This window comes from Nicotiana tomentosiformis, chromosome 1 (genome assembly GCF_000390325.3).
Source record: "Nicotiana tomentosiformis chromosome 1, ASM39032v3, whole genome shotgun sequence".
Lineage (NCBI taxonomy): Eukaryota > Viridiplantae > Streptophyta > Magnoliopsida > Solanales > Solanaceae > Nicotiana > Nicotiana tomentosiformis.
Genome location: NC_090812.1, coordinates 72,927,464 through 72,999,552, shown reverse-complemented (window position 1 = coordinate 72,999,552; position 72,089 = coordinate 72,927,464). Strand labels below are relative to the sequence as shown.

Here is a 72,089-nt window from a genome sequence, read left to right as displayed (position 1 = left end):
ACTTATCAGTTGGGTTTTACCGAGCTCCACGTGGCCGGGTACGATTTTACCGAGCCTTATGATGGCCGGGTACGTTTTTACCGAGCCAATTATGACCGGGTACGATATGATGATAATGATTCCCACAGAGGTGTATGTTTACATTACATTACTGTTCTTACTTATGCTTTCGTGCAGTACATACTCAGTACTTTATTTGTACTGACATCCTTTTTATTTGTGAACGCTGCATGTCGTGCTGTAGGTCCTAATAGACAGGTAGGCGAAGCTCCCCCACCATAGTAGGCTGCCCAGTTCAGCGGCTATTGGCGAGATCCCTTCTTCGGACTTGTCGTGGTCTTGGTATGCACTTTTGTTATAGACATTATGGGTATGTCGGGGCCCTGTTCCGGCAATGTTGCAGAACTTATGTTCCTTTAGAGGCTCATAGACATGTGTCGACTCATGTATAGTTTGGATTGCCTTGTCGACTGATTTTTGTTGTATAGTCTCTCATGGCAGCTTGTCAGCTCGTACCTTATACATAGCTTCATGACAGCCTTGTTGGCCCATGTTATATATGTTCGTGCCATTATCTTTCATAGTTGGTTGTTTATGATTCATGTCTACCATTTATATTGATCTCGTCAGCCCTTATAGATAATAAGAAAGGTTAGATAAAATGTGCGTTGGTGTTCGGTAGGTATGGCCCGGGTGCCAGTCATGGCCCTCCAGTTTGGGTCGTGACAAACTTAGTATCAGAGAAAGTCTATCCTAGGGGTTTTTTATGAGCTGTGTCTAGTAGAGTCTTGTTATGGATGTGTGGCGCGTCACATTTATAATCAGGAGGATACATGACATTTAGGGTTGTTACCTTCTTCCTGAATCTACATCGTGCGTAGAGTTGAGTCGTAAGTGTTCGTCTCTAATATTCACCTTGTTTTCTTTCAGCGATGCCTTCGACTAGGAAACAAGCGATTAGTAGATGGCTTGATACAGCTGCGGGAGAGGATACCAGTCAGGTGCCTCCAGCCAAAGAAGGCCAAAGTGAGGCTCAGAGTAAGATGTCGTCTCATAACTCATCTACTCTGTCTCCTCCAGAGGATTTTAGGAGGCACTCAGCACCTCCAGTTCCACCATCTGGCACTACAGACAAGGATATTCGGAGTGCGGTGCAGTTGTTGACTAGCTTGGTAGTTGCTCAGGCTCAGAGGTAGAATACCAGTGCTGCTGATAAACCGGTTAGTGCGAGAGTTCATGATTTTATTAATCTAGACCCTCCAGTGTTTACCGGATCAGACCCCAAGGAGGACCCCCAGACTTTTATTGATCAGGTTCATCGTACACTGCGGGTTATGCATGCTAGTGATACAGAGGCAGTAGAGTTAGCTTCTTATCAGTTACGAGATTTAGCGGTTTTCTGGTATGATAGTTGGGAGAGATCCAGGGGTCCGAACACCCCTCCAGCTGTGTGGAAGGAATTTTCTGAGGTCTTTCTTCGTCACTACTTGCCAGTTAAGATATGACGAGCTAGAGCTGATAAGTTCTTGAACCTTCGACAGGGCAATATGAGTGTGCGAGAGTATAGTATGCAGTTTGATTCTTTAGCAAGGTATGCTGCCCATATGGTGGCTGAGATAAGCGATAGGGTGCACCTGTTCGTGAACGGGTTGGGACCACATCTGATAAATGAGTGCACGACATCCTCCTTAGTAGAGGGCATGGATATTTCCCGTATTCAGGCTTATGCCCAGACACTAGAGGATCATAAGCGCCAGCAAAGGGCACATAGGGAGCAAGATAGGGGCCAACATAAGAAGGAGAGGTTTGCAGGGTATTATGATGACTTCAGAGGTAGTATCAGGCCCCAGTCTTCAAGGAGTTCGGCGCTACCTGTAGCTAGTGCTCCACTACAGTTTCAGAGGCCTCGGTATGATCGATTTACCTATTCTGGTTCAGGTCAGAGTTCGCGGGCATCAGACTCACAATATCATAGGGATACTAGTCAGACGAGACCCCCAACACCTCGTTGTGATCAGTGCGGCAAGGCCCACTTTGGATTGTGTCATCGAGGTTCCGATGCGTGCTATTCTTGCGGACAGCCTAGCCATATGATGCGGGATTGTCCTAACAGAGGAAGTGGTGATATGGCTCAACCGTCTGGATCTGTGTCTGGTTCTTCCTCATCAGTTCGACCTCCAGCATGGGGTTTTCTGCAGTCGACAGGTCATGGTAGAGGTAGAGGTGCAGTGCTGAGTTCAAGTGGTACTCAAAATTGAACCTATGCTCTAGTAGGTCGACAGGATCTTGATTCATCTCCGGATCTTGTTACATGTATATTGTCTGTGTTTTCTTATGATGTATATGCGTTGATTGATCCGGGATCTACATTATCATATGTTACACGCTTTGTGGCTAATAAGTTTGGCGTTGAACCTGAATTGATAAGTAAACCATTTGCGGTATCTACTCCGATAGGAGATTCTGTGATTGCTATAAAGGTATATAGAGGTTGCACAGTGATGATTTGTAGTCGTCAAACCTCGGCAAATTTATTTGAGTTAGAAATGGTTGATTTCAATGTGATAATGGGAATGGACTGGTTAGCCTCAAGCTATGCAAATGTTGATTGTCGTACGAAGATGGTTAGGTTTCAGTTTCCTGGTGAACCCGTCATCGAATGGAAGGGGAACTTTGCTACGCCAAAAGGTAGGTTTATTTCCTATATTAAGGCAAGGAAGATGACCTCAAAAGGTTACATTTATCATCTCATTCGCGTTAGGGATGCGGAGGCGAAGCCGCTAACTCTACAATCAATCCCCGTGGTCAATGAATTTCCAGATGTTTTCCTAGATGAACTCCCATGCCTTCCTCTTGAAAGGGAGATTGAGTTTAGCATTGATGTGTTGCTTGACACTCAACCGATCTCTATCCCTCCATACAGGATGGCCCCGGCAGAGTTGCGAGAGTTGAAGGCGCAGTTAAAGGACTTGCTGGATAAGGGCTTTATTAGGCCTAGCACTTCACCTTGGGGTGCGCCAGTCTTGTTCGTGCGGAATAAAGACGGGTCGTTAAGGATGTGTATTGATTATCGACAATTGAATAAGTTTACTATAAAGAACAAATATCCACTTCCAAGGATTGACGACCTGTTTGACCAACTCCAGGGTGCCAAGTATTTCTCCAAGATTGACTACGTTTAGGGTATCATCAGGTGAGGGTTAAGAAGAAGAATATTCCAAAGATGGCCTTCCGGACAATATATGGGCACTTTGAGTTCTTGGTGATGTCGTTCGGGCTAACAAATGCCCCAGTAGGTTTTATGGATCTCATTAATAGTGTATTCAGGCCCTATCTTGATGTGTTCGTGATCGTATTCATTGATGACATTCTAATGTATTCTCATTTGGAGGCGGAACATGCGGGCCACTTGCGGATAGTATTACATACCCTTCAGGATTGTAAGTTATATGTTAAGCTCTCCAAATGTGAATTCTGGCTAAACTCAGTAGCATTCCTTGGCCATGTGATATTTGACGAGGGTATTAGTGTCGACACTCAGAAGATCGATACAGTGAAGAGTTGGCCGAGACCTACAACACCGTCAGAAGTTCGCAGTTTCCTGGGGCTAGCAGGTTATTATAGGCGATTTGTAGAAGGGTTTTCCTCTATATCAACACCATTGACTAAGTTAACACAGAAAGCTACCAAGTTCCAGTGGTCTGACGCTTATGAACGTAGTTTTCAGGAGCTAAAGAATCGATTGAATCCGCTCCAGTGCTCACTCTCCCAGAAGGAACAAAAGGTTATGTGGTATATTGTGATGCCTCAGGTATAGGTTTGGGGTGCGTATTGATGCAACATGGGAAGGTGATGGCTTATGCATCAAGACAATTGAAGAAGCATGAAAAGAATTACCGGACTCATGATTTGGAATTGGCTACAGTAATATATGCTTTGAAGATATGGCGGCACTACTTATACGGCGTCCATGTTGACATCTACATAGATCACAAGAGTTTGCAATACATCTTTAAGCAGAAGGAGTTGAATTTGAGGTAGCGTAGGTGGCTTGAATTACTGAAAAATTACGATGTCAAGATATTGTACCATCCCATTAAAGCCAATGTTGTGGCAGACGCTCTCAGTCGTAAGTCAATGGAAGCTTAGTACATATTAAGGCAGGTAGACAGGGGTTGAGTAAAGAGCTTCATCAGCTAGCCAATATGAGAATCAGATTGTTAGACTCTGATGACGGAGGTGTTACTGTACAGAATACATCAGAATCATCTTTGTTAGCCGAGGTAAAAGCACTGCAATATGAAGATCCTACCTTAGTACGATTGAGAGAGAGCATTCAGTAGTGTAAAATTACTGCTTTCGAGATCGGAAAAGATGGGGCACTGAGATACCAGGGCCGATTATGTGTGCCTAATGTGGTAGGGTTGAGAGAGAAGATTATGATTGAGATTCATCAGTCCCGATATTCTATCCATCCCGGATCGACAAAGATGTATCATGACGTTAAGAAGCAGTATTGGTGGGATAACATGAAGTCTATTGCAAAATTTGTAGCCTAGTGTCCTAATTGTCAACAAGTAAAGATCGAGCAACAGAAACCCGGTGGATTGATTCAGAATATAGAGATTCCGACCTGGAAATGGGAGGTGATTAATTCATTATTGGATTACCTCGCTCTTATCATAAGTTTGACTCCATCTGGGTGATAGTTGATCGACTTACAAAATGTGCCCATTTTCTGCCAGTTAAGACAACTTACACGGCTAAAGATTATGCGAAGTTGTATATCAAGGAGATTGTTGGGCTTCATGGTGTGCCGGTATCTATTATATCAGACCGAGGAGCTCCATTTATGGCTAACTTTTGGAGGTCTTTTCAGAAGGGTTTAGGCACACAAGTGAATCTCAGCACTGCATTACATCTGCAGACTGACGGACATGCTTAACGTACCATTCAGACACTTGAAGATATGCTATGAGCATGTGTTCTAGATTTCAAAGGGAATTGGGATGACCATCTGGTACTCATAGAATTCGCCTACAATAATAGCTACCATTCCAGTATTAAAATGGCTCCATATGAGGCACTGTACAGGAGGAGATGTAGATCACCAGTTGGATAGTTCGAAGTCGGTGAGACCGAATTATATGGGCCAAATTTGATTCACCAAGCCATTGAGAAAGTGAAAGTGATACAAGAGCGATTGAGGACGGCACAAAGTAGGCAAAAGTCTTATTTCGATGTCCGACGTCATGATCTGGAATTTGAGGTTGGTGATTGGATTTTCCTGAGGATCTCGTCAATGAAGGGTGTTATGCGTTTTGGGAAGAAGGGTAAGCTGAGTCCGCGGTATATCGGGCCATACAAAATTCTTCGACGAATTGGACAGGCTGCTTATGAGTTAGAATTGCCATCCGAATTGAAATTGTCCACTCGGTATTCCATGTATCTATGTTGAGGAAATATATTGGAGACCCTTATCGGGTCATCCCTATCAAAGATGTACAAGTTACAGAGGATCTGTCATATGAAGAAGTGCCAATGGCTATATTAGATCGACAAATCCACAAGATGAGATAAAGGATGTAGCTTCCGTCAAAGTATTGTGGAGGAACAAGAATATGAAAGAAATGACATGGGAAGCAGAAGAGGAGATGAAGTCTAAATACCCTTACCTATTCCAGATTGAAGATAGCGAGGATGTCACGGGAATGCAAGACGCATTAGAAGGTGAAACAACTCTATGAGGTAAGCAATAGCTTGAGAATACTCTTTCTTAATACAAAATGGTGATATGCAGATAATGTACATATCCATAATGCTTTGTATAGCCTTGTAAGGCCATAGGTTGGGTTTAACTGCTTGCAAATTTAGCTAGTGTCCATTTTATAGGGGAAACTCAGACGGAAATTTTTGTCGGAATCCACGATGAGTTAGACTCCCCATAAACTCTTACATTCGAGGACGAATGTTCCTAAGGAGGGAGGGTGTTACAGCCTATATTCACGTACGTTAGATCACGCCGAAAGTTAGTCGACGTAAATCCGAGAAGAGATTATCTTTTAGATGATAATAAGTTAATCATGTTGGTCTTAAATGATACTAGGGTGTATAAGAGTGGTTAACAAGTATTAGAAGCAAAACGAATCAAGGATGTTGTAACCCGTATTTTCGGGTAAAACTAGAGGTGCTTAATATTCCAAAGAGGTCGTATTTTAAGGTATTTGAATCATATAATATTCGTATCATAAGTCTTGAAGTCAAAAGAGTTATGAAACAAAAGTCGACAAAACTTGTCGAAACTTACGTTCATAATTTTACTTAAACTTTAGGTCAAATGTTACTAAGCTTTTCTCCCAATTTAATTGGAATTATGGGGTGATCTACCTACAAAATTGAAGCTATATGAGTCTAATTTTCAATGCATTAAACCGTTCATTGATACGATCTTGGAGTAGAGAGATATTCATGTTTTCGCGAGACTGCGCTAAGCAGCTCTCTATGGGGCCCACATAGGCGATTGAGACATATGGATATATATAACACGCCTCAACCCTGTTTTAAGTCATTCTTTTTCAGTATATTCCGACCTTAGAACCCTAAAAATACTCTCTCAAGGTTCTCTCATGATCCAAGACCAAAACAAAAGGCAAACAACACAAATCTAAGTGTCGGGAATCCCGTGGCGCTAGTAAGTTTCTTGTTCTTCTTGTTGTTGCTGATTTTTGTGTTGTTACAGCTCATGTGGGAGGTTGTTTTAAGTGGTTTATGTTCTGTAAAATACTCCCTCAAGTTTTTAATATCAACCCTAGGTGATTTCAAGTCATCTAAAGTGATTCTAGTGCAAAACCCCTAATTGATTGCTAGTTTCGCTTCCTTGTTCTTGTGGCAGCATTCTAGGGATATTTCATGGTCAATTAAGGTCAAATTGGAGTTATTCTTTCTGTTTAAAGGTAAGGAACCTCTTACCCTACATGAATTTAAGATTATCCAAGTTACAGCTAAGTCGTTGAAGCTAGAACTTGTGAGATATATATCGAAAGGCTTGTTAGTAATGTTGTTGGTTGGTGGACTGTTTTGGGAGGCTCAATAGGTTGCGGTCAATACATTGTGGGAAGTCATATAAATAGGGGAGGTGTTGTCCGTTTCATCGTAAAATAGGTTGTGGTCAATACATTATAGTTACGACGCTTAAACGATAACGATAGTGTCATTTCTCTTATTGTAGACTAAGGAGTCGTTACATTTGCATAGCTTGAGGTTGGGCAGTATATACAAGGTATGTGATTCTATCCCTTTCCTTCTTTTGCACGACTCCGATTGTACATAGTGTAATGAACGAACTTCCAAAGATACTCCACTCTTAGAAGCTAGCAGTACTTACATTGTTTCTCTTCTTATGGAACGATTGATGTTGATGTTACTTATATTATTTGTATGTTATCAATGTTGTTGGTACTTCCTGATTCTTATAAGATTCTTGATGACGAGTTAATCCTAATAACGTATACGGAGGATACCAACCTTACGTCACTCTGAAAGGTTCAAAATGTGATTCAAATGAGTCCAGCATGCATCATGTATATGTATCTATTTTACTCTACTAAGTCGCGCTATAGTCAGCCGGGTACGGCACCTATTGTGAAATCACTAATCAGTTGGTTTTTATTGAGCTCCACATGGACGGGTACGATTCTACCGAGCATTATGATGGCTGGGTACGTTTTTACCGAGCCTATCACGACCGGGTACGACACAGTGATGATGATGCCCATAGAGGTGTATGTTTTCGATGTTTTTGTGTGTGTGTGTGTGTGTGTATATCATGCATTTCATGTCAGTAGCCCTCAGAGGTACCCAGATGTTACAGGTTGTATATTCTCTATCCCTGTTTACATTACTGTTCTTACTTATTCTTTCCTGCCTTACATACTCAGTACTTTATTCGTACTGACGTCCTTTTTATTTGTGGACGCTGCATGTCGTGCTGCATGTCGTGTTGCAAGTCCTAATAGACAGGTAGGTGAAGCTTCCCCACCATAGTAAGCTGCCAGTTCAGCGGTTATTGGCGAGATCCCTTCTCCGGACTTGCCGTGGTCTTGGTATGCATTTTTGTTATATACATTATGGGTATGTCGGGGCCCTGTTCCGGCAATGTTGCAGCACTTATGTTTCTTTAGAGGCTCATAGACAGGTGTCGACTCATGTATAGTTTGGATTGCCTTGTCGACTGATTTTTGTTGTATAGTCTTTCATGGCAGCTTGGCAGCTCGTACCTTATACATAGCTTCGTGACAGCCTTGTCGGCCAATGTTATATATGCTCATGCCATTATCTGTCATTGTTGGTTGTTTAGGATTCATGTCTACCATTTATATTGATCTCGTCGGCCCTTATAGATAATAAGAAAGGTTAGATAAAATGTGTGTTGGTGCTCCGCAGGTATGGCCAGGGTGCCAGTCATGGCCCTCTAGTTTGGGTCGTAACATAAAGGAAAGGTTCCTATGGCCTCCAACAGTCATCTACAAATTATCGATCCTGAGGATAGCCCGGCATCGGTTATTCTACAGCCAGAATCAGCAATTGCTGAAGAGAATAGGATGTTGCGTCTCCACATGATGGAAATGTGGGACGCCTTGTCTAATGGTAGGGAACTGCCAACTGCAATCCATGGGTTCCCTAAGTTGATCCCCGATTAGGTGGGGCTGCCAACGTCCCTATGTCTAACCTGTTTATTTCATGCGGGTACCCTCAAATGCCCTTTAACGGTCCCGGAATGCCTTTTGTGGTTCGCCCGTAAGCTCCGGCTTCAAAGGCACCGCCAGCAATGTTCTCTGCAGCACCAGTCTGCACCACAACACAACCAACTATACCACGGCCGTATGTTGAGCCTCCTACGTTCACTTTTCATGGTTCACAGTTTCAACCAGAAATAACATATGTGACCCCACACTCATTTACTCAACCACCGCAATATGACTTCTCGGTGGAGCAAGAAAGGGTTGTCAAGAATCCCGAGTAAGAGGAAATGGCTCGAAGATGAAAAGCCTAGAACAAAGCCTGAAAAACATGCAAGGTATGAGTGGACAAAAGAGTGCCCCATACTCCGACCTGTGTATGTTTCCCCCATGTTCACTTGCTTGCTAGCTTCAAAATGCCAAAATATGAAATGTACGACGGGCACGGAGACCCGATCGCTCATCTGAAATGATACTGCAACCAGTTGAGGGGCGCCGGTGGAAAAGAGGAGTTGTTAATGGCCTATTTTGGAGAAAGTCTCATCAGAATTGCTTCTCAGCAGTACATGGATCAAGAAATTACCCATTGTCATGTGTGGGATGATCTGGCCCGAGATTTTTTCTGCCAGTTCCAGTATAATGTGGACATCGCTCCCGACAGAAACTCTTTGTCCAATTTGAAAAGGAAAACAGCAGAAAGCTTCCATGAATATGCTATCAAATGGCGCAAGCAAGCCGCCAGGGTAAAGCCTCCAATGGACGAAGCTGAAATGGTTACGGTCTTCCTACAGGCCCAAGAGGCGGACTACTTCCAGAACATGATGTCTGCTATGGGTAGACCGTTCGCTGAGGGTATCAAAATTGGGGAGATGGTCGAAAATGATTTGAAAACGGGCCGAATCTTGAGTCAAGCTACTTTTAAGGCTGCATCACAGGCCGTTCAGAATGGTTCAGGGGGTTTGATGAGCAGAAACGGGAGAGAAGGGGGAGTCATGATGGCTTCTAGCTCGAGGGGGGCCGCAAGTCATTATACCAATCATATATACTTCCTAAGGTCCCACAACACTATTATCCCCATCAAGATGCTGCTTATGTTGTGGCACCGCTTCCCTATGCGGTGATGAATGCGCAACCTTACATGCGGCCACATCATTATACAAAAAATCGAGCTCCACCTCCCAGAAATGCCCGTCCCTACCAAGCTCCATATAATCCCCCAAAAAATGTTTCCCAATACAATCCTCGCCCAAGAGAGCCTCCCGGAAGTAATCAGTTCACCCCTATTGGTGAATCATACTCTAGCTTGTTCCAAAAGCTAGTCAGGCTAGGTCTGCTGCAGCCAGTGGCCCCAAACCGGCCAAACGCCAAGTCCCCCTCGCACCGAGCTGATGCTAGATGTGAATACCACTCTGGAGCAGTGGTACATGATACTGAAGATTGTTGGACTCTCAAAAGAGCAGTGGAAGACCTTATTGAGGCCAAGTCAATAGTTCCCAGGGAAAAAGAGGCCCCTAATATGATGAACAATCTGTTGCCTGCTCACAACACTGGGCCAGTCGTTGGAATGGTCTGTGATGATAGGGAATTTGATACGGCACTGAAGGCCATTGCAGCCATTACCGAGACAGAAGAAAAACCAAAAAATAGTCGCCAAACCTAAAAGTTCCCTATCATACGGGAGTCTCGATAGCCTGTCTTGCATCTTTTCTGCGTCCAAATTATTTCAGGGTGTAATCCGAATATTTTACTTTATTGTCTTACTTTCTGATGTAAACCCTTTTATCTTTAAAAATTTAAGAAAAACAATCAAATCAAATGAAATTAATATTTCATTGTCCATGAATGTCTCTTTTCTTATTCTCTTTTTAGTTCTGTTAATGCAGATTTTAATGACATGACATGCTTGCGGACTTCATGCTCAGATCCTAAAATGTTGTCAGACCCTAAAATAATGAATCAAGAAATAGAATGTTTTGAAGACAAGGCTTGTAAGAAAATAAATAGACTAATTAGAACGAAGTTGAGATTCCCCTTCTTCGGATCATTGTTGAAGCCGATATTGAGGATAAAGATTGGGTCCAGAACTGATTGGAATAATTGACACTGATTGATGAAAAATAATTGGCCGCAGTTTGCCACGGGCAGTCGTACCAACAAAGAATATCCCGTGTCTACAACAAGAAAGTGTGACCCAGAAAATTTAAAATAGGACAACACATTCTGAGACGTATCCTCCTACCTCATGAAGAAGCTAAAGGGAAATGGGCTCCAAATTGGAAAGGTCCACACATAACCCTTTATGTAGCATTAATGTTCTCTGATTTGGAAGACGAAGGCTTTCATTCTCGCTATCCAAATACCATTAACCCTTTTGCCAACCCTTTGAGCCGGTTACCTTCCTTTGATTACTCTCTTTGGAACCTGAAAGTGTTATTGAAAAAATAAAGAAAAGAAAAGAAAAAAAAAAGACAAAAAGAAAATGAAATGAAAAATGAAAAAAAGAGGAAAAAGGAAAGTAAAAAGAAAGAAAAAAGAAAACAAAACAGAAGAAAAACAAAGCAAAAATCAAAATAGTTCATGTTCCTTGAACTACGTTCGACTTGATTCTGAAAGGGTACGTAGGAAGCCTCTCTCTGGGGTTCGGTCACACCAAAACAAAAATCCAAATTCCCCCAAAAGTGAAACTGGGGAAGATGTTATAATGTTTCGACGATGGTTTCGCCGGAAAGGTTCCAAAGTTGTAATTCAATCCAAATTCTCAAATCTTTTTCAAGGCCTTCCGATCAATCGGCAAAGATGTTCAAAATTGAAGGATATAGCCGTTTGGATATGATACAACTAAATGAGAAAAATAAAATGAGAGAGTCTTATCGGTAAAAACCCTCACGGGTACCGTAAGACGATGGTAAGTAGAGAAATTAAAAGTAAGAGAGTCTTGTTAGTGAAAACTCGCAAAGAGCACTATAAGACGATGGTGAGAAGAGAAAAGAGAGAGGTCAGTTGGTGAAAACCCGCAAAGGGCGCCACTGATCGAAAGAGAAGATTCTCACAGTCACTGGCATCGACACAGTCCTGGGCAAGGTTTCTCGATTTCGAGGCAAACGCTGTGATGAATTTCTGAGAGTCAGACGGTTTATACAAATTAGGCATCCAGTCCAAAAGGCATGTCATGTTCATTGAAGTCTGCACGTACTCCAGATAAGTCCTTCTTTCCTTTCCTTGAAAGGGATACCTTTTGTCTAAATTCATTGTCTATTCCATTGTTTGTTTGTCTTTGAATCCCTTTCGGTCTAACTCTGTTCCGAAACTAAGGCAAAGAATGGATTGCAAGACTGATTTACAGGGATTTCGTTTGATACAAGCTAAAATGCAAAAAAGGCACCCAGCCTCGGCAGGGGCGTCAAGTCAACCCCGACTGGCCATGGTGGCCGATGCTTCAAAATCAAAAACTCTTGGAAGGAGGAAATCAAATTGAAGTGCCTACAAAAGCAAAATGAAGTTGAAAAGGTTAAGTTCCAAGTGGCTAACCATCTTGGCAAAGTTTGAAGAACCAAAGGTTCCCCAAATGCTCTGAAGTTAAAAATTGAAAGAAAGAAATCGGATTGAAATGCCCACGAAGGCAAAATAAAGTTGAAAAAGGTTAAGTCCCACGTGACCAACCGTCATGGCAAGTTGGAAAAGCCAAATGTTCTCCGGGGCCAGGAATGAAATCGGTCTTCAGGAAACAACCAGTTGTAGTTGAAAGTATCATCAAAGGAGTTGGGTCAAGATCAAGTGACTGAAACAATCAAGGCCACAAAACCAACCACCGTTTCAAACTGACAAATTGTTCTTTGTTTGAAAAAACAGGAAATAGGTGCAATCCAAATCAACCTTACAAGGAGTAGGTGCAACCAAAAGAAAACCGTGCGGAGACTAAAATAGCTCTGCCGCAACAACAACTCCAAAAAGGGAAGTCTTCTCCAAATTCTTTCCCGCATTTTACTCATTCTCTTAGTAAAAAGAAGAAAAAAGGACGAAAGTTCAAAATCATGGTAGTATGGGGTCTCCACTCCCTAGTTGATTTTATTTTTAGCCATAGGGTCTCCACTCCCTAGTTGATTTTATTTTTAGACATAGGGTCTCCACTCCCTAGTCTCTTTTTCTAACATAGGGTCTTCATTCCCTAGTTGAAGTTATTTTAGACATAGGATCTCCACTCCCTAGTCTCTTTTCCAACATAGGGTCTTCACTCCCTAGTTGACTTTATTTTAGGCATGGGATCTTCACTCCCTAGTCGCTTTTCCAACATAGGGTCTCCACTCCCTAGTTGATTTTATCTTAGACATAGGGTCTCCACTCCCTCGTCTGCTTTTCTAACATAGGGTCTCCACTCCTTAGTCTTTTTTCTAACATAGGGTCTCTACTCCCTAATTGATATTATTTTAGATATAGGGTCTCCACTCCCTAGTCTCTTTTTCAACATAGAGTCTCTACTCCCTAGTTGATTTTATTTCAGACATAGGGTCTCCACTCCCTAGTCTCTTTTCCAACATAGGGTCTCCACTCCCTAGTTGATGTTATTCTAGACATAGAGTCTCCACTCCCTAGTCTCCTTTCCCAACATAGGGTCTCCACTTCCTAGTTGACGTTGTTTTTAGACATAGGGTCTCCACTCCCTAGTTGATTTTATTTTTAGATTTAGGGTCTTCATTCCCTAGTCTCTTTTTTCCAGGGTACACCAATCCCGACCTTTTATTCTTTTCAGTAATGAAGTAGTATAGAATTTTATTACAAATAACTTACGAATTTTTTCTAGTGAAAACTGGGGCAGAAAAATTTTGTTCGTTTGTTTTTTTTTGGGTGTATGAGCAGGTTTTACCTCGAGGCACGGGATTTGATACGACCAAAAGAAGATGTCTCAATCCAAAATAAAGAAAAAAAAAAGAAAAAGTAGTGAATCCAAATGTAGAAGCGGATGAAAATATGTGGACCGCTCAAGACATGACTGAAGTCACGAGCTTTGCATTGTCCTGTCTTGATCCGAAAAAGCCGAAGAAGAATGAACTAGCACCTGCAGCTAGCAAGTATCAAGGTTCATATTAGAGTCTACATCAAGAACCAGTCAAGACTCAAGATCAAGTTTCAGAAGACTTAGAGATAGGAACCTTGTAACTCATAGATGATACGCTTTTTTAGTTTCTTTTCATTTTGATTTTAGTGTATAAGGAGTTCAACAAGTAGTAACAGCAGCAATAGCAGTAAAATCACACTTTTTTCGGTAATTCCAACTACCAAAATTCCCAGAACTACACTAACATGATTCCTTTATAGCCAAGGATATGTAGGCAACCTCGGAAGCAAGCTTCGGTCAAACTTTTTCAAAATGCTTCTCATGGAGTATCAAACGGGCAAAATTTGCTCATGATTGCTCACTTTTATCTTTGCCCGAAAACTCTTCATGTTCTCGAGCAGAGAGGAGCAACTGTGAGCAGGTAATTTTTTCCCCACGCCTAAATTACTCCTAAAAATACTCTAATTTAGTTTTAATTATCTTTATGAAATTTTAGGAATTTTTCTTTATTTTTTATTTGTTTTGGCACTATTTGAACTTTTAGCATATTTAGTGGCATTTTAAATCATATATATATATATATATATATATATATATATATATATATATATATATATATATATATATATATATATATATATATATATTATTTTATGCTTTACTCTTTACATTTCTAGATTTTAATCACGTGTTAGTTGCATTTCTAGAAAATACAGAAAATCAAAAATGCTTTAATCTTTCTATTTGTTTTTACATTTTTAGGTGTAACTAATTAACTTAGATTGTTAATTTACACTTTAACTAGCCTAATTGTTAGATAATTCATTAAATAGGTTAATTTTGCAATTTTTAGCTTTACATGTTAGGTTAATTAATTGGTGGCTAAGCACAAAAACAAAGAAGAAAGGAGGTTGCCTAGTTTTAATAACGTTGGGCCGGCCTCAATGGTCCAAATTTCATCAGATCCGCTCCAACCCACTCCCATTATCTGGCCCAGACCCCCATTAAATCCAAACGACCCCGTTCTGTCACATTCAATCCTCACCCTCCATCTCCTTCAATCCAACGGCCAGGAACCCCCCATCCCAATCCCTTATAACTGTCTGAACCTGACCCCACAAACACCAGAGACCCACTTCATTTCCCCATCTCCCTCACCTCTTTCATGCTATTTCAGAGCTGCCGCCGGAAATCGTCTCACGGCGGCGGGTGAACACCAAATGGCCTCAAACTTTCACCCTATGATCTTCAGCGTCCTCTCTTTCTAATGCCCCTAGCCTCATCCCTCAAATCCCTCCGAAATTACAGTTATAGTAGATCTAAAAAAACGCCAAAAAATAGTCCGCCTCTTGTTCTTTCTTTCAGTGATTTCAGAATCGATTTGACCTGAGACTTGTGTTGATCGGTTGTTCTCAGTGAGAACAATCGATTAACATTAGTTTCGGTTTATTTCGAAGATGCCGGAATCCGACTACATCGTCGTCGACCAGCCAATGCTCTAATCTCTCCTATAGTCGCTGCCGCTCTAAAGCTCAACAGCGCTCGAGCCCATTTGAGCACTAAAGGGTCAAATCTCCAAATCCCACACCTCTTTTTTCTCTTTCACGTATCATTTCTTTTTCTGGAATTGGTCATAATTCTTCTCTTTTGATTAATTAGTTAGGTTTAAATACTGCATTCTCTGCTCTAGATTGTTAACCAATTGTTTGTTAATTAAATTGAATCGCTTTTATTTGAATTACTAAATTGGAGCACAAATTAGTTGGCTTTCCTGTGCGCCGTTTTGTTTGATCAAGCTGAAATAAATTTGGGCATGTTTGATGGACAGGCCTGATGAGGTTGAAAGCCCATTAAGCGTGGTTGGTTTGGTGGCTAAATAGCCCAAGCGATTGGTTGTTTGAATGTTAATTAACAGGGAATAGGAAAGGATTTCAAGTTTTTTTAACTTAGAAGAATGTTTGGTAATTACTGGAAGCTTCTAGTTTGAGGGTTTAAGTGAAAATCATAGAAGTTAGTGGGGGTTAAAAATAGGAAAAGAATCATTTTGGACAGCTGTCCAATTCAGTTGCAAAAGATGCCATTTTCCTAAATTTTAGGAGGCTGAGAAATTCTTTTCTAGGCCTTATCTCATTCTCTCATAGAGCATATGCATATTCTATTAAAAAAAAAGGGACTCTTCCTCATATTCTCACACAGGTTAAGCACTCAAAAGGCAGCTGAAAACTTCAAAAAAAAAAACTGAAAAAGAGTTCTGAAAAATCCAAAACTTCTTCAGGATACTAAAATTTTCTGCTCCTTAGCTCAGCATTCCTGGTTTTTTTTTTTTTTTTGCTTAAACATTTTGTGGGATCATTGTTAAGTGCTGCTGATTTCTTGCATTGCTGGGTTCCAGATCTAGTTCTTGTTGCTATTTCCTGTTGTCTGTTGCTACATCAAGGTATTTCCCTTTGATTTCGATTGTGTAATTTGGTTTAATTTAACCACATCTTTAAAAGAATGATTTCATGAAATCATATGTCCTTCTCTGTTATGTTAGTGATTACTATCCCTGAATTTGTATGCTTGTGTTTACCTGAGTATGAACTGGGCTTAAATGTTAAACTACATGTTGTTCTCTGCTGATTTGATGATTGCCATCATTGAATCGTCTGCTCATGTTTATTTGAGTATGAATTGGATTTAAATGCTATCATGATACCCTGTGCTTGAATCGCGAGTTGGTAACTGTGAGCATGTGGCCGGGATTTGCAAACATGACTTCTAAATTGAGTAGATCAGTGGTGTTTCGAAGCGAAAATCAAGTTGAAACCCTTGGTGATGAGCAGGCTTAACTTCAGAGTTAATTGTTTTTTTTTAGGTTTGTGTATTGTCATAAGTGAATTGTAATTGTATTAGAACCTATTTGTACCCTATGAGAATTATTATTAAGAGGCTTTTGATTGTAAACTTAAGCTTTTTGCCTACTTATGCAATTTGAATGCAAGTACGAAAGTTGATTTTTCGTTTTGTAGTCTATGTTCTGTCAGTGTGGAAATCAGGATTTGGGTGAGAGTTCTTTTAATTATAATTATTCATTTTATGTAATTGATGTAGTTGGTAAATCTGGCCCATTTCTGGGCCCAAGTTGAAAGAATGTGAAGCCCAACGCTACTGTCCTTCATTTTTAAATCTCCCTTTCATCCTTAATTGACAACCTCCTCTTGAAATCGAGCAGTCCCAAACGTATTCAACCCATATATGAAGTTTGACTGGGAAGTGTTAACTCGTCAATAGCTCGTATTTAGCTTAGCTACTAACAGACTCTGTCCATAAATAATCTCCCCATAATTCTAGACTTCCACATTTAATCTTAAACCTTAGGAAATATTTAAGCTTTAAATATCGAAGTTTGATTTAGGTGCGTAAATAAATCATCACGACTATGGGTACGGCTCCCATGGCATAGTCGTGATACATAATTTCCCAATTCGGGTGCGCATTTCATGCGACTCAACTATAACTTCAAAAAATAATAATAATAAACATGTTGCCAATCGCGAGTGCGTTTCACGTGACGCGATTCGTAATATGTTCAAAAAACGGTAAGCTATTTAAATAAATTTCATAAGCCCTAAAAGGCAATTTAAATTCTATTTAAAGCGGTTAAAAAGTTAAAAATGCACAATAGGTTTTAAACATGTATTAAATCAGATAACTAGGTCAATTATCAATAGTTGAGCGACCGTGCTAAAATCACGAAACTCGGGAGTGCCTCACACCTTCCGGGTTAACAGAATTCCTTACCCAATCTTCTGTGTTCGCGGACCAAAAATAGAGTCAATTTCCTCGATTTGGGATTTAAAATAAACCGGTGACTTAGGACACCATAAATTATTCCAAGTGGCGACTCTGAATTAAATTAATAATCCCATTTCGAATAACAACAACAACCCAGTATAATCCCATGGGGTCTGGGGAGGGTAGTGTGTACGCAGACCTTACCCATACCCTGAGGTAGAGAGGCTGTTTCCAATAGACCCTCGGCATCCTTCCCTCCAAGAACTCCCCTCCTTGCTCTTGGAGTGACTCGAACTCACAACCTCTTGATTGGAAGTGGAGGGTGCTTACCATCAGAGCAACCCACCTTGTCAAAATGTCACTTTAATTGGAAAAACTCCATATCCCTCGGAAAAAAGAGGTGTGACAATGGCAAAGACTTTAAAATCCGTACCTCAAAAAGAAATTCCCTCTTCATCGAGACCGTATGAGAACGTTTTGCCTGTTGCCACTGAGGAACCGACAACATAACCCCCTCTAAATGTGTTCGTCCCTACGGGGTGCCCAACCGAAGCCGATTTCAAGGTTGAGAAAACCTCCTCGATACCGGGTCGGTGCGAGCCGGTCTCGAGATACATATGTTCAATTTCCGACAGTGTCCTCGAGAAGGTCAAGGATGACTGCAACTGGGCCGATAAGCTCGTAGTGGTTCCTACCCCCGAGGAATCGATCACTACCCACGTGGAGGGTTTTTTAAGTGTTTACACTTACCCTTTTACGCTATGTCCTTTAGATCCAGTTATTATAGCCTTTTGCAAAAGGTATGAGGTGACTCTCACGCAGATTCATCCTTCATTTTGGAGGATTGTAATTCTTCTTCGCTTCTTCGTGAGCAAACTCGAGGGGTATGCGCCTGTATAGTCCCGGACTCTATCGAGGGGGGCTAATAAAACTTGCCCGTCGGGCCAGTAAGGCCCCATTCTCGAGCATCGACGAGGATCAGGACCGAGGTTGGTTGGGCCGATTCGTTCGAGTGAAAACCTCGGACTTAATCCCGGCCGAGGACATGCCATTTCCTGAGAAATGGAACATGAAGCGTAAGTATAACCTTGCCTTTAATGTTTTGTTCGGCATTTTCCTTTTGACCTTTTTCTTATCGATTCTTTGTGGTGCAGTTGTTGCTCGGATGTTGGATGCAGTGCCTCGACTCAAGGAGTGGGTCGAGGGGATCGTGTCGCAAAATCCCTACTCCGAGATAGCGTGGCACGAACTTTCAAAGAGTCAGTGGGAGGCCCGTTCTTATGGTGAGATTTTTCTTTAAGTTACATTTGACCTTATTTTTACGCCGTCGATTTCTAACTTGTTTTACTTCTGCAGGTTTTGTCAAAGGATGTTGAGATGAGGCCTCCGTCTGATGACATATTCACTGAGCCCTCTGCTTCGAAGCAGGATAAAGAGAAGAAAAGAAAAAGGGCTTCGAGTTCTCCGAACTCGAAGAAGAAAAAACCAAAAAGGAGGCTGGTGCGCAAATCTAAGGAAAGTGCTAGCACGCGGGAGGTTCCATCGGATTCGCTCAGTCGATTGAGGGACGAGTCCGAAGAAGAAGAAGAATAAGCCTCCGAGCTGATGACCCGCGTGAGAAGAGGTACCGAGCTGCCTCAAACCAGGGTAGTCGATGAGGAGGCAGTGGCCGAGGCCTCCGAACCAAGGAAGGAAGAGGCCATTTTGCCCCGAGCTGGGGAGGTCGACAAGGAGACCACGACCGGTACTCCTCGGGCTGAGAGAGATGCCCTGAAGGATGCGCTTAGGTTGATAGATATTTCTGGGTCACCATCATTCACCGACTCGATGATAAACGAGGCCCAGATGCTGAAAGGACGCCCAAACGAGGGGCCTCAAGGGGCGGCAAATTCCTTCAACAACTTCTTCGATGGCATGGATTCTACCGCCTCGGAGGATGTACCGGGTAAGGTGATTTACCGGTGCCAAAGAAGATGCCGTCTTCGGGAGCCAGCGGATCTTCTTCGAGTCCGAGATTGGTAGACCGGTTCCCAGCTCCGAGTGCAGATCCTGACCGGAAGTGGTCAATCATCATATCCATACTAGAGGAAGCCCGGGTTCTTTCCACCCTCGTGGGGGTTGCCAGCTATCTTCAATGTCTGGTGACCGAAGAGGATCAGGCCAAAATGGACGAGGTGGAGGCCCCTTGTCTTTTCAACGAAGCTCAGCAGGCATTGAATCGGGTAACTTCGAAAGCCTTTTTATTATGTACTTAGATTAATTTGCGAATAAACATAACATTCTTCTTTGTGTTTGCAGCCCTCGGTGCTTCATCACAAAACTTTTCTCTGATATCGGGAAGAGTTAAACCAACACGAGGCCAAGACTCGGGGGCTTATTGAGAAGATGGATGCTTACAAGCTCCTCAGTGAGATGCTCCAGGCCGAATTAGAAACGGCTCGGAAGGAGCATGCCGACCTAGTCGAGCAGGTAAGACGAGTGAGTATTTGAACATAGTGATGATGATTCAGACACAATGGCTAACGACTCGAACCCACATGTTCAAAAGAAACTTGACCAAATCGAGCAGCTCCAGGAGGAAGTGAACACGGTGAAAGCTGAGGCCGAAGAATGGAAGAAAACCATAGACCGCCTGGCCTCGGAAAAGGAGACTGCTTGAGAGCAACTGGCTTCGATTGAGGTCCAGCTCCGGGCTGCAAAAGAAAATGCCTTGGTACATGCCAAAAGGATCGAGGAGCTCCAGTCACAACTGAGCTCGGCGGTTTTCGGCCAAGAAAATCTGGCCAAAAAACTTGAGGTCGCCAAGTCGGAGATTGATGTGGTTAAGGCCGAGGCTGATGAGCGGGTGGCCCAGTATAAGGCCGATGTCGAGGCGGCTCAGGACCAAGTGAGAAATTCGGTGGAGCATATGAAGTGGCAATCCCGAAGGGAGGCCCTCGAGGGAGTTCGAGCTCAGGGTTTTGACCTGCTGGCTGAGATCGAGAAAGCCAAGTTATCCGAAACCCAGGCCAGGAAGCTGGCTTATCCCGAGGAGGATTCCGAGGGGTTTGAAGATTCGGATGAGCTCCAAGATGGCGGAGACCCTGAAGGTGATGACGCGGCCCCCGGCGGAGACTAGACCAGTTAGGCGTTTTTAGATGTCTTTGTTTTTTTGTATTTTTGTTGAGGCCGTTTTTGGCCCTTGTAAAAAATTTCATCGAGCAGTTCGATCCTTGTAAAAGAAATTTTTGATTATGAATATAAGGCTTTTTCCCTTCAACAGTTTTCAAGTTTTCTCTTTGCCTTGTTTATTTTTATTTGCAAAGATCTAAGTGCCTTGACATAAAACAATTTAGAGACTCGAAGAAACCTTACCTTCATCTATTTCGTTTTAGGCATCGTGGGGGCTCGGTGTGACCAAAAGTTTTCTTTCCCCAAAGTACTTAGACTTCTTTAAGTCATAGTCTGTCGAGGGTAACCTTTGGAACCGGTTAAGAAATTTTAAGGTCTTGTTGTTTTTGTTACTGATCTCGGACATCTCCAAGTCGTGTTTATATGGTCGTAGCCTTTATAGTTCGGGTGTTGTCCCGTGTTAGTATCATTATTGCGAGATATCCGGGTTTGCCTAAGATGGCAGTCCCCGAGTGGGGGTGGCCTTAGCCTATAAAATTCGGGGGTTGCCTAATAGGTCTTATACTCCTGATGTCAAATAGCTTGGACCGTACGAGTTTGTTTTCAGACGACAGTCCCCGAGTGAGAGAGTGATTATTCGAACTCCGGTTAAGGTGGCCCTTGGACTCGTTTCCTTTATGGGATCATAAGCGGGGAATTCCTTAAGAAATGTAAAGGAAAAAATTTTAAAAGACAAGTTGTTTGCAAGTAAGAGACTTCTCTTTATTCTTGTGCATAATAGTAATGTATGTGCGCATGCTTTGTGTCAGGGTTCGAGCATTCTATGTGGGCACGGTTCATTTGACCGTTTGGCCCTTACATTGAATCCTATCGATCGAGACCCTTCAATCCTGAAGTCTCTTTCCATGCTAAAGTTGATATCGGAGGGTAATGCCCCCCAGTGTTCGGGGTTGATCGAAGAGAGACCTCGAATACTGTTCCGATCACCGTCATCGGTTCGTTGCCGGCCCGCGATTCTAAGTTAGCACGATTTACTTGTTGCCTCGTTAAAAACCTTGCCGAAAAATCTACCTAAAATCTCGTACCGTCCCTTGTTAGTTACCTACAAGCGTTAGTTTAAGATGTAAATAAAAGAAAGAACGGGGTCGTACCTTAGCAGTAATATCGCTTTAAGTGAGTTATATTCCAGTTGTTCGGTAGTTTCTCACCGTTCATTGTTCCGAGCTTGTAAGATCTTTTTCCGGTGATCTAGATAATATGGTACGGTCCTTCCCAATTCGGCCCCAATTTTCCTTCGTTCGGGTTCCGGGTGCTTAGCACCTTTCTTAGTACCAAGTCCCCGGTATTGAAGTGTCTAAGGCTAGCCCTTCGTTTATAATATCTTTCGATCCGCTGTTTTTTGGCGGCCAACCTGACAAGGGCGGCTTTGCGCCTTTCATCTAATAGCTCTATGTTCGTACTCATAGCTTCGTCGTTCGATTCCTTTGTTGCATATCGGAATCTGATACTTGGTTCCCCGACCTCTACCGGTATCAAAGCTTCGGCGCTATAAACCAAAGAAAACAGGGTAGCCCTGGTACTGGACTTCGAGGTTGTACGGTATGCCCACAAGACTTCGGGTAATATTTCTTTCCATTCCCACTAGGGTGATATGGTGTCGATAGGATCCTTTTGATCTTGTGGTCTTCAAGTAACTTGGTTACTATGCTTCCGATGAATTGTTTCCCATTATCGCATACAATCTCGGCCGGCATTCCGAATCGGCATATAATGTGGTCCCAAATGAAATCGATGACGACCTTCTCACTGACCTTCTCGTATGTCTGGGCTTCCACCCACTTAAAAAAGTAGTCAGTCATAAACAATATAAATTGAGACTTACTTGATGCCCATGGAAGGGGGCCAACGATGTCCATTCCCCACTTCATGAACGGCCATGGTGATAAAACTGAGTGCAGCAGCTCCCCGGGTTGATGGATCATCAGAGCGTGTCTTTGGCATTCATCACATTTTCAAACGAACTCCTTTGCATCCTTTTCCATGTCGATCCAGTAATAACCGGCTCTGATTATTTTTCGAACCAGCGATTCGGCGCCCGAATGATTTCCACAGGTACCTTCGTGCATTTCCCTCAAAACATACTCGGTATCCCCTGGCCCTAGACATATTGCAAGTGGGCCATCAAATGTTCTTCTGAACAAGGTACCGTCTTCAGACAGGCTAAATCGGGTAGCTTTTGTACGCAGGGCCCTCGACTCTTTTGGATCAGAGGGCAGTTTATCGGACCTGAGATATTCCACGTATTTATTTCTCTAGTCTCAAGTTAGGCTCGTCGAGTTGATCTCGGCGTGGCCTTCTTCCACCACCGATCTCATAAGTTGTACGACTTCTCCCGAGTGGAACTCGTCGTCTTCGACTGACGACCCCAAGTTAGCAAGGGCATCAGCCTCGCTGTTTTGATCCTGAGGTACGTGTTGCAAAGTCCACTCTTTAAACCGATGTAATGTCACCTGTAAGTTGTCCAAGTATCTTTGCATCCGTTCTTCTCTGACCTCGAACGTTCCATTGACTTGGTTTACCACGAGGAGGGAGTCGCACTTGGCTTTGATCGCCTCTGCCCTCATGCTCTTGTCTAGTTCAAGGCCTGCAATCATGGCCCCATATTCGGCCTCGTTGTTAGTCAATTTCACACTCTTAATAGATTGTCTAATTATATTACGTGTTGGTGGCTTTAGGACGATGCCAAGTCCGGACCCTTTTGCATTTGATGCTTCGTCCGTGAAGAGGGTCCAGATTCTCGAGAAGTTCCTGAGTTAACCAATAACTCTCTTTCGACCTCGGGTATCAGGGTCGGTGTAAAATCGGCCACAAATTCTGCCAAAATTTGGGACTTAATGGCGGTTCGAGGTCGATACTCAATATCGTACCCACTTATTTCGACGGCCCATGTGGCCAATCGGCCCGAGAGTTCGGGCTTATGCATAACGTTCCTCAATGGGTAAGTAGTCACGACACATATGGGGTGACATTGGAAGTACAGTTTTAGCTTCCTAGAGGCGCTTAGCAAAGCGAGCGCCAGTTTTTTCAGGTGAGGGTACCTAGTTTCGGCCTCACCAAAGGTCCTACTAACATAGTAAATTGGAAATTGCGTACCTTGCTCCTCCTGAACTAGGACTCCACTTACCGCTATCTCCGAGACCGCCAAGTACAAGTACAGTTGTTCGTCTGTCTTCGGTGTGTGAAGCAAGGGCGGGCTCAATAAAATACCTCTTGAGTTCCTCTAACGCTCGTTGGCATTCCGAGGTCTATGAGAAGTTGTTCTTCTTTTTCAACAGTGCGAAGAATCGGTGGCTCTTGTCGGACGACCTCGAGATAAATCGCCCCAGGGCGGCTATTCGCCCGGTTAACCTTTGCACGGCCTTTACGTGTCCACGATCGTGATATCTTCGATGGCTTTGATCTTATCGGGGTTGACCTCGATTCCCCGATTGGATACCATGAATCCAAGGAACTTACCCGACCCAACTCCAAACGCACATTTTTCTAGGTTTAGCTTCATGTTGTACTACTTCAGTATGCTAAAAAATTTCTGCAAATGTTTTAAATGGTCATCTGCTCGCAAGGACTTAACTAACATGTCGTCAATGTAAACCTCCATTAATTTTCCTATTTGTTCCTCGAACATCGGATTTACTAAGCGTTGGTATGTGGCACCAACATGTTTTAATCCAAACGGCATCTTATAACAGTATGTGCCGTATTTAGTGATGAAGGAAGTTTTTTCCTGATCACCCGGGTCCATCCGTATTTGGTTGTACCCGGAATAGGCGTCGAGAAAACTGAAGGTCTCGTGGCCGGCCGTGGCATCGATCATACGGTCTATGTTGGGCAAAGGAAAAGAGTCTTTGGGGCATGCTTTATTCAAATCTTTGTAGTCTACACACATTCTTAGTTTATTCTCTTTTTTAGGGACCACCACTACGTTTGCTAACCAATCCGGGTATTTGACCTCCCGAATAGACCCTATTTTAAGAAGTTTAGATATCTCATCCTTGATGAGAGCATGCTTGATCTCAGACTGGGGTCTCCTCTTCTGTTTAACCGGACGGAACTTCGGGTTCAGGCTCAGCTTGTGAGTGGCTATCTCCGGTGGGATACCTGTCATATCGAGGTGGGACCAAGCGAAACAATCTTCGTTAGTTATAAGAAAGTGAATGAGTTTTCCCTAAGCTCAGAGCTTAGCCCCGTGCCCAGGTATACCTTTCTATCGGGCAAGTTTTCTCTCAATATGACTTGTTCCAGTTCTTCAACAGTCGATTTAGTGACATCGGAATTATCGGGGGCTATAAAAGATCTGGGAACCCCATAATCATCATCCTCGACTTCCTCTTGTTTGTCCAAATCTGCCGAAGATGGTATCAGTGATTGCTATTTGACCTCGTTTTTGACCATCTGGTTTGGGCCCTTCGATGTTGAAACTGCAGATGCCGGTATCACCTCTTTGACCGCAAACATTTCCTTTGCATCCGGTTGTTCCCCGTAGACTGTTTTAACTCTGTCAGGTGTTGGGAATTTCAATGCTTGGTGCAGTGTTGAAGGCACGACCCTCATGTTATGGATCCATGGCCTTCCGAATAGAGCGTTGTACCTCATGTCCCCTTCGATCACATAAAATTTGGTCTCATGGATGGTCTCGGCGGTGTTCACTGGTAACGTTATTTCGCTTTTAGTGGTCTCACACGCCATGTTGAATCCGTTTAGAACTCGAACTGCAGGCAAGATTTTGTCTTGTAGACCGAGCTGCTCCACGACCCTTGATCGAATGATGTTGGCCGAGCTACCTGGATCAATTAACACACGTTTAACCCGAATTTTATTTACGAGTACAGATATTACCAGTGCATCATTGTGGGGCTGAACGATCCCTTTTGCATCCTTGTCGTTGAAAGATAAAGTTCCTTCCGGTATGTAGTCTCGAGTTCGCTTTTTCCTAGTGATGGATACTTTGGTGCGTTTCAACATCGGGCCTTGTGGGATATCAACCCTGCCGATGATCATGTTGATGACGTGTTGAGGTTCTTCTTGTTCTGCCTGTTTGTTAGAATCCTTGTTCCTGAAATGATTCTTGGCTCGCTCGCTCAAAAATTCTCAAAGTGCCCATTGTTGAATAGACGAGCTATTTCCTCTCTCAGTTGTCGACAATCTTCCGTTCTGTGACCGTGAGTGCCATGATATTTGCACATCTGGTTAGGATCCCTTTGGGTTGGATCGGACTGTAGAGGTCGAGGCCATTTGGTATCCTTGATGCGCCTGATAGCTGATACAATAGCGGTAGCATCGACACTAAAGTTGTATTCCAATAGCCTTGGTGCGTCTTTAGACCCGGTGGACCTGTCGAAGCCATTTTTGGTCATAAGTCCCCGGTTGCTTTGACCTCGGTCATTTATCTTTTCGTTTCTCATGGAGTTTCGCCTGGACCCGTTGCTTCTCCGATCTCTATTATATGGCTGATATCGATCCCTATTTGGCCTTGGTTCACGACCGATCTCTCTCTTGACTCTGTCGAAGGTTCTGACTGGATAGACAAACCCCGAAGGGGCCCCAAGTTGATCATCTTAGACTCTGATTTTTGACTGATACCGGTTATGCACATCGACCCATGTAACAGCCGAGTATACTATTAAGTTCTGCTTCAGCTGCCCGAGCTTTGAATATTAAGTCCTTGAGTGAAAGCTTGAACAGCCCAATCATTAGCGACCGGTGGCAGATCCATTCGTTCCATTTGAAACCGGGACACGAACTCCCTGAGCATCTCGTTATCCTTCTGTGTGACTTTGAAAAGGTCTGATTTCCTAGTCTCGACCTTGATGGCACCTGCATGTGCTTTTACGAAAGAATCTGCAAACATAGCAAATGAGTCAATAGAATTAGGAGGTAAGTTGTGATACCATATCATAACTCCCTTTGACAGGGTTTCCCCAAATATTTTCAACAAAACAGCCTCGATCTCATCGTCCTCCAGGTTGTTCCCTTTGATAGTACATGTATAAGAGGTTACATGCTAGTTAGGGTCGGTCATTCCATTGTACTTGGGTATTTCGGGCATATGGAACTTCTTGGGGATTGGCTTCGGAGCCGCGCTCGGAGGGAAAGGTTTTTGCACGAACTTCTTGGAATCGAGGCTTTTCAATATCGGAGGTGCTCTTGGGATTTGCTCTACCCTGGAATTGTAGGTTTCCACCTTTTTGTCGTTAGCCTCGATCTTTTTCTCCCCTGATTCTATCCGTTTTGTCAGCTCCTCGAGCATCTTTATGATCTCGGGGTTAGTCCCCGATTCGTGCTCGTTCGACCTTTCTACGACCAGTTCATCCCTGCGGGTGACTTCCCTGGGAGGATCGGCATCAATCCTGCTTGGTGCACGGCTTTGGTTGTGTAACTGGGCTATCGCCGCCAATTGAGCCTGCAACATTTCCAAGATCACTCGTAGACTGATCTCGTCTCCTTCAACGTTTTGCGTGTTTCGATTTGCCGATCGGGCTCCACCACGAACGTTATTTTCAGGGTCGGTAGGCAAGTTTGCATCGATAGCCACATGCGAATTAGCGTCAATCGGATTTGCGATTGGAATTCCAGCGGGATCAGCAAGTGGTATCTCGTTACCGGGCGCTATGTTGTTATTTTCACCTTGGTGACCGGACTCGTTGTCAATATGCAGCGGTGTTGATTGAGAGTTTGACATTTTTGTATTTTAGCCTAGAATCAAAGACACTTCAAAGAGAAAGTGTAAAGCAATATGTGTTATGGAGATTTGTATCAATTAACCACAATTATCCTTAGCCCTACAGTGGGTGCCAAACTGTTTACCCTCAAAATTGGATAACAATTAAATTTATACGCGGTTTTAAGGATACGCAATATAACTTGATATAAAATGAGAAATCACATTAAAATTGAAATTAATGATAAGAAAAGTAAATGTAAACCACACAAGTTGAACAATCTTGGCCTTGAAGGTTGATCACCTTCGAGTCAAAAATTTTGTCGCAGGTGCGAAGCTATGCACGCAGAAGCGGAAAGGGGAAGGGGAGATGGCTTCGTAGAAGCGAAGAAAACGTCGCAAATGCGACTCCGCAGAAGCGAACTTCCTGTCCGCAGAAGTGATGAAGCAGCATAAGCGAAGGAATTCTCGCATCTGCGAGACCGCAGATGCAGTTAAAAAATTCCGCAAAAGCGAAAACCCCTGGACAGTACAAAAACAGAGGGGTTCCGAGCTTTTTCCATTTTTGGGCATTTCAAGCTCGGGCTGGGCGATTTTGAGCGAGGTTTTCACGGGAATTCTTGAGGTAAGTCACTTGTGACCATTTTTAGTCAATAATATTGAACTATCGTCGATTATTCCGACTAGATTACGTGTTTTGAGGTGCAAATCGGGAATTTGGACCTAGGGATTTGAAAATAAGATTTGATGATTTGGAGGTCGAATTGATGTCGGAATTTGGTAAAATTGGTATGGTTAGACTCGTGGTTGAATGGACTTACGGATTTTATAATTTTTGTCGGTTCCGAGATGCGGGCCCCATGTGCGATATTTGGGTGAAATTTTGAATTTTGACGAAAAATTTATATTTTCATATGGAATTAATTTCTATAATTTGTATTGATTGAATCGAATTATTTATGACTAGATTTGAGGTGTTTGGAGGCCGATTCGTGAGGCAAAGGCATAGCAGAGTAAAGAATTACACGACTTGAGGTAAGTAACACTTCTAAACTTGGTTCTGAGGGTATGAATCCTCGAATTTGGTGTTATATAAATTGTTTGGAAGTGAAGCACATGATAGGTGACGAGCGTGTGGACGTACACCATAGAAATTGTGACTTGAATAAATTCTGTGAAGTTGTAAAATTAAGGAATCATGTTATTATTCGCATATTTCTCCACATGTTAGGAAATTGAGCTGAGACTCGTATCAAAGATCATGATTAGGCTACGTGCCGATATTATGGGGCCCACAGGTCGTGTTGTTGTTGAATTTAATTATTTTAAAATATATAATTCATACTCAGTCATGTTCATCCATTGTGAGGATATTTATGGGATCGGGGTTGCCCGCCTGCAGCTATATATATATATATATATATATATATATATATAGTTGTTGTTGAATTTAATTATTTTAAAATATATAATTCATACTCAGTCATGTTCATCCATTGTGAGGATATTTATGGGATCGGGGTTGCCCGCCTGCAGCTATATATATATATATATATATATATATATATATATATATATATATATATATATATATATATGGAACTGGGCTGCCCTCCTACAATAGGCCTTACAGGCTTTATTATTATACGGATCAGGACTGCCCACCTGCAGTAGGCCATATCGGCTTTATATCATGCTTGGGCTGAAGGAGCCCCTCCGGAGTCTGCACCCCCCACAGTGAGCGTAGATGATTATATATTTGGGATGGACTTCCCAGGGCATGGACTTGCCTTATTTATATTGTGATGAATTTTCCTGGACATGGATCTTGTCCAAATCATTTACATTTGGGGATAAATTTCCCTAGGGCTGGATTGGCCTTATGCAGTTCTGAGTGACTGACTGTCAGTCGATGTGTATATATATACGGGATGGAATATCCCTGGGCTGGATTGGCCATAACTAGTACCGAGTGACCGAATGATTAGTGACCAATAGTACATGAGATTTTTCCACTGAGATGTCATATTCCGCATATCACGCAGTATCGATCTATTTTACGTGTACTGAGTTTTACTGTTGAACTTGAAAGCATGCCTACATTTTTGTATCGTTATTTATATACTGGACTATACCTGCGGAGCTTGTCACTACTTTCAGTCTAGAGGTTAGTCTTGTTACTTATTGAGTTGGTTGTACTCATATTACACTATGCACCTCGTGTGCAGATCCAGGTGCTTTCGGACATGGCAACTGTTAGATCTCAGAGTGTTATCAGTTGGAAACTATCAAGGTAGCTGTCTGGCGTCCGCTGACCTTGACTCTCTCTCTTTCAGTTATTGTATTGTTCTATACTTTCAAACAGTGTTTTATCAGTCAGACATTGTATTCATTTAGATGCTCATGTATTCAGTGACACCGAGTTTTGGGAGTTTTGTATCTGAAATTGTGAGTTTTTCTATTGGAATCAAATGTTATGTTTTCAAACTTAAAAGATATTGTGATTTATTGAGATTGTTGGCTTGCCTAGTATTGAGATAGGCGTCATCACGACATGTGAGATTTTGGGTCGTGACAGGAACAAATGTTAAAGTGCTAATACTCAAACCTACAGAGATCTTCATAAATGTATTTTGTAAGTGGAATAAACATTACCTATCTAAATCAAAACTGAATTTCTACTTTCTACATCCAGAAACAATATATATCAAGACCGACATCCTAGATGATAAGAAGATTGAGAGTTAAATTTCTAAACTACTGAAACTAATTAAGAAACATTAGTAGACTTAATACAACAAACAACGGGAAAAAACAATCTACTTTCAAGATATATGTTTTTATTTGAAGAACTTTGGAGAATGCCATCAATGCAAAAATGAAAAAGAAAAATTGCTCGATAGTTAAGCTCCATGACATATGTGGATAACATTATACTATCCATAACCTACTATTTTGGGATAACTATATTTTATTCGTAGTAAATATATAGTCCATAAGCTACACAACATTCTCTTGTGAGAAATTTGATATTGCTATTAAGAAAATCTTTAAATCAACTAAGTCATGCCCATTACCTGCACTCTCCATCAATAAAGTCCATAATTTTCTAATCCTTCTTCAGAGCAAAGTGTCAAACACATATAGAACATGTCAAAAGAAATTAAACACTCGAAAAATTTCCACAATTTTCTATTCTAAGTGGATTCAAAATATAGTTTCAAAGACTAATACAGTAGATGGGCATAGTAGCACATCAATACATAACATAGCAGAAAGGGGAAAACTCACAAAACAGAGGAACATGCCGAATATGTTCATGATCGGCATTGTCGTACAGGTTGCTGCTTCCCGTTCTATGATCAAATTAGTGAATCTTGACATGTATTTGATCTTTCTCTGAGCATTATCACCAAAATATATACATACAATTTTAGTGCAGACCAATATTGTATACAACAAATTATGACTTAAAAAAGTAAAATTAAACAAATCAAAACACAATCCAAGTCGATACCCATAGTAGAACAAACAAAGAAAAAATAAAAAACAAGATAAATAAGGGATATGCAAAAGAAAGTGAAGCGAAGATGAGAGGGGAAAGAGTAATTGAAAGCCACGAAAAAGGAGAGGAAACTGAAGAAAACAATAAACAACAAAAGTAGGACAGCCGAATGCACAGAAACAACTTCAGAAGATTGGAAAATAAAACATGAGCAGAAATGGAAGAGAAGCACAGAAAGTAGAGATAAGAATAATAGAAGAACGGCATGCAAAGGGAGAGAAATGAAATTTTACAAAAGGAGATGCACCTGAAATATGCACTACCAGCTGAAAGACACGTAAGGTGTTAGCAAGAAATATGCACAACAGCTGGACCAGTGTGAAACCCCTGGTCGTCCAAAAAGCTCTTATTATATAGTTAAATACTAGATGGGAGAGTAGATGGGAGTGACCGTGCTCTGCACGAGCGCCCAATGTCACTATTCCTTTCACAATTAAACCAACTACTTTAAACTACCTTTAACTTCATAATTTTGTAGGTAAGACCAACAATATAAGTGCAAACTAAGGTATTTAAGTGAACTTTAAGAATAACAATAAGCTTGTTTAGTGATCAAATTATCACTAACTCAATTACATAAAAAAAATGCAGTTTTACATTCTTATAATTCAAGAGCTCATTCACATTAAGATCACAAAGAATTTCCAGATGATCCATTCTCCAATGAGTCCTCATGTAAAGTAGCAATTCACTTCATCACGGGTATTTGATAGAATAGAATGACCAACTTTATTTGAGAGTACAACATCGAATATTTGTAGGAGCTTTGTAATGAAGTGAAACTGAAAAGAAATTCAAAACTTCAAGTTCAAATGTACCAATAGATATGAAATTTGGAATAAGCAGGAATGACAATGTATTAACTTGATAGATAATAGCACAGTCAACCTAATTGTTATATCTGAATGACATTTCTCGTATGAATGACATTTCTCGTACCTGTTCAATGTTTCACCATATGGCTAGCCTTTTTTCCAATAATAATATCCATAACCTTAAAGTCCATCAGATATAAAAACTGGATGGTGAGCAAGTAAAATTTAGCTCCTAAATCTCTTAGGTTCACACTTTTCGGTGCAACAAACTTTGCGAGAGGTCCTTTAGATTTATCGAGACCTATCTCAGTCAGTTTCCTTGCATTTTTTTGTGGATAAGGTTTCACTACTTGCAATTACAACATAAAAAGAGAGACAATAGACACAGAACTCTTTCAAATTAAGACTTTCCTATTTTGTCCTCCTTCAATAACTAACGTTTATACAATTATGGCACATAAAGCAGAAAAGGGAGGATTATTTTTGAAAAAACAGATGACATTTTTATCTTCCATCATTACCACCTCTCTACATCTTCTACACATAGTCATAAGAGTGGAAAAACAGAATGTGTAATCATAAAAGTATGCAAAGGATATTTTCCAAAAAAAAGGGACTTATTGAACTCCTTCCCCAATAATATCTTGCATCAAAGCGTCTCAGCACCAGAAGCGATAGAGACATATAAGATGCCGCATGTTCAAATACAAGGGTAGCACCAAACCAGAAAAGTGTCAAAGGAAAAAACGATGGTCACAACATCTTATGGCGATTTCTGCCAAGAAGTTTATATCCACTCCTTTAAGAGCACTAATCTGTTAAAACAAAAGAAATCCAATGTAATTTATTTCAAGGACATAGAAAAGAACATGCATAATGACCACAAATAGAAAGTCTAAACACAAAGATACATGTTCAGATTTAAAGTATTTATTAGACAATATACGTTTCTCAAGCCCATCTTTGTGTTCGAGATTTATGGGATATGCATGAAGCTGAATCCAAGTTACAGGGTTGTACTGATCCACATCCACTGTTAAGCACCTCCATCAAACTAGTTAGATGCAGTCATGGATATGCATTACATTAAATAATAGCTTTATAGATTAGTTTCCATTTGCACTTCTCACACTAACTTCATTTGTGATAAACCTAGCAGAGATGGGCCATTGTATGTCCAGGAGATAGAATATACAAACATAAATATTGTCAGGCTCCGAATTCCCCAGCAGATCTTTTTCTGTTCAGGATTAAAACATAATGTGCCTAGACAGCGACTTCATGTGAATCATAGAGTACCGCAAATAGATGCACAGATATGTGAAGATCATGAATAAACTGCTTTTTTTACTTGTAGATCGTGATGCGCCTTGAGATGGTCGTTTGACCCTTCTCGTAGGGAATTCGCTCCCCGGTCATCGCACTGTTGTGTATGGCCTATCCTCTAGGTACCTTTGAAAGGCAGGAGGTGTGTCAACATACACGCTCCATAGGGCCTTCTCATCAGTTGCAGGGTTTGGTGGCCCGAAATTGACCTAGAGAAGTAGCTAACAGAGTTTGAGAGAAGGGTGAGCTTTTAGCTACTTGTATGAAATCAAATCTACAATAAAAATGGAAAAAGGCTCCCTATGTTAGAATACATGAAATCTTTACTCCATGATCAAAAGGTAGGTAGTATATAAGAGAGAGTTGAAACGCATCGGCATGATGACTTACTTAATTAGACATTCCAAAGCATATGGAGATTTAAGTAAAAAAACACCATACCGAGGAAAACATTTCAAGAAATATTATTCATATTGCGTGAAACACTGCAACAATACGGTAATTAACATTTAAAAGGGCAAAATAGATGTAAATCAAATGACAAACAATTGAGTCACCATCCCCTTTACACAAAAGGAAATCAAACTCACCATAGCTTCCAAACAAAAGTCTTTCAAAAATGGTTCATAATCTTTTATTTGTTTTTTATCCTTTCCTGTAGTGATAGAGTAGAATTAGGGTGTATGGAGTAGACCTTATACTATGTACTCAAAGTGAAATAGGATCCAATCCAACAGAAATTTGCAAAGATTTCACATACACACTCATGTAGACTATATATATGAATAGTAACAAATATAAATGGACAGTACAAAAAAGTAGATTATCCTACAAATATAAATCTGAAAATAATCTACTTCAATATATCTCATGTTAATTTAGGATTCCTGGAAATAATGAAATTTACCATGCATGGAACGACATCAGCTTTCTTTGAGACAACAATTGTTGCATTCTTCTTACTCAAACAAAGTGTTTGATGAAAATGCACTTTTTACTTTGTAGGATGTATGTGGATGACAACCTCAATTCCGCAGTTCTGGTTTCTGCTAGAGCCATTGAGTGTACTCTTACCTTTGACATCACTGAGGAGCCTTTTAAAATCATGGAGGTAAGACTATGGATTCAATTGCCTCAATGAACTTTGCATTGGGAGATAGTTTCTTCTTAACCTTTGTGTTTTTATCAGAGGATACCAACTCTTCAGAGGGATGCACCTAATGCTCCGGTGTTTAGAAGTCGTCGAGTAATGGAAGAAGGTTTTCTCCATGGTGGTTTCTGAAAATACAATGCAGAACCTTCCAATACACTTCCTTTTGCCCGAGATTTTCTGGACAATGATGAAAGTGAACACGCTATTCAGGATGATGTTGTTGTTGCTGGCCAAGATATAGCTGCAGGATCTTTTAGGTCGGGGATCCTTCAAAGGATTCAATATCTCTTGAGATATGCCTCTTCAGATTGAGCATGCTTCTTTTTTATTCTAGCTTGTGATTGTGGGAGTAACTTGTCCAATATATAAATCATTTTGGACTATTTTTGGCACAGCATTATGGAAATTCCCACGCCAGTTCAGATTGTGCTTTGTCTATCTTTCTTTTTGTTGTTAGGCATCATTTTTTCAAGCATTTCATAAAATTTCTACATTAAAGTCTAAGTTTTGTATTCTTAACATTCAATTTATTCCTAAAGAACACACATCTATACAATATGCATGACATATAACATACAACCATTTAACATTATTTAACTAAACATATAACATCAAAGCAAAAAAAGTGTAGAAATTACCTTTTACGGTCGAAGCAGCCTCACTTTTTCCCCCCACCTCGAGCAATTTTCACCAGCTAAAAATCTGTGCTATCAAAAAATTCAGACCAATATATTCAAATAAATAAATCACAAATATCCGATAATGGAGATACAAAATAGTGGAAAAGCGTAAAGGCAGAACCAAATTTAAAGACCAATCTGGTTGCAAAACTGTCATAGAGAAGGAAGATTAAGAAATTAGGAAAATATTATAATCACGTAATAAGAAATCAACAATAATAACGTATCGAAGCCAAAGAAATAGAAAGAGCCAAGCACTGTTAATTTATTCTAGCAATGGGTTTACCAATAAATCTGAATAAATAAGTAATTCCTATTTTCCATTGACACTTCTATGAGCTGAATTCAAAAGAAATGGAAATGGGATTCCGCCAAACAATTTCTACAGGACCAATTGCAATATTAAGGCTTAGTCTAGAAGGATACCAGCCATGACTGCAAAAGAACAGTTGCATGTGATAAAGAAGCCTCAACTCACATAGCATCCAAGGTTTTCCAAGCCAAGATACGGGTCTAATTGTCCCTCTGCCCAAATAGCTGAATCTGCAAATATAGCAAGGTGCTTACAAAAAAATATCCATTTCCCTGTTTCTCTGCAGCAAGAAACTAAAAAGCCACTGATAACACCCAAAAACAAACCAAAAGAAAATAAAACTAAAAAGAAAACATTGAATAAAAGGACATAGGCAGAAGAAAAGGCCCTCACCATCGTAGAAAGAATGTGAAAGAAGAAGCAGAGAGAGAGAGAGAGAGAGTAAAAGTGAAAATATGACACATAAAATAAGAAGAAGACATAGGGTCTGCACAATGGACACGTGTGGAGAGAAAAAAAAATGTCGAAGAATGAATCATTGTTTACCTTCATTTTCATTTTATTTGCGGAAATGTCATTATGGACGACGAAAGAACTCACACTTATTGTATAGTTAAAATAAACTAGAGAGCACTTGTGGAATTATCTTTTTAACATAGAAAAGAAATTTAAAGAGAAAAGAAATTTGTAGTCCCGAGTTTAAAAAGGAAAGAAATTTGAAGAAAAACCGTATTCCTATCTTTTACGGTTTTCTAGAAGGGATCCAAAAGAGGAAAGAAGAGGAGAAAATCAATGATCTTCTGTCTTCCATTTTATCTTGAAGAACAAACTCGCATATTTAACTTTAAACTATAGATGTCCTTTTCTTCTTATCTCAATATGCCGGTAACTTTTACCAAAATAATTTCAAATTTGCCTTTAGATTGATCTTTTCCACTTTACTCTTTCTTTTCCTTTTCACAAAATTGATTAATTGGCTTTATTTCTTTCTTCACCTTATACAGTTTACCTATAATTTTGTTTTATTCAAATTATTTTTTCTTCACTTTAAACACTTTACACATAATTAATCTCTATTTGGAGGTTACAATTCAAAGATATGTGATGCAGGGGAGGTGCACCCCCGACCTGTTCAAGCTCAAAGGAAGGGAGGGAGTGTGACATAGAGGCCAGGAAATATGGATAAGATCGAGAGTGATCGATTCAATTTACATTCCCTCAATCACATGCCAATGTAAAACTTCTAAACAACACTTTAATATAACCTTGCCTATCTGAAAAAGGCAAACTTATCAATCCTGCTCTCTTCCCCTACTTTCCCCTGCTATGCACTCTAGATGGAAGAATCTGCTCAATTTCAGGACAAGAGTTAGCTTTAATTTAAGAGCAATGAACCATACCTAATAATGCAAAAAAAAAACATTTAGCAGAAGAGTGCCACCTGCATGCAAAATTCGGATGATACCACTAAAACTACTACCTTAGTAAGAAGTAACACAACCATACAGCTACAGAGTAAACATTACTATGAAATAATAGCAATGTTACATGGCAATTTACAAGTACACAGATTTAAAAGGGAAATCAAGCAATAGAACAACAGCAATACAGCCATTCGGAGATAACAAAGAGAGGAAAGCCTGAATTGCTGTGAACTGCATTTCATAAACAACCAGTGGATACCAAAAGGCAGACCAGATAATTAAGAACTACAAACACTCGGCTGGTTTAGTTTGATCCATCAACTTAGTACGCACATATCATTTACATTGCATAGACAATCTCTCCGCTGCTATCAATATCAAGGTCAGGGTCACTCTCCATGTCTTCTTCCATGTCATCATCAATGTCCAAGATACCAGTAAGGTAATGATTAAGGCTGTTGGTCCCAGCAGCAGGAATGGTGGCCTCAGTTATTATCTGCATGATTTCGTCAATGCTCTGCATACGTTGATCTGGCTCCTCAAACTGATTGTTTGTCATATTATCATCCATGAGATCTGCAGGAAGGTTCCTCAAGAACCACTCATGGTTCTTGATCTCAGGGATCGTTATCCTCTGTTGCAATGCAAAACAGTAGCATCACAAAATCAAAACTAAATATATACTAATTGGAAAGGAAGATTAAAAATACTAAATATCAAAACATCACAAGCGTACTATTTCCTTCACCAGGCAACTCAACAAACAAAAGAACGGACCTTCACATAAGAATAAAATAAAGGGGTTGGGCAAAAGGAAAGACAATTTAGCAATATGAAGAGTACTGATACACAGGGACCTGAGTACACGATTTTCCCGATAGAGAGAGCATTAAAGTGCAAACAATGATGAGTAATGCACAGAAGTGTTACAACACCAGAGTCACAATTACTAGAAGAACCTTGAAATTATATTTTGAGACAGAAGAGGGAAGAAAATCTGGATACTGATTTCAAATTATTTGTGGATAAGATTACCTTTGCAGGATCAGCAACAAAAATCCTTGATATTAGATGACGACATTCTGGAGAGATATGTACATAATCTGGAATTGAATACTGTACATTCAAGATTCGCTGTGAAACAGAAAATGCTATGAGTCAATAAGACAAACAAAGAGGATTTTGCAGTAACAATAGAGCATAAGAAGTTACCTGTATTGTCTTGCGAAAATTTTTAGGCTCCTCTGGGTCTTCAAAAGGGTATGCTCCTACCAGCATGACATACAAAGTCACCCCACAAGACCAGACATCTGCAATCTGCAATGTATTGAGATAATGAAGAAAACATCTAAAGAACATCAGTAACAAAACCATAACAAGATGGAAATTTTTCTGGTACCTTCAAATAATGCTTGGGAAAATATTTTAAGAAAACATTGTTAAGCTGTTATTAATACAAGTAAAATGGCCAAGGCACTGTTTAGAAATGAAAATAAACAATATACTTGATACAACATGGTGAAGGTATATTTTGAAAGAATGACCCATACTTCTCCGGTGAAAGAGGAACATCAAATAAGGTTATAAGGCTGATGTAATTAAATAAGGTTATAATTGGTTGACCTGAACTTTAACAACAAACCAGCTATTTTCCGCTTATTACAAGGACTTCTGGAACTTAATGCATTCACTGCAAAGTGGAGTCTTTTTTACATTTGCAAAAAATCTAATTCTGCAATGACTACTTAAATCTCGTTTGATGCCAAACGGTATCAAGAACACTTGTATTGCAAAATGCATTCCTAAAGTCAAAAATATTTGAGCAGTGAAAAGTAAGCACATCTAATAAGCATTTAAAATACAGTTCTAAGCTGCTACATAATTTTATTTTCATTTCTTTTCCTTAAATGAGACAGGATGAATTTAAAAATGGTTACACTTTCCACTAGTTTAAACGTACGTGATGTAGGACTAAAAGTAGAAGTGGGTTTATTCCAATTGTTGACGATGCATTTGACATTTGACAAATGTTACGGAATAGAGTTTTACAGCCTTTCTAATGGATTAAGATAGAAAGTCCTGCATAAGTTGAAAAGTCCTCACACACCACCAAGTTTCCTAAACCAACTTCTGAGCATTGTAACACACTGACGATCCACATCTCAAAATTTTCAATCAGGGTTCTTTGTCAACACAACAGCCTTGTCTAAAAGCTATTTTAATTCTGCATAGAACAACTCGAGCCTATTATTTTTGACATTGTATGCATTAGAAACAAAATAGGGTTTTCAAATTAGTTTTTCAACTGCAAGTTACTAATAAATTTATACACAAAGTTGTTTTTCCACCAAAAATATCTGCCAGTAAGGTCTCACAATTGTTGCAGGGGCAGAAAATCATTAAAACAATCCAGCTTTGAGGCCATTGTTGTGCCACACTCTCCTGATGGCACGTACGGTTAATGTCTTCCAAACTCAACATAGAGAAAAAGGGAACCAGAATTGAAATTGGAGCACTGGTTATAGACATCAATGCAGGGGATGAGGACGAGGATTGGTCACCACCCATTGTCATTCCTAATTTATCAAATCTTCCATAGCAGTGATCAGACATAAAACCTATTTATGATCTTCATCAAGGAGAGTAGGCAAAATATACAATTAAAAAATTGCTTTCAGGAAGACGAGCTTAGCAGCGCTTCATCTGCCAACCACACCACTTGACCAAACTGTAACACAAGCAACCATCGGCTCTGAAAAATTAAATGGAAAAAGATTTACCTTCCCATCATATTCTTTCTTCAATAACACTTCAGGAGCAATATATGCAGGTGTACCAACAGTTGACTTTGGTTGTGAATGCAACACCGAGGACTGCAAACAACGACAGTCAAAATGATGGTCAATAAGACTTGAAGGACATAAGAATAGAAGAGACGCCAGGGAGAGAAGAAAAGTAGCAAATACTTCATGGGATTGAGGTATAGCAGCACATATAAAACAACAACACCTACGCCTCAATCCCACCTAGTCAGTCAAGGAAAAAAAAAAAACCTATACCAAAATGCCAAGCTCGTTTGGTGCGTAGTATGAATCCTCACTACACTTTTCGCCTATTTGGACTGGTTTTATTGAAATACTCAAAAAGTTGTGCTTCTTTTTTCTTTCAGAAGGGGGAGGTCGCCTTGTGGCACAATTGTCTAAGAGAATATTAGAGAAAAACAATGGATACCTTAGAATATCCAAAATCACAAATCTTTAGCCTTGGTGCAGGGCTGCCATCCAATAATGTATTCTCCAGTTTCAAGTCTCTGTGGCATACTTGCTTCATAAACAACCAATTGCAAACAAATCATAAAAATTTTCATAAACTCAATAGATCGTCAATTCACTTTTTCTTTTAAATAACTAATTCTAGATCGTCAATGCACATTGAAGGCAGAGAATGGCGATGTACCATGGCGTGACAGAAGCTGACCCCTGATATGAGTTGTTGGAAGAAAAACCGTGCCTGAAATTTACAACTAATAGCCTATAAATATATCCAGGATAAAATGAAAACCACAATAATCTTTTAAAATAAATACCTCATCCTCGCTGAAACGGCCTGCATTGCATATGCGCTCAAACAGTTCTCCTCCAGATGCGTATTCCATCACTATAGCCAAATGAGTTGGTGTCAATATGACCTGAAATTCAAAATTTCCCATAGTTAGCTATAAGTAAGAATAATTCAAATTTCAACACCTAAGCCATTATTGAGAGACAGTTTTTAGATGCATATTACCTCTTTGAATCTGACTATGTTAGGGTGCCTCAATGATCTATGGTTGATGATTTCTCTCTTAACATTTTCATCAATCTGCAAGGCGTAGATGGTACACATCAATAAATGACCAGATGAACAAGTAAAGGTAAATGGCAGAAAAACAAATACAGATATATTGAGTCCCCAAAAATCCAAAAAAGAAAAGCCAAGAAAGTGTAAAGTCGATTAGCCTCTTTTTCCATTGGTTATCTCTTCCTAGTAATTGATAATGTTTAAGTCAAGTGAAACACAATCACAAGATTTTGCGTGAAAAATGAATAAACTGAGAGTTTGACCTTCTTTAAACCTACAACGGGAAAAGGTAAATATCTCTACATCTCACAGACACCCGTTATCTAACTTCATTTAAATTCACAAATCTGGATGCAAAAGCTAAACATCAATCAATAAACTACACCACAATCTAAAACTAGTTAGCACCAGCTATATGAATCTCATATAATATTCCACGCTATACTTGATGCAACCCACTTCAAAAGGATGCAAAAACTAAAAAATTTAAACAAGCAATACATAATGCAATCCCCCCCCCCCCCCCCCATAGGCAGGACAAGGAAACACCCATGAAATAATTTAACTTGAAAGTAGCATAAAGCAAATTACAAAACCTATTACTACTAGTAAATCACAAATTTTAGCAATTCTTTTAGCGCCAAAACCAGAATTTTTAAAATACATAAAAATGAAATTTCAAGTTTAAAAAAAAATGGAAGTGAAAGACTAACCTTCTCACCTCTCTCGATATACTTAACAGCAACAAGCTCATTAGTTTGCCTGTCCCTCATAAGCCTTGCCACTCCAAAATTCCCAGAACCAATATCCTTTACTAGCTCGTATCTATCACTATCGTGCATGATCGGCACGTCCATCCCTGCTCCTACTGCCATTGCCACCCGATCCATAAAGCTCTCCTTTTTAACTTCAACAAGCTAAGCTACTTCTGACATTTTATTAACTAAAACCCCACAATCACCAAAGAAAATAAAACCCTAATCTTAAATCAAAAGAAAAAGAACCCACCAACAAAAATTATAGAACTGGAATGTACCTACGTGGAGGAAGATGAATCACAAGATTGAGTATAGTTGGTAGTTGAAGAAAGACAGGGACGGCAACAACAACAACAACAACAAGTGATGAGGGATGAGCTCAAATCCCGTGAAATCTGTACTTACTACAGCGAAGTAAATGATCAGATTCCACTTCTATTTAGCGTTTTGATTTAGCAGACGTGCTAATTCCACTTCTTTGTGTGTGTGTGTTTATAGAGAAAGAACAGAGGAGCTCGTGAAGTGAGCTACTTTTCTTCTTTATTTATTTTTGCTTTTTCAGCTACTTCTTCTTTGGCCTTCCAGAATACACACGCAGATATATTATTTTACTATCTCTTTCTTTTTATTTTTAACTTTCTTTTTTGTTGCTAGTAATAATAATAATAATAAACTTAAGATAAGCTAGCTGCACTGTTCTCCAATTATTGGCACTAAGGGTCGTTTCGTACAAGCATAATACCGAATGTATTGTATTAGTAATAATGAGATTAGTAATATTATATTGCATAATTTATTTAAAATATATTTGTTTATAAAAGTGTCTTCTCTATTCATTAGCTTTGTATTTGGAAAAGGTTTTAAAAAGATAGTTTTGTCTTTATACATAGTTATCAAGTATTAAAAATCATGGTATTGTTAATATCATATTTTGCTATGTATACAAATAGCACTGAATAGTGTGTATATTTTGCTATGTATACATTAATTATGTATATATTAAAAAATATTATCAAAAAAAAAATTAATAATACCAAACTAATATATGTAATATTTTTCCCAATACATCCTACTAAATAACCCCTAAGTGATTAAGGAGGCATCATTTCAAAGTTTAAGATTTAAATACTTTTTCCAGTAAAAAATTGATAAAGCTTGAATAAGAGCAGTATAGATAAAAATATTAAGTAATTTTTTTTTATTTATCCAAGTGTGTGTAGAGTTATTCGATATATATACCAAATACTTAGTAAAATAGTTTAGGTGCATGACCACCTTTATCAAAATACAAAGCTTGAGTACGAGAGCTAATATATGTGATTTTGCATTAATTTTCATCTTAGAGTATAGAACTACATTTTTATAATTTTAAAAACTGTCAATATATCAGTAATTGTTTGACTTACATAGAAAGAGTAATTGTGCAGGATAGATATTTGGGTGCTATGCCTTTAAGGCTATAACTTGAGAGAAGAAGGGAGTAGTTATTTCTGTTTATTTGTGAAACAGTGAAAGTATGAAATGACAAAGGTATCCTTGTTTCGGAGTTCGGAGATTGGTTTGGGTTGGCGTCAGTATGACGAAGGTGAGCCTCTGCCTCTGGGGAGTTGGGATAAGTTTTTTTTGTTTTTACAACGCAGAGCACGAGAAAGCGTCCATTTGCAGCCACGTGTTGGTGTAGGATTTGGTGTCACTTGCACAAATTTACAACAATTTTGGAGTTCTGAAAACTAAAATTTAAATTGAAAAAGTTGGCATGATCTCTGGACTTGATTGGTCATTAGTTGAGGCAATATGTCGTAATGATCTATGGATGTGATTGGTTTTGTGGGTCACCACCATGCACAATTATCACATCCAACATAATATTTATGAAATTTAAAATATAAAAAGTGTGCATTACGAAGAAATTAAAAAAATTTAATAATATATATTACATATTTATACACTGTAATTTTATTTTTTTTGAAGAAGAATCAATTAATCCCCTGGAATAAGGGCGGTTGCGCTATTGATTAATACTACCTAAAAAATTTATTTTAGTCAATCTTTACATCAAGTAAATGAATACAAGATATTTTACATATAGATTTTATTGCTTATTTATAAGTAATCGATATATATATATTCTCACTTTAATTAATGAAAACATCGGATGGTGAAAATATTTTTTAAATACTGCTAGGGAAATAGTTAAAGTAGTTCTTGAGGAAATTTATATATCCACACGAGTAAAATTTACAGTTAGTTCTCCCTTCTTCTTAAAAAATGTAAATGATCACATGGATTATATTGCTTTTGGAGGTGCTTTTACATGTGATAAAAAGATGGACAATTAGATATTCGAAAAATATAGAAACGGTTGAGCTTTTATTTTTAAGATGAAATATTCTTAAAATAAGGGTGAATGGGAAATGGAGGGAAAATGAAATTTTGAGTAAAAATTTTAAGTTTCCCCCTATTGATAATGAGACATTGTCCCATATTGGAAAAGGAAGACATTTTTGGTGGGTATATATATAATTGCTCTTCTTGTAGCTCTTAAAGAGTTAAGAAGAAAGCAAGCCTCGCGCCGCCGTCGTCGTCGCTCGCTCGGCTCGGCTTCGGCTACGGCTACGGCTACGGCTACGGCTACGGCTTTGGTTTTGGCTTTGGCTTTGGCTTTGGATTTGGATATGGATATCGATTTCTGGTTCATAAATCAGAAAATCCCGACATTCATAATAATACGGTTATAGAATCAGATAATGCTGAGTTCTTTGAAAATATATATCCGTATAAAAAGGAATGTGAGTCGTTTGGTGAAGGATCTAAACGACCTCGGGAAGAAACAAAAGAAAGTACATGTAATCAGGAGAATCCAAGACGTAGTAAACGTCAAAGAACGTCTACTTCATTTGGACCAGATTTTGTGACTTTCTTATTGGAGAATGAGCCTCAAACATTTAAAGAAGCTATGACTTCTTCGGAATCATTGTTTTGAAAAGAGGCAGTCAATAGTGAAATAGAATCCATATTGAACAACCATACATGGGAATTGGTTGATCTTCCTCCTGGAAATAAACCTTTGGGTTCTAAATGGATTTTTAAGAGAAAAATCAAAGATGATGGCACTATTGATAAATTCAAGGCAAGGCTCGTAGTCAAAGGGTATAGACAACGAGAAGGTCTAGACTACTTTGATACATACTCTCCAGTTACAAGAATTATGTCCATACGGATGTTAGTAGCATTAGCTGCAGTGTATGGTCTTGAAATTCATCAAATGGATGTTAAGACTGCCTTCTTAAATGGAGAGTTGGAGGAAGAAATTTACATGGAACAACCTGAAGGGTTTGTGGTTCCAGGTAAAGAAAAGAAGGTATGTAGACTTGTTAAGTCTCTTTACGGACTAAAACAAGCACCCAAATAATGGCATGCGAAATTTGACCAAACAATGTTGTCAAATGGTTTTAAGATAAATGAATGTGATAAATGTGTGTACATTAAAAATGTTCCAAATCACATAGTCATTGTTTGCCTATATGTGGATGATATGCTGATAATGAGTAATGACATTGCCAACATAAATGCTACTAAGCGTATGCTCAATAGCAAGTTTGATATGAAAGACTTGGGAGTTGCTGATTTAATTCTGGGAATTAAGATCCATAAGACTCCTCAAGGTCTGGCATTGTCACAATCTCATTATATTAAGACAGTACTTGAAAAATTCAAGCACTTGGGCTTTAAAGTTGCAAAGACTCCAATTGACGTGAATCTTGCATTAGCAAAGAACAAAGGCCAAAGCATATCACAATTGGATTATGCTCGTGTATTGGGATGCTTAATGTATATCATGAATTGTACACGACCAGATATAGCTTGTGCTATAAGTAAACTGAGTCGATATACGAGCAATCCAGGCCAATCTCATTGGATGGCAATGAAACGAGTTTTGGGATATTTAGAACATACCCAGAACTTTGAATTGCACTACAGTAATTTTCCTGCGGTGATTGAGGGATACTGTGATGCAAATTGGATCACCGGTTCAACTGATTCTAAGTCCACGAGTGGATATGTATTCACTATTGGTGGAGGAGCGGTATCTTGGAAGTCGTCCAAACAAACATGTATTGCCCGCTCTACAATGGAGGCTGAATTCATAGCCTTAGATAAAGCCGGTGAAGAAGCTGAATGGCTCCGGAATTTCTTGGAAGACATTCCATTTTGGCCCAAACCGTTGGCACCAATATGCATACATTGTGATAGTCAAGCGGCAATTGGAAGGGCTGGGAGCGTTATGTATAACGGTAAATCTCGTCATATACGACGAAGACATAAAACCGTTAGGCAATTACTCTCTAGAGGAATTATCACGATTGACTATGTAAAGTCAAGTGATAATGTGTCGGATCTACTTACAAAAGGCCTAACTAGAGAGGTAGTTGAGAAATCATCAAGGGGAATGGGGCTATGGCCGAGAACAAGTCATTGTGGCGGTAACTCTACCTAGAAGACTGGAGATCCCAAGATCTAGGTTCAAGGAGATCAAACAAAGTCATTAATGACGGTTCAACATTGTCAAATAAAACTTTAGTCCGTTCTCATGATGAGACAATGTTCAGTACCAAGGATAAAGCATTAAGGCTTTTTAATGATTTCTAAATTTGATACGGGGTATATCAAATAGTGTATCTACAGGATGACACGTTTAGGAATCACCTATGTAAGTGTGAAGTGTTAGCCGCTTCAAGGAGAACTTTGTAAGGCCAGTTCTCTACGCACTTATGAAACCAGGCGGTGTTCATGGCTGAAACGAACACAACAATGAGAACCAAAGACGGTTAAGGGTTGATTGTGTGACTTATGGTTGTCTAGGTATACACCAAAGATCGACGGTTCAAAGATATCAAATCTACCGATTGACCGAGTATATCCGACATAAGTTTACTACGGAAAGTTCAAAGGAAAACCTACTTATCCAGATGCGATTAATCCTTACTTGTAAATCACACAGTTTTTCCATGCATACTTCCGTGATATAGCCATTCCCCATTCATGTGGGGGATTGTTGAGGTTTTTGTTTTTAAGATGAAATATTCTTAAAATGAGGTTGAATGGGAAATGGAGGAAAAATGAAATTTTGAGTAAAATTTTAAGTTTTCCCCTCTTGACAATGAGACATTGTCCCATATTGGAAGAGGAAGATATTTTTGGCGGGTATATATATAATTGCTCTTCTTGTAGCTCTTAAAGAGTTAAGAAGAAAGCAAGCTTCGCGCCGTCGTCGTCGTCGCTCGCTCGGCTCGGCTTCGGCTACGGCTACGGCTACAGCTACGGCTTCGGCTTTGGATTTGGATTTGGATTTGGTCAAATGATCGATTGATTGATTAATTTTTTGGACCAAATTTATTTGTTAATAGTAAATATTAACGTAAAATTATCCGCATTTATAACGGATATTTTCCAATCCGTATATTGACCATTTGGCAGCCGCCTAATGCTCTTCCCACCATGAAGTGCTTGCTCCACAAACATGAAGTGCTTGCTCCACAAACATGTAATGCTTGCTCCACCATGGAGGGTGGACGTTTGGTCTTCTTCAACATTTTGCTGCTATATATATGTGCAGCAGATGTTGAAGAAAGACACTCAACACACAACATACAATTCGCTCAACAAATTGGCTATACATTGCACTCCTTCCTCTCAGCATTTCCATACGATTTTCTGAGTATATACTCCTTCGTTCTGCATTGTTTTTAACTTCAAACAAAGCAACTGTAAGTGTGATTTGCTACCGAACTTTGTGTTCGCTGAAACACTGGGGTTTGAAGTACCGCTACACCAGTGTGTTATTCGTTCTTTCCTGGGAGGAAATAATCCATTACCTTGGGTACTAGGAGGGGATTAAATTTCTTAAGGAAACACTGTGAATTCAGTGGGCTCGAATTTATTATTGTTCATAACGTTAACTTATATTTTGCAGAATTATTATTTACAAATACAGCAATATTGGCAGGAATAACAATCTTAAGAAATTTAATATTTATTTCTGTATTTGTGTTATTCTTATTATTCTGCAAACTAAAACCTTTGTGGTTTGTGTACTCCCGTTTTGGAGAGTTAAGCCTTCGTGGCATTTTGTTGGATATTAAAATCTACGTGATTTTTACTCCAGTTTGAAAACGTGTATTAAACGTTTGTTTGTGTCATTCTTTTACAGAAAAAAATGATGACTGAAAGCGAAAACCAAGCTGTGCCGATGGTAACTGCCAACGCATCGACAAGCCGAACACCGGCGTTGGCACCGGCAGAAAAACCCAAAAAAATTTCCGGGATTGATTTCAAGCGCTGGCAGCAGAAGATGTTCTTCTACTTAACTACGTTATGTCTACAGAAGTTCATCAAGGAAGATGTTCCTGATCTGCCAGATAAAACTCCAGATAATGAACGCTTTCTCGTGATTGAAGCGTGGAAGCATTCTGATTTTTTATGCAAGAATTATATTCTTAGCGGACTGGATGATAATCTGTATAATGTATACAGTAGCATGGAGACGTCAAAAGAATTGTGGAATGCGCTTGAAAAGAAATATAAAACTGAAGATGCCGGGATGAAGAAATTCGTTGCCGCAAAATTTTTGGACTACAAAATGGTAGATAGCAAATCTGTTATTACCCAAGTCCAGGAATTGCAAGTGATTATTCATGATCTACTTGCTGAAGGTCTTGTCATCAACGAAGCATTCCAAGTAGCAGCAATGATTGAGAAGTTGCCTCCATTGTGGAAGGACTTCAAAAATTATTTGAAACACAAACGAAAGGAAATGTCCCTTGAAGATCTCATTGTTCGGTTGAGAATCGAAGAGGACAATAAAGCTGCTGAAAGGAGAGGCCGTGGAAATTCAACAATAATGGGAGCAAATATTGTTGAAGCTAACAAAAAGAGGAAGAAGGCTTCTGGTCCGAAATACAACCCAAGCAAGAAGCGGTTCAGTGGAAACTGCTACAACTGTGGGAAAACCGGACACAAATCTACGGAGTGTCGTGCTCCGAAGAAAGACAAGAAAAGGGGTCAAGCAAACATGGTAGTAAACCATGATGATGTTGATAACTTGTGTGCCATGCTCTCTGAATGTAACTTGGTGGGAAATCCTAAACTGTGGTGGTTTGATTCAGAAGCCACTCGCCATGTTTGTGCAGTTAGAGAGGCTTTTGCTACATATGCTCTTGCTGAACCCGGAGAGACAGTTTATATGGGAAATGCTTCAACAACAAAAGTTGAAGGATATGGAAAGATATTTCTGAAAATGACTTCTGGCAAGGTCATGACTTTGAACAATGTCCTTCATGTTCCCGAAATGAGAAAGAATTTAGTCTCTACTGGACTTCTTGTTAAGCACGGTTTTAAGTGTGTTTTTGTGTCAAACAAGGTTGTAATTAGTAAGAATGAAATATTTGTAGGAAAAGGTTACCTCACCGAGGGCCTTTTCAACCTAAATGTAATGGTTGTGGAAAATAATAATAATATTTCAGCTTCTTCTTACTTACTTGAGTCAAATGATTTATGGCATGTACGTTTGGGTCATGTCAATTATAAAACCTTGCGGAAAATGATTAACTTGGAAGTACTGCCCAAGTTTGAATGCGAAAAATCAAAATGTCAAACATGTGTGGAATCTAAGTATGTTAAACATCCTTATAAGTCAGTTGAAAGGAATTCAAATCCTTTAGACTTAATTCACACAGATATTTGTGACATGAAGTCAATACCATCTCGCGGTGGAAAGAAGTATTTCATAACTTTTATTGACGATGGTACTCGATATTGCTATGTTTACTTACTGAATAGTAAAGATGAAGCAATAAACGCATTCAGGCAATACAAAAATAAAGTTGAAACGCAACTTAACAAGAAAGTAAAAATGATAAGAAGTGATAGGGGTGGTGAATATGAATCTCCTTTTGAAGAAATATGTTTTGAATATGGAATTATTCATCAAACAACATCCCCTTACACGCCCCAATCTAATGGGATTGCGGAAAGAAAGAATCGCACATTAAAGGAGATGATGAATGCATTGTTGATAAGTTCTGGTTTGCCACAGAACTTGTGGGGGGGAAGCCATTCTTACGGCTAATCGAATATTAAATCGAGTGCCCCATAGCAAAACACAATCCATTCCATATGAAAAATGGAAAGGAAGGAAGCCCAACTTGAATTACTTTAAAGTGTGGGGGTGTTTGGCAAAAGTGCAAGTTTCTAAACCCAGAAGGGTAAAGATAGGACCGAAAACTGTTGATTGTGTTTTCATAGTATATGCGACAAATAGTAAAGCATATCGATTTCTGGTTCATAAATCAGAAAATCCCGACATTCAAAATAATACGGTTATAGAATCAGATAATGCTGAGTTCTTTGAAAATATATATCCGTATAAAAAGGAATGTGAGTCGTTTGGTGAAGGATCTAAATGACCTCGGGAAGAAACAAAAGAAAGTACATGTAATCAGGAGAATCCAAGACGTAGTAAACGTCAAAGAACGTCTACTTCATTTGGACCAGATTTTGTGACTTTCTTATTGGAGAATGAGCCTCAAACATTTAAAGAAGCTATGACTTCTTCGGAATCATTGTTTTGGAAAGAGGCAGTCAATAGTGAAATAGAATCCATATTGAACAACCATACATGGGAATTGGTTGATCTTCCTCCTGGAAATAAACCTTTGGGTTCTAAATGGATTTTTAAGAGAAAAATCAAAGATGATGGCACTATTGATAAATTCAAGGCAAGGCTCGTAGTCAAAGGGTATAGACAACGAGAAGGTCTAGACTACTTTGATACATACTCTCCAGTTACAAGAATTACGTCCATACGGATGTTAGTAGCATTAGCTGCAGTGTATGGTCTTGAAATTCATCAAATGGATGTTAAGACTGCCTTCTTAAATGGAGAGTTGGAGGAAGAAATTTACATGGAACAACCTGAAGGGTTTGTGGTTCCAGGTAAAGAAAAGAAGGTATGTAGACTTGTTAAGTCTCTTTACGGACTAAAACAAGCACCCAAACAATGGCATGCGAAATTTGACCAAACAATGTTGTCAAATGGTTTTAAGATAAATGAATATGATAAATGTGTGTACATTAAAAATGTTCCAAATCACATAGTCATTGTTTGCCTATATGTGGATGATATGCTGATAATGAGTAATGACATTGCCAACATAAATGCTACTAAGTGTATGCTCAATAGCAAGTTTGATATGAAAGACTTGGGAGTTGCTGATTTAATTCTGGGAATTAAGATCCATAAGACTCCTCAAGGTCTGGCATTATCACAATCTCATTATATTAAGACAGTACTTGAAAAATTCAAGCACTTGGGCTTTAAAGTTGCAAAGACTCCAATTGACGTGAATCTTGCATTAGCAAAGAACAAAGGCCAAAGCATATCACAATTGGATTATGCTCGTGTATTGGGATGCTTAATGTATATCATGAATTGTACACGACCAGATATAGCTTGTGCTATAAGTAAACTGAGTCGATATACGAGCAATCCAGGCCAATCTCATTGGATGGCAATGAAACGAGTTTTGGGATATTTAGAACATACCCAGAACTTTGAATTGCACTACAGTAATTTTCCTGCGGTGATTGAGGGATACTGTGATGCAAATTGGATCACCGGTTCAACTGATTCTAAGTCCACGAGTGGATATGTATTCACTATTGGTGGAGGAGCGGTATCTTGGAAGTCGTCCAAACAAACATGTATTGCCCGCTCTACAATGGAGGCTGAATTCATAGCCTTAGATAAAGCCGGTGAAGAAGCTGAATGGCTCCGGAATTTCTTGGAAGACATTCCATTTTGGCCCAAACCGTTGGCACCAATATGCATACATTGTGATAGTCAAGCGGCAATTGGAAGGGCTGGGAGCGTTATGTATAACGGTAAATCTCGTCATATACGACGAAGACATAAAACCGTTAGGCAATTACTCTCTAGAGGAATTATCACGATTGACTATGTAAAGTCAAGTGATAATGTGTCGGATCTACTTACAAAAGGCCTAACTAGAGAGGTAGTTGAGAAATCATCAAGGGGAATGGGGCTATGGCCGAGAACAAGTCATTGTGGCGGTAACTCTACCTAGAAGACTGGAGATCCCAAGATCTAGGTTCAAGGAGATCAAACAAAGTCATTAATGACGGTTCAACATTGTCAAATAAAACTTTAGTCCGTTCTCATGATGAGACAATGTTCAGTACCAAGGATAAAGCATTAAGGCTTTTTAATGATTTCTAAATTTGATACGGGGTATATCAAATAGTGTATCTATAGGATGACACGTTTAGGAATCACCTATGTAAGTGTGAAGTGTTAGCCGCTTCAAGGAGAACTTTGTAAGGCCAGTTCTCTACGCACTTATGAAATCAGGCGGTGTTCATGGCTGAAACGAACACAACAATGAGAACCAAAGACGGTTAAGGGTTGATTGTGTGACTTATGGTTGTCTAGGTATACACCAAAGATCGACGGTTCAAAGATATCAAATCTACCGATTGACCGAGTATATCCGACATAAGTTTACTACGGAAAGTTCAAAGGGAAACCTACTTATCCAGATGCGATTAATCCTTACTTGTAAATCACACAGTTTTTCCATGCATACTTCCGTGATATAGCCATTCCCCATTCATGTGGGGGATTGTTGAGGTTTTTGTTTTTAAGATGAAATATTCTTAAAATGAGGGTGAATGGGAAATGGAGAAAAAATGAAATTTTGAGTAAAATTTTAAATTTTTCCCTCTTGACAATGAGACATTGTCCCATATTGGAAGAGGAAGATATTTTTGGTGGGTATATATATAATTGCTCTTCTTGTAGCTCTTAAAGAGTTAAGAAGAAAGCAAGCTTCGCGCCGTCGTCGTCGTCGCTCGCTCGGCTCGGCTTCGGCTACGGCTACGGCTACGGCTACGGCTACGGCTTCGGCTTCGGCTTTGGATTTGGTCAAATGACCGATTGATTGATTAATTTTTTGGACCAAATTTATTTGTTAATAGTAAATATTAACGTAAGATTATCCGCATTTGTAACGGATATTTTCCAATCCGTATATTGACCATTTGGCAGCCGCCTAATGCTCTTCCCACCATGAAGTGCTTGCTCCACAAACATGAAGTGCTTGCTCCACAAACATGTAATGCTTGCTCCACCATGGAGGGTGGACGTTTGGTCTTCTTCAATATTTTGCTGCTATATATATGTGCAGCAGATGTTGAAGAAAGACACTCAACACACAACATACAATTCGCTCAACAAATTGGCTATACATTGCACTCCTTCCTCTCAGCATTTCCATACGATTTTCTGAGTATATACTCCTTCGTTCTGCATTGTTTTTAACTTCAAACAAAGCAACTGTAAGTGTGATTTGCTACCGAACTTTGTGTTCGTTGAAACACTGGGGTTTGAAGTACCGCTACACCAGTGTGTTATTCGTTCTATCCTGGGAGGAAATAATCCATTACCTTGGGTACTAGGAGGGGATTAAATTCCTTAAGGAAACACTGTGAATTTAGTGGGCTCGAATTTATTATTGTTCATAACGTTAACTTATATTTTGCAGAATTATTATTTACAAATACAGCAATATTGGCGGGAATAACAGAAACTTATATGAAGACATACTTAAGGATTATTGAGCGTCAAACAATATTTTAAATTAGCAAAAGAAAAAAGATACAAATAGTACAAGTGAAATTTGTCTTCTACTCGTCTCATTGCCATCAAATTAGCATAGAGAAAGACATATAAATTCATCCATTTAATTAGAACAAATTCTAAATATTGGCGATATATGCTACAAACGAATAAGGTGATTTATAAAGCAAACTTGAGCATACAAAAGAATGGGTACATGAAGGTCATGATTATGAAGAATTTAAATTGGTTTAGTATTGAGATAAAAATGCAAGGCATCCTATCGATACAAGAGTTCGACATAGATGTTAGCTATTCTTACAACAACAAAAAAATGAATCTCGATGTTCGTTAAAAGGGTGTATTTTGTTTTTATCTTTAACCTATATACAAATTAGCTTAGCTTATCAGTGACAATATAAGTTTCATTTATCATGGCAACCAATTTCTGTTACAAAGTTTTATAGGATCATACATTTAATGGTTACTTTAATTAGCAGATTAAACATTCAATTGTTACGAAGTAATATTAGTGGAACGTCAGCTACAAATAAAGTAAATTGAACATCAAATTGGGAGGGATTTTTTTCTTTAAAAAAAAAAAAAAAAAACTCAATTTTAATCAAAATTGGGAATATTGAACTAAGGGTAATTTTATCCAAATTTTATCTATGTTTTAATAGTGATATTCTTAATTATATAAGCATTGGCTATTTTTCAATTACCAATTTAAAAACTACACAGCGCATACTATTTTGACTACGGTACATGCTAAATTTGGGTTGGGCCTGGCCCGTCAACAACCCAAGTCTAGTCGCGTACAATCCTAGGGTAAAGTGCAGCAATAGCCACTTTAAGCCCGTTATTTAAAATATATCAATAATTTATAATGTATTTAAATATTAGCCAATTCACCTAAACTTCAAGATTAAGTATCATGAATTTGAAAATGCAGGACTTAATGTCCTGAATTTTTGAGCTGCTAATTACTTCTGGACACAATTTTCAAATTTTAGGACATGATGTCATGAAATTTAAATTTTGAGATTTAAACTCTAGGACGTTGTGTCGTGAAGGTTGAGCGAATTGACTAATTTTTAAATACATTATAAATTATGAATATATTTTAAACAACATGCTTTAAAGTGGCTATCAAATGTCATTTCCACCTAATCCTACGACCAAGCACAACTCAACGTGCAGGTGTAAGCCAATAGTTCGACGCACCATTTAGTCTGACCCAACTACATTGTAAGCTGTAGAAATGGCGTGGTATAGCTACTTTTTTAAGTGGTATTTACTTTTTAGTCAGTATTTTTAATGTTGAGCAAAAATAGCCACTACTTTATTAAAATTGATACGAAAATTCTTTTTTACCCTTTCTTCATGAGTGATGTATAAATATTAAGGATATGGTGTCCTTAACTTCATGAGTGATGTGTAAAATATTAAGGACACTATGTACTTAACATTTACATTGCACACATAAAGTTAAGGACACTATGTCCTTAACATTTACAATGTACATATGAAGTTAAAGATATGATGTCCTAAAGTTTAACAACAGAAGTTGCAAATACAAGTTAATGATATTATGTCCTTAACATTTACATTGCACACATGAAGTTAAGGACACCATGTCCTTAATATTTACACTACACATATGAAGTTAAGGACACCATGTCCTTAATATTTACATTGCACATATGAAGTTAAGGACATGATGTCCTAAAGTTTAACAACAGAAGTTGCAAATACAAGTTAATGATATTATGTCCTTAACATTTACATTGCACACATGAAGTTAAGGACACCATGTCCTTAACATTTACACATCACCTATGAAGTTAAGGACATCGTGTCCTTAATATTTACACATCACTCATGAAGTTAAGGACACTATGTCCTTAACATTTACATTGCACACATGAAGTTAAGGACACCATGTCCTTAACATTTACACTGCACATATGAAGTTAAGAATACCATCTCCTTAATATTTATACATCACTCATGAAGTTAAGAACACCATGTCCTTAACATTTACACTATACGTATGAAGTTAATGACATGATGTCCTAAAGTTTAACAACAGAAGTTGCAAATACAAGTTAATAATATTATGTCCTTAACATTTACATTACATACATGAAGTTAAGGACACTATGTCCTTAACATTTATACTGCACATATGAAGTTAAGGACATAGTGTCCTAAAGTTTATCAACAGAAGGTGCAAATATAGGACACTTTGTCATTAATATTTACACATCACTCATGAAGTTAAGGACACTATGTCCTTAACATTTACAATGAACACATGAAGTTAAGGACACCGCGTCCTTAACACTTACACTGCACACATGAAGTTAAGGACATGATGTCTTAAAGTTTAACAACAGGAGGTGCAAATACAAGTCAAGTGCATTATGTCTTTAACATTTACATTGCATACATGAAGTTAAGGACACCATGTCCTTAACATTTACACTATACATATGAAGTTAAGGACATGATGTTCTAAAGTTAAACAACAAAAGTTGCAAATACAAGTCAATGATATTATGTTCTTAACATTTATATTGCACACATGAAGTTAAGGACACCATGTTCTTAACACTTACACTGCACATATGAAGTTAATGACATGATATCCTAAAGTTTAGCAGCAGAAGGTGCAAATAAAGGACACTTTGTCCTTGATATTTTACACAACACCTATGTCTAGCACAAGGGTATTTTTGTCCGGCGGGTAAAAATTTATTAAGCACTAACTAAAGAGTAAATACATTTAAAACAATGACTAAAAAATAAAAATATCTCTAATCAGTGGTTATATGTGCATTTCCCCCTTGCAAGCCGAGTAAGCCAAACCCATGATTTTGAAACTCTAAAAACAACAACCTTTAAAAAGTCATGAACTCTAAAACTTTACGTTATGAGTTAGAGCATTAGAAACCCTACACTGAAAGTTATTATAGCCGAAACAATAGAGAAGATAAAAAAAATGAGTTTAGCAAGAAGAGAAAAGTGCAAACGAACATTTTATAAAAATTAGAATTATTTTAAGAGGAGAAGAAAGAATGTTGAAGTTCAAAATTCGGTATAATTGTGCATGCAAGAACTAATCTCTTCTTTTGTACTGTATTTTTAAAAAAAAATTCTCCACTCTCGTGTTACCTACTTGCCTCACAGTGATCTAAACCACAACCAGATGCTGAATTCACGAGTATTTATTTACTATTTGTTATCTATAGTTACATTGTGAAAGGAAAACGAGAAAAACTCAATTGGCAATCTCACTAAGAGGATAATGAAATTGAACTTTATGAGATTAAAAAAAATGTGAAATGGATACTATGATCCCACTAAGTTCTCAACCTTCCACAAGTATAAAACAACTAATTTAATTTACAACTTTTATTTTTTAATTGTAAGGTTCCCAATTAGTAGTTTTTTAAACACAAAAGAAAAGGAGAGAAAAAAAAATCTAAAATAAAAACAAAACAAAACGAGAGAGAGAGAGAGAGAGAGAGAGAGAGAGAGAGAGAGAGAGAGACAAAAGGAAGGAAAAGGGGGAAAGGATTTTTTGACTTGGTTCAATTGTATAGTTTTCTATAGTTCGGCAACTGGTTCAGAGTCTTCTGTTTTTCTTCAGAAGCGTTGAACTCAACTCAGTTTCTCGTAAAAACTAGGTTTACATTATCTCTGGTCCATGCAACCCCAACGCTACCACTAACAATAGTAGCTTTCCATTTTCACCCGAAGAATGGTGTCGGATTCCGTATTGGTTGATCGGCTCCGGGAAATTCTCAAAGTTTCCGACCTTGAAACTACCACCGCCGGCAGCGTTCGTCGGAATCTTGAGGAGGAATTCGGGGTCGACTTAAATGACAGAAAAGCTTTTATCAGGGACCAAATCGACCTTTTCCTTCGAATCCATGTTGAGGAAACCCCAAACGACGACGTACAAGAAGTAGAAGAAGAAGAACAAGAAACAGAGAATGTGAAGGAAGAGGAAAATGATGATTCTTGCTCCCAAGAAGAAGAGAATGAGAGTGACACAGGGACAAAGGAGAAATCCCAGTATGTTTTTCTTTGCAATTTCCTCACTTTTTCCTTTTATTCTACGTATTTGTTAGACCCTTTCTTTATGATGGGAAGAAATCACCTAATCTTATTTGCCTCCGCTCGAATTTGAACATGAGACCTAATGGTTCTCCACCCACTTCATTGACGTTAGACCCTTTTGTCTTTGTTTTCCTTTTAAGTGGCGACCCCTTTTTATGGACTTGTTGTTCATACTCTATTAGCATAATAGGCGAAAGTTCAGATTTTTTTATTTATAGTGTCTTATAAATGTTGAGATGAATGTGTGGTTATATAAGATTGGACAAGATAAGAAATGATTGCAATGGTGCTTGAAATGGTTTGACTGTGTTCTACATAACATAATTGAAGGATCTAAAAAGGAAAATATACCTAAAATTAATGGAGGTGTTTTATCCGTAATGGTCTACAATCTCTCGGAGTCAATACAAACTTAGTCAAGGGCACAACCAATGGAACCAAGGAATCCAGTGTGCAATGCCAACACATAGGGATTAATGCTTAATTTTTGCTCTTACACTTAGGTCCGGCATTGCCAAGAGTCTTTTCTAGACTGGTTAAAGACTTGTACATCAGGGTAATAAGTGTGAGATAAAGAATTTCTAGTATTGAAGACCCCTAATTTGCCTTGGAAGATAAATTATCTACTGATGGAATAAAATGGGTCCAAATAGGGGGAGATGTATATAGGTGATTAATATAAACAAATCCAACTAGTTTGCGGTTGTCGTGTAGTTGATTTGATTGATTGATTAATCCATCGCATTGCACTGAATAGATTTTCACATTTTGTAAATAGTAGAAGTGAGAAACAATTAAATGTAGACAACAATTTTTATGCTAGTGCGTAATCTAGATGCTATCGTTTACTGATAATTCTCGCAAGTATCAGCAAATACATGCGATATAATACAGCTATCATAGGAGCAGAAGGCTTATTCCAGGCAGAGGCCGAACTGTCGTAAAGCCCTCTAAAAGGCTCAAGAAGAAGGATTGGATGATCTGCAAAAAGCCCTCTAAAACTCTATGGGTTCAATTTTTAAAGTTTTTAGCATTCAACACATTATAATTCTAAAGTTATGCGTCCATATATACTATTTTGCAATTTTAATGAATTTTTATATATATTTTTACTCCGCGTCAAAAGTTATGGGTTCAATTGAACCCGGTATTAGTACACTACATATGCACCGGCTTACTTTTGATCATCCACTTTTAAATCGTGCTTTGTGGTTTGTCTAATGTTGTTCACGGCTTCACGCCGAATTGTATTTTGATCTTTCAAGTAGGTCTGAGAAAATGAATGGAGAAGCAAAGAAAAAAGGGGGCTTTAACAAGCCATGCGCACTTTCTCCACAGCTTCAGAAATTGGTTGGCGAGTCTGAACTTGGCAGACCTGAGGTGATGCTTAACTTGTATGACATGTTGTTATGATCCTTGCCTTGTGTTCAATCTAATTTCCTGTATACCTTTCGGTGATGTGTCTTGGTTAGTAGGTCGTTAAGAAGATTTGGGCTTATATTCGGGAGAAGAATTTACAAAACCCACAGAACAAGCGGAAAATTTTATGTGATGAAGTTTTGAGTGAAATTTTTCGGGCCAAAACAATCGACATGTTCCAGATGAACAAGGTGCTGTCCAAGCACATTTGGCCCATAGATGAGGAAGATGGTATTATTACTTTCATTTTCACAATTTCAATTTGTAATATAATGTTTTGCAATAGGAGCCATTTCTCATCATCATGGTATTGTTGTAGTTATTCTGGTTATCGTTTTTAGGTACTAAAATGTTTGCAGAAGAGTACTGTGTCTACGGCCAGTTGCTTTTGGTTCTTGAAGCAATAGTTGCCGACTTGCATGCTTTATTCTGTAATTGTTTGACATCACATAAGTTACGGTAGTGACTTCAAAGTTGGCTTGTGGCTTGACCTATCATATCTATAAGACTCAGAACTCAACTTAGTGGATGTGCTTGTGAAATTTTGAAATCTTTTGTATATTCAGGATCTTTTTCTTTGACTCATCCAGCAAGTCAAGTCAAATCCTCTGTGAAGAAAAGGCTACCGAAACAAGGAAGAGAAGAAGGTGAGAATAAATTGGTCGAAGTCCAGAAAGTAATAGGCTTCGATTCCGTAAAAGTTTTACGCACTTTATCTAGGTCACTTGCAGTACGGTGAAGCCTTTGCTTCAGCTTTACCCCAACTAATGACATATTCAGCGTTTTGCTAAACCACATCTACAACTCTCAATTAACCAGCTTTAGATGAGCCAAAGCAGAAAGAGAAAAGGCAGAAAAGGGGAGGATCTGGTTTTCTTGCTCCAGTTCGATTATCAGATGCCCTTGTGAAATTCTTCGGTAATGGTGAAAAGGCATTAACTCGGGCTGATGTTATCAAGCGAATATGGCAATATATAAAAGAAAATGAGCTGCAGGTTTGTTGCATTTTCTGCTCACTTCCTTCACCATCTTTAAGCTTCTGACTAGGTAGCGTTGTCATTGCAGCTATTATGATTGGATGATATTATCCGTTAAATTTAAGTAACAACAATTCTGGTAGTGAATTTTTTTTTCTATGAGAAATCTAGGTGAATGAAAATTCCATGTAATCAGATATTGGGATGTCTTTAGTAATGTCTAGTAGCTATTTTTGTTATTTGTAATACTAGAGTTTTTTTTTCCTGGTATAATATTGACCTGAATGAGTTTATATGGAGTAACATGATTAGTGAGAATTCATATAGCCAACCCAAACTTGTTTGGAACTGAGGCGTAGTTGTATCTTAAAAATAAAGAGCTCCATCTGATAACTTTTATTTGAGATATGAATACCATGACTGATTAGTTACCATTGATTATAGTTACTTTATTGGTGGTGTTGCTTTAGCAGTTCAGTTATGCAATGGCTGTGTGCAGGTTTTGAAACAGGGTAAAAAATTCACCAATCTCAGGACTTGATAGTGTGTGCTTATCTTTTTCCAGGATCCATCGGATAAGAAGACAATCATCTGCGATGAAAGGTTAAAAGAACTATTTCAAGTTGATTCCTTCCACGGCTTCACAGTTACAAAGCTCTTGACTGCGCATTTTATCAAAAGAGAAGACTGATCTTGTGGCTTACTCGGAATTGCAATGGGGGTAATTTGTCTTCTCTTTGGCCCTGTTAGTGGTTACTGCTTCTCTGTCTTGGTTCCTGTGGCTTTTAGGCAGATTCATTCAACCACAGAATAGGATCTTGAATGTTGACAAAATATTACTGGATCCTCCTGGTTATTAACTACGATAATCCGGAATCAGTCTCCAGGGATAAAAAGGCAAAAAGATAAAATGAAGAAAACGAAATTGTTATATTCTTACTCCTGCTTAGATGTTCTTAGGGATTGGTGTCTTGTCTTTTTAAAGTACTAATAGTCACGCGAAATTTCTTATCTCCCTCTCTCCTGGCCATTCCTTGTCAGTTGCTTTGGTCGAATTTTCTTTTCCATTCTTGCCCAGTGTTATTGCTTGAAATGATGAAGTGATTCAAAGCAAATGGTTGAAGCCATGCGCTTCGGAGAAATGCTTGCTTTAAACAATGACGCGCAAAGTGATCAAACAAAAAGTGAACGGTGCTTTGAATCTCAACTTTGAGAAGTTGGATTAATGTCAACATTATTGCATAGTATAAGATACTGAATATAATTGGTTTGGTTGCAAAAATTGAGTATTGTAGTGCTAGTTTCATTTGTTATTACAACAACAACAACAACCCAGTATAATCTCACTAGTGGAGTCTGGGAGGGTAGTTTGTACGTAGACCTTACTCCTACCCTGGGGTAGAGAGTCTGTTTCCGATAGACCCTCGGCTCTCTCCCTCCAAGAACTCCCCACCTTGCTCTTGTTATTAACTTTCTTTTAATTGTGTGCTTCACTATTCGGTTACCACAGGAACTTTTTTTTTTTTTTTTGTGCTTTTCGCTTTTAAAAACAGTGTTCTTGTTGTGGATGTGATTATTCTTGTTCATTCTTGCTGTGTTGGTCCTAGAACCGGACAAAGGAAGAGAGTTATAGCGTAAAAGTTGTACATTTACATTTCTGTTGGTAGTGTGTTGTACTTTTACTCTCTTTTTTTCCTTTTCTTTTTCTTTTTTCTTGTTTAGTATTGTATACTTTGCCCCTGTAACTTAAAACTTGTGCAGTTGTATCTGTTTGTCTCTAATATGTATGCATTTTGTACACTTTTGCTTATCATCACTCTTTAAAAAGGGCTAAAATATAATGACAGAGAACGAATATAATAAGTACTGCCACAAAACACAACTTTCTTTTCTTTAAAATTGTTTCTCCTAGCATTAGATATACTATATTCTTTGCGTAATATCGAAGTCGTACTTTCCTAAGCACAATGAGAGAATACAGATTTCATGGTTTAAATTTTCTTTTCCATGAACTTTTTTTTTAAAATTTCGAGAAGCTGGATCTTAAAAAAATGTAAAATAAAAATAATAGTGTCAAAGAATTAACCTAAATAGCTGTCAATCTAATCGATTAAACTAAAAATAGATCGTAGATGTATAACATATATATAATTCATGTATAATATGTATGCAATCGTATATAATCAATGTATAGTTTATGTATATTGACTAGAAAAAATAAACAATGAATCTGACCGGCTATTTGTGTAAAGATTCCCGTGTACATTTATTTTGTTGGGCTTTCTGTAGAATCAGTCATCTTTTGGGCTTCAATGGACTATTTTGCTGAAGTGCAGTGAATACAAAACTTTTGTAGGCCAGCAGTACTTATTCTATCAAGAGAAATTTACCCTATCAATTTAATTTTTTGAATGTGTATACTTCGTGCCATATTGAAATAAGAATTCGATGCGCTTTAAAACCAAAAAGAGACTAAGATTTGGAAACGGATAGTATAGTATTAAGTTATAGAAACAATTTAAAAGTCATATTGTTTTTTTTTTTAATTATTAGGATCTGATCTGAAACTGAAGTTTGAATTGTGCAAATGAATGATTACTTTAGTTTAATATTAGCTTTCCAGATTTTATATGAGGGACGATGGTTATATCTTGAACTTTAGCACCGATGAGTTTGTCTTAACAGGCTAAGTACAAAATCTGATGTAGTGTTGGCCATGATTAGTACTCTTTTGCTTCCTGAGATTATTTTGACTGATATTTTATTTTGCGATTTTCTTATGAGAGAAATTGTAGACTCATAGTACCTTTCTTATATTTTTGGAATATCTGAATTTTAATTACCTAAAAAATTAGTCTACTCCAATTGGAAATTTTTTATAGACTGAAGTAAATGTCATACTTTAATTGTTTTTCATTTAAAATATTTTGCATTGACTTGATCTTTTTATTGAGATTCTGTAAGCAAATCATCCAAGAAACGAATCATGATGCTGGAGACGTATTGCTTTGCATGCAGCCATGATATGATTCAAAAAGCATGTGATTAGCAAAACAGGAAAGAAAATAGTATTTCATTTAAAATAATATTATCATACCATTATAATATGAGTTACTTATTGAAATATAAAAGTTTAGTTAATAACAAGGAGTACAAATTAGGAAATATTTGTCATAAATGCGTCGAGTTCGTTAATATAAATTCTAAAATCAGTATGAGGTGCATGTGTGGTGTGTGAAAGCCCAGAAAGATGAATTCCAAATGATGGTGGCGTGACTTAATTGAAATGACAATAGCGTTGAACACTCAAATTTTCTATTTCTCTTTTGGGACCTCTTTATCACATTAGGTTTAATTATTTTGTCCCTATTAATATTCGGATTCATCCAACTTGTTCATATAGTAACAGCTTACACATGATTCTCAATACCAAAATATAATTCAAATATTATAACTACAATTTTATATGATTCTAAGTGAAAAAAAAAAAAAAAAAAGTTTGGGCGTTTTGGTAATTAGAGGATACCAGAAGATTCTATGACTTCAAAAATATCTTTATTATATGTCAATAAGGCTTAGCTTAGAATTTGAAATTGAGGTCGAGAATCTAGATAGTACTATGATTTCGTGTTCGGGTTCTTCTAAAATATAAGTGTCTGGTTTAATAATTTACGACTAGTACATGTTCTGATAGTATACGTTTCTATTCATTGCAGAGGCTTGTTCTACTGATATTCTTAATCGAGGGTGAAATCAATAAATTAAAAAAAAAAAAAAACTATTAGATTTACTTATTAAATTACTAACATTAACATATGGGTTGAAAAATGATCTTAAGAATGTTGTTTGACTGAACTTTTCCTTCATCTTATGTATATTACACTAGTTCGATTTTTCTATATTTGTAACTCGTAATTGAGCTGATAATAATTTTCCAACGTTGAAGAGGAATAAAGAGATTCCCTGTTTAGTGGTGTATTTTTAATCAAGGAATGGTTGAGATGTATAGAGAAGATGATACAATTGAACCAGAATCATTTTATTTTTGGAAAGGGAAAAAAAAGATGCCATTACTTCTTCTTCTTTTTTAACCTTTTGCTTGGGTGGATAGTAGTAGAAGTTTTTCTTTTAACCTTTTCATTTCTTTATTATTAATTTTCTTCTTTACTCCTATCATTTAAAAGGATGGAGTTGATTACTTAGAATGTTACTCAATTAAGGATAATTGTCTCCGAAAATCACATTTTTTTTAATTCTGTATTATAAAAATCATTCTATTTTGGTCATCTTGCATGAAGTCACTCACTACATTCATTATTTACGCTTTTTATATATTTATTATTTAATCTGATGTAGATATAAAGTGTAAATAAATGGAGTTTTTTTCTTTTTTTGAGAGATAGAGGAATGTGAAAGAAAAAGGGACAAAAGGAGAGAATTTGTGTAGAGGGAATCTTGTTTGGGGTGGGAGTGGGACCCAAGCATTTAATGGGACGCAGGAGAGCACCGCCGTTTCATATGCGGCGAAACGATTCTACTTCCTATATACACACTACAACTACAAATACAAATAGCCGACAATTCTACGTTATTATCGGAAATTCCCACTTCTGATTTCTTCTCTCCTATGGAATCTCTTCTTCTCTTTGGCTCGGAGTTTGGACCCCAGCTTTTTTTCCGTATACGTCCTTTTCAGAACCCTTCAATTATTGTAAATGTGTCTGTCTTTCAGTATAGCCATTTTAAACTCGTTTCACTCATATTTCCTGTCCATAATAAGTAATTTTTTATATTTTTTTGTGATTCAAAATAAATAATTTTTTCAAATTTTAAGAATTATTTAATTATTTTTTTACTACATTGACTTTGGAGTAAATAATGTTGAAGTATGTGATAGGGGTATTTATGTGAAAAGATAATAAAAATTAATATGATCAATTTCATTATTAATTAATGTTAAAATGTAGATTTCTTTTAATCTCCGTGAAAACATTCAAAAAATGGGACCGTATTTTTTGTCTTTCTATTTTGCTGTAAAAATGTAGTAATAGTATTATCCTCCAGGATTTCCTTAGAAAATGATTCCAAACTTAGTTGACATGAACTCCTTTTTCTTTTCTTTTTTTACAGCTATGGTCATTCTCAACAGTATTTACTTATTTTTTTCTATTAACATTAATAAAATAGTCTATCTCAACCTCTCCATCCCTACACCCCAAATAGAAGATGATATTTTTTTCAGTAGTTAAATTTTTACCACGATGACTTGTACAAGTTAACCGATCAATTTGATGCTTGGTTAATGAATTTGGGTGATAACTAATAGTCTAATACTATTGTATAAGTTACTCTAATATATACTATTCCCTCAATCTCAATTTATGTATCATTTTTTTCTTTTTGATTTGTTCCAAAAAGAATATTCTCTCTGTTTCAAATTATATGTCATGCTTTCTAAAAATAGTTGTCTCAAATTATTTGTCTGTTTAGAAGTTTGTTTACCCGAAAAATGGTACAGTTAAATTTATTTGTGATTTCTAGATAGATGAATCAATTTGATCCCAAAAGATAATGAATTAATCAATTTTCGTACAAGATACTTAGCTCAAATGTAGATAAAATGATAGATTTGGAGAGCCCGGGAACAGGGTTTCCGGGCACGATGATGATAAGAACAACAAGCTAGAGAGAGAAATAGTATCAGGATGCTCTATTGGAATATGTTCTTTCATCTCCAGAAAAATCGTTCTCTACAATGATAGTTGAGCCTATTATTTATAGCTTAGTAGGCGTAATGGTCGGGCCCACCACTAATGACAATTATTAAAGTGTGATAATGGAAACCTAACAGTAAACATAAATGCCTTAATTCCTGTTATGGACCGTTATTCTTTAATGTTATAGAATATTATTCATTGAATGCTACCGGGCGCAGCATGCTTAATGCTTTTATAGACTTGCCTTTCTCGGTGACACACGATGTAGATGTATACGGTTTTCCGTCCTCTTGGCTTCGATTCCACGTGTCCCCTTCTTCAATGGCCACGTACCGTGACATATTTTACCCAATACAGATAGTCTCCTACTTTCTGGTGACATAACTTTGTGTTACCGGAAAGTTGGTGAGAATCTTCTTTTGGCGGGAATTACTATAATTTCTTTTCAAGGTTACTGACAGTTGATTAGACGTTGGTCTCTCCGTATTTAATGCCTTGAACACGCGTCCTCCTATGATTTAGCACACCTTTTGCCGGTTATCAAGGTAATTGGAGCCAAGTATTTTAGCCGGCGAAATTTTTTACCTATACGTATCGAATCTCTTTTCCTTTAGGTTTCACCAGTTGCTTGAACTTCCAACCTGCATCCCCGTTCTACATCTCTTCTCTAATTACTTCCAAACACAGAACTTTTTCTTCCCCTCCTCCAATGACTTCTTCATCTAAACGTTTTGGTTCTTCGAAGAATAAGAACAAAAACGAAGATTCTGCTTCTCCTACAGTAAGTACCATAATCCCCAAAAGGCTCAGTACTTTAAAGGATTTGGAGAAGAAATTTCTTACTGATAACCCATGTATTAGCAGGTATCCATCTTCCATTCGTCCTTCCAGTATCCCGACTGTGAAGGAAGACTGTTGCTGCCCGAATTTGAACATCATCGCTCCTAGCCTATCGTAGCGAGTGACCCTTCCCAGAGAGGGTTTCACATATTTTTACACGTACCCTTTTACCTTGGGTACGTTCTCTTTGAGTGGAGTGCTTGACTCCGAGATAGCAGAATTTTGTCTTCGCTACCAGGTATGTTTGGCATAGTTAAGCCCCTCTGTGTAGAGGACGGTTGCATGTCTTCGTCACATATGCTTTGAAACCAGAGAAGAGCTGACCCTGGCTTACATGATGAATCTGTACTCCCCCAAGATCTTCCACGGGGGGATGATAAATCTTTGCAAGCATGGTCACCATGGTTTGATTTCCAGCATGGATGATGACAATGACTGAGGGTAGATGGAACAGTTTATTGTAGTTGCCTCCGGTAACATTATTCCAACAACGACCTCATCCTTTCCGGTTGCTTGGAACTATCCCCCTAAGTTTCTTTCAACACATTCTCCCATCTAAATATTTTTTTATGCCTGTATTGATCTTTCAACTTCTGTATGTTATAGCGACCCGATAGGCCCCACCGATGGTAGAAGGCTTGGACCGATGGGTTCAAAAGATCTTGGACATCACCACGCTTGAAATCCGCTTGTGAAAAGAATTGTCCATCACATACAGGTGGAAAGCCAAAAATCATGGTAATTGTAATTTGCTTTGCTTTAGTTTTTGCATATGTGGATTTTGGCTTAATCTCCTGACTTGTTAGTCAAATTAGGTCTACCCCCTGGGTTCAGTCGAGATCCCCGAAGAGGATGTTTTGGCTGACCTTGCTGATGCGGAGAGGCTGCTCCAGGAGGCGATTGCTCGAACAGGTGCCTCCGGGTCTAAACCGGGCATAAATATTTCTTCACGGAGTCCCCGGCCAGAGAACAAGCAAGCAAAAAGAAGGTGTTCCTCTGCATCCTGGGAGAAGAATAAGAGGGCAAAGGTTGATGCCCCCGAATCATACCAGGTGGCGACGTTGACCAATCCTCCATCCGGGTCGGTCATAGACACCAAAGTGATTGATGATGAAGAAGCTAGTGATGAGGGAGCTTCTCTTCATAGAAGACAACGATCCTTATCCTCTAAACAGGATGCTCAACCTTTTGATGCAGTCACACCCGCCGAGGATGATGTCTCGGCACTTTGGGGAGAGTTTGATTTGGTGAAAAATGCCAACTTCCGTTCTCGGGCCCCAATCGTTGTGCCCGGTACTACGAGGCAGAGTACCGAGTCCTTGCAGTCCTCGGTTGGTGAGCACCCAACGCCCAGTACTGCCTTCGATGTAGCTGCTTCCCGTTCTTCCCCTTCATCAGCTTTATCACCACCTTCTTCGCCACCAGTAGCTGCTACATCATTTCCATCTTCATCCACGCTTCCACCAACAGTATCATCTCCAACGGTCATACCTGACCGTGCTGAAGGTGTTTCTCTTCCTCAGTCCCCTGTTCATGGGAATTTGGGGCATAATTATGCTTCCCCTTCTGAAGATCCTCAAAGGAGGAGGAATGTTCTACCGGGTGTAACCTTCTTTCTCGGCCGGTGGAGCTTTCAAATTATCTAAAGCCCTTGACTTCAGAGAAGGATTGGGAAAAGATTCAGACACTCTCGGGAGAGTGTTTGTTGAACAATGCCATGCATAATGCAGCAGCGGTATGCTTCTTTCTTTCTCTGCTATTTTGTCCAGCTTCTGAATGAGTACATTTTAAGCTTTACCTCTTTTTATCTCGCATGCCAATTTTCTTGCTTCCGAGGGCCTACAAAGATTAATCTGCGAGAAGGAGGAACTCTCTTCTGAAATTGATATTGATGCCGAAATTGCTAACGCACACGAGTTTGAGTTGGCTGCAAAGAATGGACTCCCGGCACGGTCTGACGCTAATGATTCTTTTGATTCTGGTTCCGATATTTTTGATATTGAAGAGGAATCGAAAGTCGATGATGCCGAAGACCTAGTTGGAGAAGATGTCGAGCCTTCGGTGTCACCACCTACTGCTCCCGAGGATATGGATACTTCTCTTCCTCCCGATTCCAGTGATACTGTAACTTAGCTCTTTCTTTCCATGTTTTGTATTTTCTTTTTGGTACATCCTTGTAAATAAATACATATTGTTGCTCAACTATTTGGCTGAGTCTTACCTTGCTTGGATATCTGTGCAAGTTTTTTTAACCTTTGTGCATGTCTTTCTGTTTTTCTGCATGTGGTGTCGGGTGCATTTTCTTCGATGCACTTATGTTGTCGAGAATTATCCCTTTTACATGAGGGTTTCAATAAGTATTTGCGCAAGTTTGGTTTCTATGTCTTTTTCATATGTGGATTCGGGTGTAATTTTCCCCGATACTATTTTCGGTTCCAGGCATATATTCTTCCGGAACAAATCCTTTAACATGAGGGTTTTAATAAGAGAGGGCCCTCTTATCTTTACGGTGCTCTTGAAGAGGATGTCTCTTGTTCATTACGGCACTAACATTTGAAGTACTTATTTAACTTTCAAATGACAAAATTAGCTCATCGTTCAGACAAGAAACAAGATAAAAGCAAAAGGATTTCATTTCAATCCTTCTGTTTTTATAGTTTACATAGGCATTTTGCTACATAACAACGAAGTTGCTAAGACTTGTGGCTATCTTGTACAACTTATTTCTACGGGGTTGTCTATGCAGTTCCCGGTCCCGACAACGTGTGGCATTCAGTGTTGCCTTGACGGATTTTTGTTCTCGGTTGACGAGGCATTTAGAGTTGCCTTGACGTATTTTTGTTCCTGGTTGACGGGGCATTCAGAGTTGCCTTACCGAATTTTCGTTCCCGATTGACATGGCATTCAGAGTTGCCTTGCCGGATTTTTATTCCCGGTTGACGTGGCATCCAGAGTTGCCTTGTAATCATATCATTATCCCCCCCAGTGTTCTAATGCGAAGAATGCGAGTTGGAACACTGGAAGTCTTGTATCTTCGAAGGTTCCGCCGATGAATTGCTATGTAGCCCTTCGCTCGGTAACATATTTTGCTTTCTCCTTAGGAATTCATGTTGTCGAGAGAAAGAATACCCGATAATCCACTAGTGATTTGTGCTTGTGAACGATCGTGTAACCCTTGTTCGGTAGGAAACTTAACTTGCCGGTGGAAATTTGCTACCGAAGCAAAGATTACCTTATCGTCCTCGAGTGGAGACTTGTTTGTTTTGTCTTGTCATCAAAGGTCTTATTACTGTTGTTTTTGTAGTATGCTTGTGGTCGCTGCCTCGTTAAAAAACCTTGCTTGAAAAAAAAACCAATTAGGATAAAAAGTAGAACGAAGGATAAAAGAGTGTAGCACATATTTTCTGTTTGACTGTTGTTTGTCAGCAGTAATATTTTTTGAGATGAGCCACATTCCAGTTGATGGGCAACTTGTCTCCGTTGTGGTTTTTCAACTCGTATGACCCTTTACCGGTGATAGCTGAAACTCGGTAAGGGCCTTCCCATGTAGAGGTTAACTTGACGGCGTTGAGTTCTCGGGTGTTTTGAGTTACCTTCCTCAAGACCAAATCTCCTACTTTGAAGTAACGAAGGTTGGTTCTTTGATTATAATATCGCTCCATCCTCTGCTTTTGAGCTGCCATTCTTACATATGCCAGGTCTATGCGTTCCTCGAGCAATTCTAAGTTGATTAGCATTGCCTCATTGTTTGACTCTTCGTCTGTCTGTAAATACCTTAAGGTTGGTTCCCCTACTTCCACTGGTATCAAAGTTTCTGCGCCGTACACCAGGGAAAGGGGGGTTTTCCCTGTGCTTGACTTGACCGTTATTCGGTAGGCCCATAGCATTCCAGGTAATTTTTCGGGCCAATGACCTTTTACTGTTTCTAACCTTTTCTTCAGGTTTTGCACAATTGTTTTGTTTGTTGACTCCGCTTGGCCGTTAGCCCTTGGATGGTAAGGTGAAGAGGTAATCCTTTTTATCTTCAAATCTTTCAGGAATTTTGTGACTTTCGTGCCGATAAATTATAGCCCGTTGTCACATGCAATCTCTTTCGGTATTCCGAACCTGCAAATTATATTTTCCCACAGGAAGTCGACCACTTCCCGTTCTTCGATCTTTTGATAAGGACCTTCTTCCACCCATTTTGAAAAATAGCCAGTCAAAATCAAAAGAAACCTTACCTTCCCAGGAGCCGGTGGTAACGGTCCGACGATGTCCATTCCCCATTTCATGAACGGTCACGGGGATAGAACTGAATGCAGAGGTTCCACTAGTCGATGTACTAGTGGTGTGGCACTTATCACATTTTCGTACGAAAGCTTTTGGCATCTTGTTCCATATGAGGCCAGTAGTATCCTGCTCGGACTAACTTCAGCACCAGAGAATCTGCGCCCGAGTGGTTGCCGCAAATCCTTTCATGGACTTATCTCATGACATAATTGGCTTCTGATGCACCTAAGCACCAGGCCAATGGGCTTTGAAAGGATTTTCTGTACAATTGGCCTTTCTTGAAGGTATAGCGTGCGGCTTTGGCGCGCAACGCTCTCGATGTTTTGGGGTCTTCGGGCAACTTTCCATAATCGAGGTAATTAATTATCTCGTTTCTCCAGTTCCAGACCACACTAGTCGAATTTACCTCGTAATAAACATTTGTGTCCAAGGTTGAATTCATTAGTTGTACAACCGTACCTGATTTCGGTCCTTGGATTTCTGTTGATGAGCCCAGATTTGCTAATGCATCCGCTTCTGCGTTTTCTTCCCTCGCGATGTGGGTTATTGACCACTCTCAAAATCTTGTCAGTAAAGCCTGAACCCTTACTACGTATTGTTGCATAAGCTCTTCTTTGGTGTCAAAAATTCCGTAGACCTGATTTACCACAAACTGTGAATCACATTTCACTTTGATGGCTTCAGAGTCAAGTACCTGGGCTAATTCGAGCCCTGCAATCAAAGCCTCATACTATGCCTCATTGTTAGTTAGAGAGGGTCGTTCTGATGGCTTGCTTAAAGGTTTCCCCCGAAGGTGTGATCAAGACTATTCCGAGTCCAGATTATTTCACGTTTGAAGCTACATCCGTGAATAAGGTCCAGACTCCCGGTGCCGGCTCTGACACCATTGTTGCCTCTTTGGCAGCCAAAGGCAATAGTCCAGGGCTGAAATCGGCCACGAAGTTAGCCAGGACTTATGATTTAATTGATGTCCTTGGTTTATACTCAATGTCGAACTCGCTCATTTGAACGGCCCATTTGGCCAATCTGTCGGAGATTTCGGGTTTATGGAGTATATTCCTCAAAGAAAAAATAGTCACCACCATTATCGGGTGGCATTGGAAGTAGGGCCTTAGCTTCCGGGCGGCTACCACGAGAGCTAAGGCCATCTTTTTCAGATGTGGGTAGCGTGTTTCTGCTCCCGTTAAAATTTTTCTAACGAAATATGTGGGGAATTGTGTACCTTTTTCCTCCCGGACTAAAACTGCGCTTACCGCAACTTCTGAGACCGCCAGGTAGACCAACAATGATTCTCATTCTTTAGGTTTTGAGAGCAACAGAGGGCTTGACAAGTATTTCTTCAATTCCTTCAAGGCTTGCCGACACTCTGGCGTCCACTCAAAGTTGTTTTTCTTTTTGAGCAATGCGAAGAAGCGATGACACTTCTCCGATGATCGGGAAATGAACCTGCTCAAAGCCGCTAATTTGCCTATGCGTCTCTGTACTTCCTTTATGTTGAATAGTTGATCCGGATGTCCTTTATGGCCTTGATTTTGTCGGGATTCACCTCAATTCCTCTTTGTGAGACCAGGAATCCTATGAATTTACCTGATCCAATCCCGAACGCACACTTCTTGGGGTTAAGCTTCATATTGTGCTCCCTTAGTGTGTCAAACGTTTCTTGCAGATGTCTCAGGTGATTACCTGCATGTAGAGACTTAACGAGCATATCGTCTATATATACTTTCATAGTTCTTTCAATTTGTTTTTCTAACATCTTATTTACGA

General features: G+C 38.9%; 2 protein-coding genes and 2 long non-coding RNA genes across 14 annotated transcripts; 2 read left to right on the top strand and 2 right to left on the bottom strand.

Annotated features, from left to right (window-relative positions):
* Positions 1-14,898: 14,898 nt before the first annotated feature.
* On the top strand, positions 14,899-29,911 carry LOC117276819 (uncharacterized). 3 transcript variants are annotated; one of them, XR_011410852.1, is made up of 5 exons: positions 14,899-16,228; positions 18,723-18,851; positions 18,925-19,790; positions 19,867-28,432; positions 29,626-29,911. It is a non-coding gene; the product is annotated as an uncharacterized lncRNA (long non-coding RNA). The 3 variants fall into 3 exon arrangements; XR_011410853.1 differs by having other exon boundaries at positions 18,925-28,022; positions 28,365-28,432; XR_011410851.1 differs by having other exon boundaries at positions 18,925-28,432.
* Positions 29,912-31,455: 1,544 nt separating this feature from the next.
* On the bottom strand, positions 31,456-35,774 carry LOC104096523 (uncharacterized). Of its 3 annotated transcripts, none has more exons than XR_011410848.1 (4): positions 35,643-35,774; positions 35,363-35,479; positions 34,895-34,958; positions 31,456-34,433 (listed from the first exon to the last, which is right to left on the bottom strand). It is a non-coding gene; the product is annotated as an uncharacterized lncRNA (long non-coding RNA). The 3 variants fall into 3 exon arrangements; XR_011410849.1 differs by having other exon boundaries at positions 35,363-35,542; positions 35,643-35,732; XR_011410850.1 differs by having other exon boundaries at positions 35,363-35,529; positions 35,643-35,727.
* A 984-nt stretch (positions 35,775-36,758) lies between these two features.
* On the bottom strand, positions 36,759-41,840 carry LOC104096522 (serine/threonine-protein kinase SRK2E). 5 transcript variants are annotated; one of them, XM_009602903.4, is made up of 10 exons: positions 41,550-41,840; positions 41,227-41,456; positions 40,460-40,534; positions 40,260-40,361; positions 40,130-40,183; positions 39,905-39,997; positions 39,454-39,546; positions 37,886-37,990; positions 37,709-37,807; positions 36,759-37,307 (listed from the first exon to the last, which is right to left on the bottom strand). In XM_009602903.4, exons 2-10 carry the CDS (start codon positions 41,401-41,403, stop codon positions 37,014-37,016), a joined length of 1,092 nt encoding a protein of 363 aa, XP_009601198.1. In that variant the 5' UTR covers positions 41,404-41,456; positions 41,550-41,840; the 3' UTR covers positions 36,759-37,013. The 5 variants fall into 5 exon arrangements, with proteins under 5 accessions (XP_009601198.1, XP_009601200.1, XP_009601199.1 ...); XM_009602905.4 differs by having other exon boundaries at positions 41,227-41,441; XM_009602904.4 differs by having other exon boundaries at positions 41,554-41,840.
* Positions 41,841-56,501: 14,661 nt separating this feature from the next.
* On the top strand, positions 56,502-60,504 carry LOC104120015 (upstream activation factor subunit UAF30-like). Of its 3 annotated transcripts, none has more exons than XM_009631658.4 (6): positions 56,502-57,052; positions 58,363-58,477; positions 58,573-58,747; positions 59,107-59,163; positions 59,336-59,511; positions 60,059-60,504. In XM_009631658.4, exons 1-6 carry the CDS (start codon positions 56,736-56,738, stop codon positions 60,182-60,184), a joined length of 966 nt encoding a protein of 321 aa, XP_009629953.1. In that variant the 5' UTR covers positions 56,502-56,735; the 3' UTR covers positions 60,185-60,504. The 3 variants fall into 3 exon arrangements, with proteins under 3 accessions (XP_009629953.1, XP_009629951.1, XP_009629952.1); XM_009631656.4 differs by having other exon boundaries at positions 56,504-57,052; positions 59,083-59,163; XM_009631657.4 differs by having other exon boundaries at positions 56,505-57,052; positions 58,366-58,477; positions 59,083-59,163.
* The last annotated feature ends 11,585 nt before the right edge of the window (positions 60,505-72,089 follow it).

Coding starts and splice junctions, on each gene's coding strand:
- LOC104120015 (XM_009631656.4), top strand. CDS start 56,736: ATGGTGTCGGATTCCGTATTGGTTGATCGGCTCCGGGAAATTCTCAAA. Junction 59,164..59,335: donor GAAACAAGGAAGAGAAGAAG/GTGAGAATAAAT, acceptor TCAATTAACCAG/CTTTAGATGAGCCAAAGCAG. Junction 59,512..60,058: donor TAAAAGAAAATGAGCTGCAG/GTTTGTTGCATT, acceptor ATCTTTTTCCAG/GATCCATCGGATAAGAAGAC.
- LOC104096522 (XM_009602903.4), bottom strand. CDS start 41,403: ATGGATCGGGTGGCAATGGCAGTAGGAGCAGGGATGGACGTGCCGATC. Junction 40,535..41,226: donor ATATCGAGAGAGGTGAGAAG/GTTAGTCTTTCA, acceptor TACGCCTTGCAG/ATTGATGAAAATGTTAAGAG. Junction 40,362..40,459: donor ACATAGTCAGATTCAAAGAG/GTAATATGCATC, acceptor TTTGAATTTCAG/GTCATATTGACACCAACTCA.